At 32.0% G+C, this 72,089-nt stretch overlaps 2 protein-coding genes across 2 annotated transcripts; one reads left to right on the top strand and one right to left on the bottom strand.

Moving 5' to 3' along the window:
• Window positions 1–12,874: 12,874 nt before the first annotated feature.
• On the top strand, window positions 12,875–47,923 carry LOC132940711 (uncharacterized). Its single transcript, XM_061008422.1, has 5 exons — window positions 12,875–14,255; window positions 31,159–31,514; window positions 38,972–39,145; window positions 41,835–42,022; window positions 44,608–47,923. Exons 2-5 carry the CDS (start codon window positions 31,170–31,172, stop codon window positions 44,717–44,719), a joined length of 819 nt encoding a protein of 272 aa, XP_060864405.1. The 5' UTR covers window positions 12,875–14,255; window positions 31,159–31,169; the 3' UTR covers window positions 44,720–47,923.
• On the bottom strand, window positions 47,865–56,758 carry LOC132940712 (leucine-rich repeat-containing protein 57). Its single transcript, XM_061008423.1, has 5 exons — window positions 56,461–56,758; window positions 56,177–56,378; window positions 53,450–53,593; window positions 49,213–49,380; window positions 47,865–48,105 (listed from the first exon to the last, which is right to left on the bottom strand). The coding sequence occupies exons 2-5, from the start codon at window positions 56,331–56,333 to the stop codon at window positions 47,939–47,941; spliced, it is 636 nt and encodes a 211-aa protein (XP_060864406.1). The 5' UTR covers window positions 56,334–56,378; window positions 56,461–56,758; the 3' UTR covers window positions 47,865–47,938.
• Window positions 56,759–72,089: the final 15,331 nt, after the last annotated feature.

Raw genomic sequence — 72,089 nt, 5'->3', positions numbered from 1 at the left:
AAGAAAATATTGTAAAAAATTGGATCAAAAATATTGTTAAAATCTTAGTTGATGAAAATAAACGAATTATTCAAGTATACCATAAACGACAACCGTCTGTTTTCATTACAAACTGGCAGCTCTTTAAAAGAGAAATATATATATAAATATTAAATATTTCGTCATTTTTGTATTAAAATAATAATGTATAGTTTTCTGTACTTGTCGGCCAATTCGGCCATTTAGTAAACATCCCGAACTCGTTAAAGGTAGGTAGCGTTTATGAGCTGCAAAAAAGTTGCTTTTGTTGACTTTCGGTGGTGAATCATCCATCTATTAATTTAAGACTACTACAATAATTTATTAGTTTAACGCCCGAACGTCATATTAAATGGCATACGATACATAATATTATTGGTTTAGATGGTTTTCGTGTATAACGCTTATGGTTTTCTACCCCTTGCGACCACTGCACTTGTAATAAATTTGTCCATTGTCAATTTACTGATGCAGTATACTTGTACCAATAAAATATAATAGGTACGTCACAATCATATTATAATATACATAATATATTTAGCACGCCATGCATTAATGCATTATTATACATTTCGGCGTACACTGCACGATGTATTGCTATATACACAATAAAAAAAATTGTGGCGGTGAAGTAGTTGCGTGCATTTTCAACAACAACGGTTTTTTGATTAGACATTATATGATTTATCGCTGAATTAGCTAAACAATGTTACTCAACTATACTTACCTAACTGATGGTCGAAATATTTAATAATATATTAATATCATAACATAGTAAGGCTACATACATAATATAATCTTTTTAATTGCTGCAAAATAACAATTTATGTACATTTGCGGGTCAGATATTGTTTGTTTTGCGATTTTTTTCAGATGAAAAATATCGTGTAGCGATTATGTTAGTTTTACCTATCACTTATACTTAGAGACTAGGTTTGTTTTAACAAAAAATTTCATGTATTAATGAATACTTTTTACATTTTATTAATGCAATAAATTAGAGAATTTATGAGGCAATATTTTTTATTGTTAATTATTTTGATGCAATTTTTTTACTTTTTTGTATATTATACTTACAGTTTTTTTTTAATAGTACAACTCAAATAACATCGTGTATTTTATAGTGCAACAACTTCTTTGCCCTAAAATATTAATATTCAGTGGCGTGTTTAACCGTAAAACTACAGCATTGATCGAGCGCGACAAGGTCGTTACTCGTTTTTCAAATTTGTTTTTGCCACTGCCTTGCTAACGCACACGAGCGAAATTATACCTAAACAATATAGGTCCGTGTTACATAGTATTTAGTAAGTACGGTTTTACCTTTAATATTCATAAGCGCATAATATAATGCATTCGATGAGAACGGAGAAGACTATAGTACAATAATAATAATAATTCGACTAAAAAATAAACGTTTTGACCTGAGAGCGTGCTACTGCAATGTTGCACGATAATATATTAATTAATAAATAAATATAAGATTCAAAAAATTATAATAGGAAAAAAACTCTCATGGAATAATAAATTATATAATAATATTAGTTCATGTTAATATTGCATATCATATTGTATCCACTAGGTAAAATTTGTTTTTTCAGCACGCGTTTGAAGCTTTTCGCCAGTCGCCAGCGCGGTGAAGCGATTGGGCTAGTTAGTAAAAATTGCAATGCTTTTGTGAAATTTTTTATCATACCTGCATTAAAGTGAATCGTTTTCAAATTTTGTTATGCGCGTTAGGTTGATGTTTTTAATATGGTGTGATACGTTCGAGTCGTCTGGGTAATATTTTATCAATGAATTTTAACAGACTTGGACTGTCCGTGAATTTCAATGGCGTACGACTGAAAATATATTATTATTTTTTAATTCTGAAAAATCATGAATCAAGTTTATATATCATATTGGTTGGATTAATTATTATTAAATTATTAAAATATACCATTGGTTAGGTTATAATACATCAATAACGTATCAACAATTTGTTTATAACATTATTTAAAAAAAAATTCTCTCGCATTGAAATTTCAATATATAATAAGCTTTATTTAAATAACAAAAAGTATCGTTTCACCTGACATGTACTTGTCTAAATTGTTTGTTAATATTCTTGCTTATCTAACCTAACTTTTCGATGAGTACCTGTATATAGTAAGTATTTTTGTTTTTGTCACTGCATTTTGTATTATTTTCTATTCTAATGCGGTGTAATAATCAATTACTTGCAGATAGATTATTAATCCACATTCGAAACACTTCAGGTAATGACACTAATAAATAATAATACTACCTAACGACTACGTTTCTAATATTCGAGGACAACGTCACTGATATTTGTTAATCCACTCATTTCCTGATACAATTTACATCCATATCACATTTGATATAAATTTTAATTAGTTATAATATTACCGGTCAAGAAATAAAATATAGTTTCGCCCTAAATCATTTGATTTTCTTGAGCTGGTATAAATGTATAATTTGCACAAACACATTACTATCTTGCTGCGGGAAACTTCGAAGTAAGATAAAGGTAATTTCGATTGTTCTGAGTAATCACGCCGTTGGTATTTTGTTATTTGTTCCATACAAATTGTGAAGGATGGGCATTAAGGAGTTAAAAAGTTAAAGATAAGCTACTTTTAACTAATTTACATAACGTGTTATTTTTTTTAAAAGTAATTCCTAACTTAAAGAGTGGAATTGTTTTCCGTCATCTATAGTTAGTAATCAGTTAATTAATTGTTGGTCCACTTAAAGTTAATTTATCTTAACATATACCCCATTGTTTTTAAATATATTTTATATTGCATACATTATCATTATTAAAACAATGATCAGAAATTGGTAAGTATTATTTATAACGATTTATCCCGAATTGTAAATGGTAAATTGTAGACTGTCGATATGTGTTTGAAAGCACTATTTCTGGATTTCGATCGGAATCAAAGTAACGTATAAAAATACAACTATATAAATTGTCAGCCAATTCCTACACGGTGGCACTTTACTTTAAGTACTAAGTTTGGTATAAATACAATTCTGACGGGACGCATGGTGTGGACGTGCTCTCCTAAGTATACTAGTGGTGTGGCGTGCTACTCCATTTGCCCGGGCAACAACAATGCTCAAGTAAGTGAGTCCTGCAGGGTGGGAAGTATTGATATCCCTGAAAATGACTGTTATCTAGTACCTATACCTATCGTCGAACGTGATTGGTCCAAAGGTCTTGAAAAAAAAAACCATCGAGACGATCGGTGATTGGTCGATATTGGTCTTCACAACGGGTGCACTCCGCGTCTGCCAGCGGGATGGCCGGCGGCGCGTCTGGTTCGCAGTTATCAAAATTGTGTGCTCAAAACTGTGGCCGGAGGATTTGCTGCTGCTGATTGTATGACTGTAATAACTCCTGGTAGATTTTTGAGTGCATGTCGGGTAATTTCTGGTCGATGGTATTTCTTGGATTCTAGATTTTCTGAGACATACAGATGTATAGAATGCACTTTAGAAGTATTGCGATTAGCTTGGGATATTAACATCAAAGTCAATACAATTATGCAAATCAGTATTGAGTAGTGAATTTTTAATTAGTATGACCACAGCCTATATAGAGCTCCGTTGTTTTGTCTTGCATGCTGTAATTAGTTTAGGATATTAACATCAAAGTTTATACAATTATGCAAATCTCTATTGAGTAGTGACTAGTGTGTTTTTAATTAGTATGACCACAGCCTCCTATAGCTCGCCGTTGTTTTGTCCTGTACATTGCCTTTATGTAAAACATTTCAATTTATCAATAATTACTTTATGGAGGCTGTGTCGATGCTGTAGTTATTCTGGAACTAATCAACTTAAGATATAACATGGGACAAACTTTTTAGAGTATTTTTGAAACAGTGAAGAAACTGTTAAAGTCTGTGGATAACTTAGAATTCTTAAAAAAAAACCAAGAATTGATAGTTAGTATCCAAAAAGCCTGTAATAATGTAATTATATAAATGTAGATTCTCCAGCCAACTGGGAAAACGAACGTCTAAGTACAGTTATTTGTCTAATTATGTTTAAAAAAAATGACTTCCTTAGCTCCTTCTTATGTATCCGAGGGTTATTATGTTTATTTGAGTCCTTGCCTACACTTTTCAAAAGCTCCAAAAGACTAATTCAAAACTCAAATATATTTAGTTAATAATTATGATAAGAAGTTCCCCGTAGAAATATCTAGACACTTTTTCTTCTTATGTTACGTTCGTAGTGTGTTTTTTTATTCATAATTTATGTATAACATGAATATAAATAATAGGTACTTACTCCATAGTGTTTTGATTTAAGAACATTATAAATAATATTGTAATGATCAGGATGTTATTATTTTTAAAATGTTTTCTGATTATTATTAATTTCGAAGAAAATATAACGTTTTAAATACTAAAGCATTTAAAACTAAATTAAGACTAGATTTAAACTAAAAAAAAATGTGTTTATAATGGAAAAAAAAAACTTTTAAAAACATTCAATCGAAACTTCTAGAACATTTAAAATGATATAATACCTATTTATAAATTATTCAACTATAATAGCCATATTATATAAAATGGGATCTTTCAAATTTTGTTGACAAATATATATTATGTACATATAATATTGCTGAGTGAATGATTGGTCAGTTTATAAAGCAGAACAACATTTTCTTAACTTAACTACTATTATAATAACAATACAGGTACCTTAAATAATTCAAACATAATACTTGGTTTACAAACAAAAATTAAAGTAACATTTTGGTCTAGGGATCAAAATATTTGAGGGGTAGATTGATTCCAGGCCCCAGGGACATGTTGCCAGGATCATGCTGATCCGCCTACTAATTTGTTTTTATTACATCATCATATTCTCAAACAAAATGTATTGCACCAACAGCTTATAATGTTTAAAATTATTCTTAGAAATGTAATACATTTTGATCTATTTTAGAAAACTACATTTTCTATATTATACATTAAATGAATGTATTATATTTTTACACACTATAATATCAAAGGTATGATTTATTTATTTATTATTTAGTTTATAGTAAATAATATAAGATAATGGTCAAATACTAGAAATCGAATACTTATAGGTAACTATATAACTGGCGCATTTTTCCAGTGTTGCATATTATGTTTTACCAGCCACTAAAAAAAATTAGAAATATAGTTAATAGTAATACCTACGTTTAAAACTATAGTAAAATGTGTGTCTAAACTACGTTAAACATAATTTTATATCAATCGGCTTATCATCTGCATACTAAATACATAATAACAAGTCTATCACATTTAGAAATTAATCAGTTCGTGCTATCAATTGTCATCCAGTATTAACTTATTATAATATAATCAGGTTATCCATAATTTATACTTCATAAGCATATTATAATTTTGCTTATAATAAACTAGGTAGGTACTATAAATAACCTTTAACATTTAAATGCGTCGAAAAATACTTTGATATTTTAAAATAGTTTACCGTCCAAATTATCTCAAAGTATGGATCAAAATGTAATTAGTGAATAATGTGGTTTTTCGTTATTATGTAAGTGAATTGAAATGTCCTAATGTAATGTATCAACTTTTCTGTTTGGAATAAATCTCCAGCTCACATGAAATATAGTTTTTTTTTCGGGGTGAGGGGAGGGAGGGGATAATATAAGATTTGGGTTATAATTTTTAATTGTTTTATATAAACTAATATTTTTTAAGTAGTAGAATAATACTTATGGTCAAACATTTTTAGTTCAGGGTCTTTGGGGTACTAACAGACCTGATAAAACTGTCTGTAATGTCACTATAGATGCAAATAGTGATCCCTGCAATGATACACAATATAATAACTACAGTCTACAGACTACAACAGACTGTCTTTATTGTTTCACAATTGTCGATAAAACCAAAAACAAAACCATTATAATATATTATAATTTATAACAATATAACGACTATTTAATTGCGCATTGACGGTCACCGTCTTGATCCCGACAATAATAACAACAACAATACCAACGATGACACGACCACTACATTGTACATTAAAAATAGATCACGACAAGGTGAACGTCCTCTTACGTCAACATTTCTCCACAATCAGTGACGGTCTGCGACGTCTGTTGAAGTAAAACTTCGTCATAATTTACGTGACTTCGTCTTAAAAAGGTGTACTTGGATTTCACGAACCAGTATAATATTTTAGGTACACAAATTTAAGTGCGAACGCAAAATATTCTAATAAAAACCGTCGTAGAGTCGTGTATAAAAAGCTTCGGCTGTCGCCTGTGAATAGTGTATAATATACCTACCTGTATAAATATTTGACTGAAGTGCGTCTTATCTTGACGCACAGCCCTTGGCACGTAATCCTCGGAAAATGAACGATGTGAACCGAAAATAACGAAGGCCGCAAATATATATAAATATAATGTTTTATATACGTGACGACGCGGAATTTCGACGCACTTCACGCTACAGGAAGAACGGAGAAAAAAGACGCCCAGAATGACCGCTACTTGGACTATACAACCAACGGAAAATATCATAGGGTTACCTGTTTTGGAGTATACGATATATGCCAAGAATGTGGTCGATGGTTGCGCCAGCAGCGTTTATACCGCGGTATTTACGGCAACTTTTCGGGTCCGTGAACGAGTCCATCGGCGTACACAGGAGTCTTAAATTACCTGAACCCGCGTCTGTAACAATTTGACGAACGTGATATAAGCCATGCCTCGACGACCGCAGTCAGTATTAAAGGTTCACTGTCCACCGCGTGGATAACATGGTCATTTCCGATATTATCGTCGTATTCGCTAAATATTGCGGTCAGTAGGTGATATGTATAAGAGTAGGTATATCGAATAAAACATAAATTAAAATCCAAACCTACTCTTAAACCAGACTTACCATAAGTACAATTACTGATATCTGTTCACCACATAAAAAAATTATGACAAGTATTAAACATTTTTTTTTTGAAACATCACTATTCACATGTTGGACTGTGGAGCCGCATTAATATGATTACTCTATCACGGGTGGGTCATCACCAACCGCTATATATAATTTTCTGCTGTCGATCATTCTTAGAAAAATGGCGGTGCACGATGACATTTTTTATGAGCAATCCACTGTGACATTGTCTGGTTATGGATCTAGTGGAACCATAGCCAACCGTACAAGGTGTGCGGTATATATCGAGTCTGTATAGGTGGCGCAAAATGAAACGTCCCCCATCACAGGAGTTAGCCAGAAAATACTATAATACTTGGCGACGGACCAATGCCCCAACCCTACACCTTAAATGCGTTGAGGTCGCAGAGCAGTCCTGAGGATTTTCGTATCGTCATTATTCTGTTCAGTAGGGTGTCAAAATAAAACTGAAATATGGAGGTCTACCTGTGCAGAGCGGTCGAATTTCAGGTTGCGACCATGGACTAGTATTGTGAAAAATATACGATTTAATTCCGCGGATCGAGCGTTCCAGTGTTAGTCTCGGATTTGCATACTCCCAGGACCTGTGGTAAGTGTTTGTGTCTTGCGTCTGGTTGGCTTGTCGTCTGTCTATATCCCCTAAGCCGAAAGATCAAGGAAGGCCACCTACCAGTGGTTGTTAGTACCAGTAACTGGTGAATCGGGGAAGAATAGCACCAATCACACTCGCGAGTTCAAGCCAAATAATATTCGCGGCGGCTCCTGTACTTGGCTACGTGTAAAGTGGTTGGACTATCGATCTGACAGATAGTTTGATTCTGAGTTGTAGCGAGTTTGCGTGACTATAGAACCGGCCGACCTCAGGTGCGACAGTATACGCTGCGGGATACCTACGGTTAGGTTACTCGTTATACGGTGTTACTCGTGGATGTGTGGTCGATCGTTTGTTGGGTTCACCTTACAGGGAACGATCACAGCGGTGGTCGTAAGCATCCGTGGCACTTGACTAGCTCACAGGGCTGCTAATGGAAGGACGCCCGCGATCGTAGGCGTCAACCATTAAGACACGGGAAATATCGTTGTCACGATCGATTTGAAATAGCGTCGTCGGCTTTGAGTGCGTATAGCAATAGAGTCGAAACTGTTATATTGTGGCCGATATCGGTATGTGATTGAGTAGGACGTGCATTTGTGGTTAGAGGACAAACCGTTGTCTAAGCAGCTCATAAACTATGTAAAAACATATACTATCTTATTACGCAGGTCTTGTCTGTACTATACTTCTCGTCGTATGATTACCATAAATATACCATACACGCGCGTGTCCACCCCGCAGTCGGCGAACGCGTGCAGGTTATCGTTTTCTGTTTGGCTTTGAGTCTTAGATTTATTTCCAATATAAGTCTTTGTATAAAAATTATAGAAATGTATTCGTTATAATTATAACAATTGATTAATAAATAATGGAATATTAAAATATTATATTTACGCCTTAGCTAAGTTTTTTATTAATGTTATACGCCAACTCGATTGTAAAAAGAGACTTTCATATTAAATATTTCAGTAGTAATATCTACTAATAAAAATATAATAATACATTATAATTTTATGTTATCAGTATTCTGATGTGTAAAATATTTTTTAACATAAGTAACAACATTGGTATTAACTATAGTGTAGATTTTGAATAAGTTTAAATTATTATGATATATAGGTTTATATTATATCCGTATCCTTATAATTATATATATAATAGATCAGGCTTTTTTTTATTTAGCACGTGACTTGCGATACTTAGTATAAAATAATATATCGAATTTGTTTCGTTTAGCTTCCCTCTCTGAGGGTTTCCTAATGTTAGTATGAGGTCAACAATAACTAATCAGCATAGGAATGGAAATATCTAAAATTTAGAATTAACCAGAACAGTGGTTTTCAAACTTTTATGACCCTTAGAAAATAGTTACAGTGTTTCATGGAATCCAAACCCAACCAAACCTAAATTTTTCATCACAGTTAACTGAAAATACATAATAGTCAGGAAAATTATTTGTTTTCCGAATAAATTGAATATGTTATTATTATTTGGTTTATTGGTGCGTATTAAAACGCATAATATTACGTTTGGCTTAAAGCGACTATATATAGGTACCTACAGTTTAAAATCAAAATAGAATAGAAATATATTTTTTGGAACTAAGTGTTATCCGCATCCATCCGCATATAATATACGCAGACGCACTTGGGGTAGTTATGGCAATATACTATATTATTATTATTATTATTATTATTATCATCATTATGCGTGAACTCGACTCTCGCGTCTGCCGAGTACAACGACCTATAACGACTAAATACCTTGACACGCCAGCCGCCGTCAACGCAGTACAATCCCAACCGTTTGTGCGTGCTGCAGTGTCAGTGGCGACGGCCGTTTGACACTGTCTGTCTGCGCTGGGAATTAGTGAAATCGCCGAGCGTAATGTACACGACCAGCTGCCGCCACCCGTTCGTCTTAATCGCTGCTGTATTATAGCCTCCACAGATATTCGTACACGGTTGGGGGACACTTCCCATCTCCCAGCGCAGCGCAGATAGAGTACATTTTAGTAGAATAATTGACTACATATATATACCTAACTTTTTAGTGAGCGCTGCGGGCGAGTTCAATATATTTATATGTTATAATATATTAATATAATGTCACGACTGCCGACGATAAAATGAAAATAAAATTTCGTTAAACGAATATAAATCGTACCTGCTTATAATGCGTCGTACTACACACGTATTTTTATTTTAATATTAAACATCGTCGATTTATCACAGATTTTAAATTTTCTAAGTCTTTTGAACTATTGCGTCGGAAACGTGCTCGTGACAGAAAAAAAAAAAAAACATCAACTACCAATTTATCATACCATCTACTAAATACTAATATATTAACATGGTGGATACTGAAAGTTTTGTAATGAAAAAAAGAAATCTGTAGTATAGTCTTCGTGATGTTTCACCTCAAGTGAAAGTTTATACCAATGTCCTAATATTTTATGATATGCTGGAGCGAGGATGGCCACTAGTAAGAGTATATATTACAATTTAATAGGTTTCTGTGATAGTAAAAATAACGTTTATAGGTATATTGTAAATTGCAGGTCAGGTAAATATTCAGTTGTGGATGCCACTGATTTGTTTACCTATCATGTACGTCATACACAATCGACGGCTATTATTGCGCGTAATTTTAGTAGCGAATGTCCATTATCTTCAGGGAACCCAGTGGTTTCGGGGGTCCTATATCTACATAAACGTAAGCCGTAGGGTATAGCTTTTATACGTGGGTATGTAATTGAGGGTTTGAAAATTCCAGGCAGAAATAATTTTTTTGTATTTAAAATTTGAATAGTATACAATATTATACAAAATCATCTTGACCCTATATTATTGACTATAAGAAATAAGAAAACGTAAGTTATACAATCATTACATTTTCTATTCAAGTTTGAATTTCCAATTGTTCGGTATAATTGGATCGATTTGAGTTTTTGGGACAAGACGACTGTCATATAATGTCGAATGTCAGTTAAATAAAAAAAAAACCATCCCTATTTTGGCTCTATTATAATTTATGAATCTGTTTGTAAAATACATGACGTGTCTATATTATTTTTAGTAAATATATATTTATTTAATATTATTCAAATCGATCATATAACGCAAAATTAAATACTGAACTAGGTGAAAATAATGTATATTATGTAACCTTCTAAAATCAATGACCGAGACTGTATGTTTGTTTCCTTGGCCTGAAACGTATTCGTATAAGTAGGTAGGTACTCAAAATGTACTGACATTGTCTGTCAGATGAGCTGCGATATTGAAGGACGTAATAATTATATGACGCGAACGTATAAGAAAATAAAAATATTCAGCGACTGAAATATTAGACATTCGTTTGCGGAAACTGTAAACTGCAGTATAAAAGTGTATAAATCTTATAAATATATATACCTAATAGGAAGTATATTATAAAGTATTTGAAGCCAAAAACATGACACTGTTGCAGTGGGTTATAAAAATATTTGAACTTAAAACATTTTCAACACTTTAGTCACAATAAATCAGTAACACATATAATTGCGTTATGAATGCATTATGCAATAAATTAACTGAACATAAAATCTGAATTTTTAACTCAACATGTTATCACTTATGGATCTTCCGAGAATGCCATATAATGTATATTACAAGTCTGATGGCAAAATTACTCAGAACTTATTATGAGCGCTAGCTGCTATTTAAAACATATTCAATAAAATTATAATATATTATTATAATGATTTAAGTTAGGTACATAAAATATAGTTAATTATAATATTAAACTACATTTTCAAACTTCACTGCAACATGTACAGACATTAGAAAGTTTTTTTTTTTTTAATGTCATAATTAATTCAGCAATATAATATCAACTTGTGTATACAAATTATATAATTATAATTGTATTTTAGTTTCTGACCGGAGCGACGAATGAATTGATTTTACAACGAATTGTTTTTTTTTGTTTTGGTAGGTCAAAAGTAGAAATTTCCCAGTACTTTTAAAAATAATTGGGAGAAACTTAAAAAAAAAAAAAACACAGTAAAACTTTGAGTACCTTATACTTGCGCAACACCAATTTTTAACAAAATTGATTTTGTTATTATGTTGTAATATTCAAAGAAAGCTAATGTTAGATACTTGAGATTTTTTTAAAATATTATGCTATTGTTATTTTGTTATTACAATTTCATAGTATAAAATATTTATCTAAGACATAGTACGATAAGTAATTGAACGTTCACGTGTATACACGATTCATTATACATACCTACTATACGTCATGTAGAGGAAGTTACCGATACTATAGTCTATGTGTATAGAAAATCAAATTTCCGTTGTGTATTTTTTATACAGTACAACAATTTGAAAATAGATGATTTGTTGGTTACGAGAGTGGTACGTATCTATAAACATTCTTTAGTTAAACCTTAATTTTTCCCGAAAAAGTAGGTATACTTATAACTTATAACGGTCTATATGTCCTATGTATAATGTATAATAATAATATTATATACATTTATATGCCGAATTGTAAAACATTTAAAATTTAAAAATCTATAATATTAAAAATGAAGAAAAATGTCTCTACTCGTTTTATACGATGGGATGTTTTGTAATAATATTATGGTTTATGTTGATAAAATATTTAAAGTCTTAGTGTTGAAATAATAACGTATCGGAAGGAATATTATTACAACGAAGGAAATGCATATTATCGATTATATGTATTGCTGCAGTTACGAATAAAAAACGCTGTTTGTTTTCATACCCCGGAGCGTGTAGCGTATATAATACATTATTACACTTAATGACTATTTCGTTTCCACTGCAGTTGCGCTTTATAATTCTTATCATAATAAATAATAATAATATTGCTTTAACATGAACGAGTAATTGATTTTAGTGTTTTCTTTTCTTTGTCAGACGTGTGCTATATATAATAGCAATGATAATAATAATACAGGTTAACGTGTGTCGGGTATAAAGTCGTATAATATAACATAATAAATATAATTATATAATATAATATATATTGTACGCATTGTATATGTAACGACGGTGAGGGTTTTCTCCTCGCCACTTTACCGGAAAAATTTGAAAAAAAAAAACGCCGCGAGATTATTAGTTGTCACATTGCGTTACAATATGGCAAGCGCGCGGCGTTTATTACGGCCGCGCATTCCAAATATATAATTCCGATCTTCCTACGCTGTTCGCGAGACTTATTGGATCGGTCTCAAAAAGAGAATTCCTCCGCGGGTCACGATCGGCGAGGGTTGCGTTCGGGCGGGAGGGGGTGGCTAGCCGTACACGCGGAGAAGTCGGGTACAACATCGTTAGCATAAGCTGGTGCAGAAGTCGAAAAAGTGGAACAACAGATGAAGAATAGGACGGAAGAGAGATAGAGAGAGACAGAGACAGAGAGAGATTGAAGAAATGGAGCGAAGTTTAGAGGAAGGTACACACGACTTTGTCGGGAGGACACCCGTCGTCGGCCGCGGCGGTGATGCTGGTGCAGCCACAGTCGTCGGTCGTATACAGCCCCGCCGCCGCAGCTGCAGCTACCGGTATACATATATATAATATACGACAACGGCGGTGGCTGAGGTGGTTGTGGTGGCGGGGGTCGGGGTGTGTTGAACTCGAGCCAAGGTGTCAGACATAACAATCAATGACGACTGTGCTTGCCAATTATTCCGCTGTCGTGCTACGTTTTTTTTTTCTATTTTATCTCGTACGCGGTTTGGGTTTCTTTTTGCCCCGAATATTTCCCGCACGGATTCGTTTTCGTACACGCATTTTTCCGTCACGTTTTTTCGGGGTCGCCCCGAGGGGTGTACGCGCGTAAAGTGCGGGTGGCTGCTATACACCGGTCTCGTGAATCGGACGGGAAGAAGGGTGGGGACGAGAAACAAACGGCGGAGTTCTTAAAAAAAAAAAATTTTTCGCTCGAGGCGAAATGAAATAAAATAACCGAATGGAAAACTTTTCGATAGTGTCTCGGCCACCGCCGCCGAGCCGATGGGAGCGACGGCGGCGGTTACGGCGGCGGCGTCGTAGTCGTCGCGTAAGTGGTGGTAGCCGGCGGTGGCGGCAAGGTGCGTACTGAACGTGGGCGCAGACACGAAAATGTTGAGGCACCTTGGTCGGTCGGGGGTCATACACACGCGCTCACGCGTTCTGCTCACTAGTTACCAGCAGCGGGAACGTCGTTACACACGCCCGTTTCTTTTTTTAGTCGTCCCGCCGTCCTCACGTTTCACGATTAGTCGCCGACGCACCGCCGCCGCAACAGTACACGCACGTCCGCGCAACCGTCCCAACAACAATAATAATATATAATATTCGTCGTCCCGTCGAGTTGCCAAAGACGTCCATACACACAACAACAATAACAACAATAATTTAGTTCAATTTTTTCTTCGTAATCATTTTCAAAGCCGGTCGCGACGACCGCGTTTAATTTCCCGGACGTTAAGAGGACCGGAAGAATTATCAATGATCCGTCTACACTGCCGACGCTGTCGCCATACAACCGTCATCGTTCCCATCAAGTACAGTTAACATTTGCACTCGTCGACGACACACTACGTTCGGTGATCATCATTTCCACAACCACCACCGTCATTTCGCGCAAAAGTCAAAAAGTAGACGGGTCGCACTACGAACATGGTAAGTGCCGATCGCGAGATTTTAGTCGTCTACCTATAATATTATTAACGATGAAATGGGAAATATTTATCATTTTCCCGTTCGGGGAAACGGAAATTTTTCTCCGTCATTATCGTCTTTATTATTATTATTATTTATCAGGTACTATTATTATCAATTTTAACTGTTCGTCTCTTGCCGGGCGACGACGAGTGGTGTTATTTTAATATTAATAATAACAATTAATAATATTATCATGCGGGCAGTCGTCGTGGTCTTGTAAATAATTTTAATCGCCGCCGTGTCCCGGTCGTCGTCGTCGTCAGGCGGACGGACGGACGGGCGACCGACTCGCGCGCGCGCACACGTACAAATACACACAGTACAAACGCACACGCTACCGCCGCCGCGTCCTTTCTACCACAGCCACCGCCGCCGCCGTTTCCTCTCCCCACTCCGTCGCACAGCTGCCGTTCGGCCGACCGACGGACCGGCCGGTGTGTCTCCCCGCCGCGAATCCCCCTCCCCCCGTCCCGGTACACCGCCACCGGCACGTAGGACCGTCTAGACGTCTAGGCCTCGCGGCGTTCATGTTCCGGTAACCTTGTCCAGCCCACCCGGCGGCGGCGGCGGCGGCACCCCTCCGGTCCGTGTCGGCGGCGGCGGCGGCGGCTGAGTCGTATCAGACGTAATTTTTTTTTTTTACTACGCGCGCCGCTCGTCGTTTTCGTAGAGGTACCTATAATAATAATAATAATAATAATAATAATAATAATAATAATATCTACTACGATATTCACGCACGGCTGATATTATTATATTATACTATTTCACTATTAATATTGTCGCCGTCGTCATTATTGTTCAGCGGCTCCGTTTCGACGCGTGTAGTGAGTGTACTGGACAATTATTAACCTGACCGCGGCGCAGTGTTTTTTGTTTCGGCGAAAACGCTTTGTCGCCGCGTGCCGGGGACGGGCAAATCATCCGAGTCCGCACGACTGTAATATTATTATTATTAACACGATGACGGACTCGAGATAGGACCATTATAGACGACCGAACGAACGGACGAGATAATAATGATATTATATTACGCGATATGATATCGCATTATACTCATAATACGCGAGTTGTCTAGCCCGTGTATCCGTCATACTCACGATCGTTTTGCAACACGCGTGATAATATTTTTAATTCTCATTCACAAAACTAGCCTAATGTCATGCACTTGTATCTAGTTTCTATAAATAGGAATCGGCGTGTCTTTATTGTTTTATCTATACGTTATGTATACGATAAGATAATCGTTTCTATATTCTCATATTGTCATATTATATAGGTAGAGATTATTTATTTACTTTTTAACCAACGCGCGTCCGGATATCGACATGTATATGTAGAGGGTTATTTTTAAGTTTTACAGACTGTTCGAATGGTGTTTAACTTTGAAAAGTTTTTCCGCCCCGTATGTTTTGTTTTTGTTTTTTTTATTACGCTGCGTCGATCTTTAAAATTCATTGCTGTATTTTAACCGAATAACGATCGCTTTGTAAATAATATTGTAAATTTATAATGTACCAAATATTGCAAAAAACCACTGAACTTCGTAAGTTGTTGTCATTGTTTTTTTTTCACATTCTTCTGAAGTCGGTAGGAAGTACCTATATATATATATATATATTTATATTTTACAAAATACACTTCAATCGTGCCGTAAAATTACAATTTTCCATTCTCAATTTTTTTTTTTTTTTGTAACCGATGCAAACCGTTAATTATTTAAATTTACGATACGTCAGAAACAATAAACGCGGAATGGATAAATATTTAAATTTGTGTGAAGTACACTGTAACATAAATGAGTATTGTTGTACTGCTGCTGTGTACTATATAAACATTAAATTTGCCGCCGTTGACATAATACGACGCTTGGATGTGTGTTACCGTGAAATGTAAATTACAATATTAATTATGCGCTCGATGGTTAGGTATAAGGTACCTCCTAACTGTTACGGCCATCGACTCCGTTAAGTACGAAAATAACAGGAAAACCAACCAGATACAATAATTATTAGTTGCATGTAATAAACGCGAAAAATACATAATAAATTCCAGGTTATTTGTTTTACACAACAATTATTATTCCGTTCGGAGTAATTTCATTTGCACGCCGCTATTGTTGTTTGTATAGGTTATTATGCATTTTATAATTACACGACTATAATCCGAAACCCGAGTACATTATTTTAACACGGCGATTAAATTGTGATAGGTAGGTACCACACACACACACACACACACACACACACACACACACACACACACAATCGCTGTATCCATTATTAATGTTATTATTTTGTCTGCGCGTGGTAATGTTAACATGTAAATTATTGTAAAAAATACGGCATTCCCGTTACCCTAACCACCGGTGCTGTACATACTATACATTATTATTATTATTATTATTAATATTATTATTATTGTTGCGACGAAAACGCAACGTAGCGCGAATGATTCTCGGAGCGCGCCTGAGAAAAGTCTCGACACGAATTCGCACTTTCTTTTATTGTTTGCGGACACGACTATTATTATATTACCTACATAATAATAATATTATTATTAATAATAAAAAAAACAAATCTGTAATTATTTTGACTAGACGGACAGAGCGAATAATGTTTATAAATACTACGTAGACAGAGACAATAAAAATATAATACAATAATATTACATTGTACAGACAAAAGTAGCGATTCTATCGGTAAGTAGTTGTTTTTCAAATATTACACACACACACACACACACAAACATAATAATATTATTATTATGCGTACGAGTCGCGACAGACACACGACACCATTATTATGATATTATGTTTACGTCTTGCGATACGCGTACATTATTATATGATTATTATATTACTGTCGTCGATGGTGTCTAAACTCCAACACAATGTCATTATGACGTTGTTTATAGAATAATATGCATAAACACATTAATTAGTACGTTTACACCGTTTAGCGACAGCTCGTCCTCCTCGGGTCTTGTCGCGTGTGGGGCGAGGGTCGTCTTTTTTAAACGACTGCAGTCTTTGCGATATCGCCGACGACGGCGGGTCACGTACGAAAATCGTCGTTCGACAATCATCGTTTAAGGAGTATAGGTCGAGAATCGATCGAATTTGACGAGGTTTTCTTATTACATTATTTCGATCATACACGTAATAAGGTATTTGCGGAGGTAATCGCGTTCATGCAGAAATAATAATAGGCATACCACTCGTATAGGTCGTAGGCGTCTACGGTTATTTTTTTTTTTTGCGCCGCACGTTTATAGTAGTCTTATATAAATGGATTATACGATTTAAGATATAATTATATCAGCTCACGCGGTGATTATTTTTAAAACATTTATTAAGGCGGACTCCATACGACGAACTCTCTGTCAATAATATAATATTTGAACGGTATAAAGTTCGTCCCCAGACATCGACACTCGACAGCAGCTATAGCTGTATAGGTATGTATGTACACAACATAATATAACATGATATTTAATATAATATGTGTGTGTGTGTGTGTGTGTGTGTGTGTGTGTGTGTGTGTGTGTGTGTGTGTGTGTTTATGGTACCAGCGTTTTATTCGCGCCAGACGTCTGGGTCTTGAGAATCCGTGCGCGTAACTCTAACCGATGAAATTTCCGCTGTTTACACACCGCGCGCACAGTGTAAAAAACCGCAAAATAAAATCTCCACCGATGTTTTGACCGCGTTTCAGGTTTGTGAAACCAAAGTCGTCTGACCGTAAAATCGTTTATTTCCCTCTCGAAAATCGCATTCTTGATGATAACATAGAACCGTTTTGAAAATATTGTCGAAACACACTGGCTGTACAAAAAGCATATCAGCTATACAAGAGTAAAAACGTCTGGTCGAAAAACCTCTCGTGTTTTTCAACCGGAACGTAGAAAATACCTAACGTGCGGTACATGCCACGTGGATATTTCCATGACATTGTGTAAAAGCACTTTAAAGTTTAAACTTTTAATAAAATAAATATATCGAGACTATATAAATACATGAAATAGAAATCACGATCGTTTAAAAATGTTTACCTAACGCAATATCACCTGTATATTATAATATAAATAGTATGCGTTAATACTTAATGGTAAATATACGTTTATTTGAAATAATAATGGGATTTTTTTTCTTAAACATTTACTAAATTAAGTTTTGTTTGTTTGAATTGGTGATTTAATTATAAAATTGTCCATTTTCCTAATGAAAAAACGAAATAAACTTATTTAATTATGTTAGTTAAAAAGTTCTAAGAATTCAGTTTTAGAAAAGAACAATTCTGAAGAGTTGCCAGATTAAACTTAAGTTTTAAATACTTGACATGATTTTGGTTATAATTAAAAATACATATTTTAGTGTATATAGTGTAAAGTTATGACTTTTGATATTAATTATTACAAGATTACAAATTTCACAACCGTACAAGTGTTGTATCGCTTTTCGAAAGTATTGTTAAGTACCTATATATTATACAATATAATACCTACATATATATTTTTTATTTTACGAAATGTTGGCTCAACTCAACATCTTGCAGGTACACCCTTCACGGTGCAATTGCAATATCCTACGTTTAAAGTAATTCATTGTCACCAACATAAATAAATAATTTTATAAGTAAACTGCGTTTTATAATTTTTATTTTGTACATGTTACCGATTAGGGATTAGAGAATAAAAATGTTTCCTGAAAATATTTCGTCTTTTACGATAGGTACTTCTGTATAATAGTAAGTACTTGGATCATTTGACTCTTTTAGGTTGATTTTTGAATTAGGTACTAATCACGATAATAAGCAATTTATTAAGATAAACTCAAAATTATAAACGCATACCTAATTTAATGTAATTAAAGTATTGCTATTTGTATACACACCCATATAATAATATATGGATGCAATTTTAATAATTCAGCGATTTATTTGGGTACTAAATTGTATCTATTCTATTTAATGTACCGAGGGAAACGATTTTGTCATTATGCATAATTAAAAAAAGTAAATGTTATACATTTCAATAATGATCATTCATTTAAAAGAGATTTGGGTTTTTTTAAAAAAAAAATAATGTAATATACTCGACCGTGTGGCAGAAAAACGATTTATGAAGATTTTATTGTTATTATAATTTTGTGTATATATTGGGAATAGTGGTGCCGACGATGAAAATATAGGTCACGGTATTAATAAATCCGTAATTCGCGTATATTTACTGATCGTGCATTTTATGAAATTTAATAATAAAGTTATCGCGCACCAACACGCGTTGTTATTACTTTGCCGTAGGTTTTTTTATTTTATTTTTTGTAAGTCACAGAAATTACCTACTATTACTAAATGAATGAAAAATAATATTCAGCATTTGTTTTTTTTATAATATTACATGTGTGTACAATATGTCATATTTATATTATATACACGTATGTATTATAATATAACGATTGTTTATAAAATAGTGGTTTAGCAATAGTTTTAAAAAAAAAAATTATTAATTTATCAATTTCAATGACAGTGGGCCGTATTTGTTCTGTCTACACAAATCAGAACAATAAAAACAATAACCGAAACGGGGTGTAATCGAATTTCGTTGTGAATTTTCCTGAAAAATCAAATCGGTCTGCAAACGATATATTAATATGATATACTATAATATCACGCACAGTGTACACGCGTGCAACTTCAGGTGCAGCAGTATAATGTGTTTTGTACATTGTACAATATAATAATAATGTGTGTAAAAAAAATATTGCACAATAACGTAAGTTGCCAAATACATTTTTACACTGCAGGCAGCTTTTGACTAAATATATAAATACCTATATCACTATTGCGTAATCACTTTTTCATGCAATTTATTTTCGTGTGTATTAATTTTGATAAATTTATGAACCTATAATATAATATATTATAATGCTTCATTCAGAACTGTAGTGTACCTACCTTATTATCGGAGCTCCAGGTGGATTTACTATTATATAATAATAATGTGTATACATCACACTCGACGATTCCCTCGTCAATTGCCCGAATGTCTCCTGGTGTATAAAGACTTTTTATCTTAATCTGTTTAGCAAATCGAAACGCTGAAGCGGTTCGTTTCAATACTTTAGCAGGTACCGACAATAAGTACACACATACATAATAAATATATTATACTACACTGACAGACCATTAATTAAGGTCTTAATAGGCAATAGTGAATAAAGCAAAACTGCAAAATCAAATTCAACGTAAGCATACCAAGATCAGCTGAAAGTTTTTAAAATTTTAGACACCTAAGCTATATTATGACTTTTTGTTTATATTTTTAGAAAAAATAATATAATAATTTCGTATACAACAAGTATTTTTTTTTAAATTAATTTAAACTTAATTAAATTTAAATTAGGTAGGTACCTACATAACCAAATAGAACGTTCGATGTGATAAGGATGATTAATTAATTAACGTCGGTCCCTAATTCCCTCTTGCAATTTTTTTTTATTTACTGACTGCGCTCGTTGATCGATTTGGGATGTATTTTGAAACACGTTCTACGGTGGTGTCCTTTTATAGATTCACCATCATTCACGCCTCCAACAGACTATTATTACGTCTGTAATAAAACGTTTTCCGAATTCAATTTTCTCTTTGGTTTCAAATCGAAAAAAAAAAATATCAAAAATTCACCAAGAGAAATCAGTTTTAAGTGTTGTGTTTTTTTTTTTCATTCATTTTGTTACGCGTTCTTTTTTATGACCTTGGACTTAGGATATTATACATAATATACGAACCATTAAAACGAACATTTAATCACATATGTTATTACTTATCATTCATTATTATATAGTGTTGACTATAAATATAAAAAGCGTAATCGAAGATAAAAATTATCAACGGCATATTATGTGTCTGGTGTCAGTGACCTAAAACCAACTATAAGTGTGCGCTCGAATTGTAGATTTCCGTAAACGCGAAATCTTTACTTCTTGTAACTTATGTTTTTCTAATGAATTGCGTGATAATAGAATAACTGGTTTTTAATGTTTTTTTATTATATACGTTATATTATATTAGAATCATTACGTTGATAGATTTTAGAGTCGAGAAATTTGGAAAAATTACGGTTTTCATATGAAATTAAGATATTAAGTTTTTATGTTAATATACAGAAAACAAATTTTAATTTCAACTTAACACTTACCTACATAATATGATATTTATGAACATCTATCATGCCTTTTCCTATCATAATATGGACGTTACCTACTATAGGTGTCTAGGTATAAATGTATAATATATTCATAGTATGTTATCTGATGCAGTACGATATATTTTTTAGTATTGATATCGTCTCATATATTGTTACCTTTATCAATATCATATCACGAAATCGAACATCAATATCGTAATATCGTCAAGTCAAAAAGAAATTTATTGTCAAAACATATTGTAATAAAATGTTTCTATGAGTTATACGTTACTATCATTTTATATTATATAGGTGACCTACACGATAAAAAAAAAATAAAAGGAATAAAAAAATGCATAAAAATAAAATAATATGAATGATATTAAATACTATCTACTTAGCTACTTATATTTAAATCGTTAAATTTATTTTCTGTCAAAATACAATTAAATAGAAATTTTAATGTATTTATATCGACATCGGTATCAGAAAATGTGTTGTCTACATTATAACTTGATACGACGAAGTTGTAGTGACCGTATTCGCTTACCCGTCACGACGTTCGAATAATATTACAGTCGTTTTTTGTTTTCCCGGTTCGGATAAAAATTGATTATTTAAGCATCTGTATACAAAATAATATGACGTATTCAGACACACCGTGATATTATTATTATAACACGCCTAGTCGATGTGTCATCCCCGATTATGACGAGTCATCATTCTCCGCAATACACGTTATTGTCGTCTATACCGGAGATAACAGTGAAAATAGTCACCTGCAGGTTCTACACGCGCATTTAGGTATAACAATAATATCATATTGTACAGTGTTCCAATGTATTTTAATAACAACTCGGGTGTACATATAATAATATCGCACGGGCCCGGCGAGGGGCGCGGGAAAAGCATTTTAAACATTCCGAAACCGTCTAAACAAAATGTGACTTACGGCCGACGACTTATACCGATTGCCGACACGTCGAGCGCCAACGTTTTTCGACGTCTGTGATTTATTATATCCGCGAGGATAATGCCAAAAAGTTCTCTCTAAAGTCTGGTATATGGTATATTATCGACCCAGCGCGCTCATTACGCCAAACCGATCAATAACGATCATTATACCTACCCAAGTCCGATATTCGTGGTGCAGTGGCACTATTATTTATTTTTATTGTTATATTATATTGCGATAACGTGATCGTATTGTGTCTGTCTATTGTATTGTTGTAAACATAATATATACGACGTATAATTATTATTATGTAACCATATTATAGTGCTCAAACTCAAGAGTCCACGAGAACTTCATTCGAAATACCTGGGATTTTTTATTTGTACCTACGTCATATAATATTGTTATAACTAAAACGCGCAATAATAGCTGGTATATACCTACCTATATTTTTTTTAAAAATCTAAATTGACATAATATTAAAACTATAATAAATCATTAATCACTCTAATATCACTGACGTAAAAACAATAAGTATATAGATATCTAAATAAAATATGTCCATTACTGTATATTTTGCCAAGAAATCTTATTTTAGATTGAGATTAATTCATCAATCCAGTGTCATCAAATAAAATATTTTATCGACATTTAGATTAAAATCTAAAATCTTTTATCCATACAATTTATAACATCACGTGAGTACAAAAAATGAAAAATTTGCATTCTTAAATGTATTAAAAATACAATATTGTAGTAGGTGCCTATGACAAATTGTTAGGTTTGGTTTAGATTTTCTATATAATTTATAGTTACGATTTTTTGGTCAAGTTAAATAATAATAAGACTACAAAGAATATAATATATTATAAAAGGTAATTATTTTAAAGTAAGACACTCGTTTGTTTCTCAGCTGTATTTAAAAAAACATAGTGTCTTTTATAGTTTACCAAAACTCAAAATAAAATAAAACGTTTCGTGTTAAGAATCTAAAACGGCTTCGAGTCTACACTACTTTTTTTTTTATTAATTAACCCGCGGCAGCTTAGGCCATTGGGTGGTTTTTACTGTGGGGGAGGTTACTGTAAGTTTAAACACGTGTGTTTTGGTTTGGTAGATTTTTTAGTGGGCACCTGTAGGTATATCTACTATGCCCGAAGAAAAATGCCACCCGCGGCCGGCATCGAACCGGCGTCGGTGTGCGTCGCAACCGACGTCTTAATCCGCTCGGCCACTCTGTCCCCCTCTATACTACTTTATACAGTCCTAATTTCAAAGGGGAATTATTAATTTATATTAAGTATTCATGAACTGATGTAAGTTTTAAATTATAGGCTTCGGGTAGAGTATAGTATATAAATAGTAGGCGGGTGTGAACATTCACGAGGACAAATACGGAAAGAGATGTAGGGGTACCCTATTCATAATATATAGAATCGATGACGGGTAAATATTGTATTTTATTATGTTTCAACCATATAATTATAGACATCATGTCGTAGTTTCAGGGAAGTAACAAGGTATATCATATTATGAAGTATGTTTTGTAACGCTTTAGCTGAAAGATCAGAATTCAGAAGTATAAATACTTTTTTAAAGCAAAGTACGTAAATGATTAAACATATTACAGTCGAAAGTTTAATGTTTAGCTCAAAAATCTGTTTTTAATGAAATGGCCTCAACAGGTTGTTGGAAATTAATTCCGTTACTGATTTTGTTATGGTTTTCTAAAAGCTATATACGAAACACTAAATGCTCCCAAATAATAATAATAATGGTTGGGAACTAAATACATAATAATATTATTAGTATGTATGTGCCAATGGATATAGGTAAATCACTTTTATTTTATTCGTTTTAATTATTATTTGAATAACTTATTGAAGTAAACAATAATTATTTTGAAAAGTTTTAATATTTTTGAAAATATTAATTTACATATTGTTATGTTATTGCAAAACAACATTAAAAAAAAATTTTATTTCGGAATCTGGGCCATTGGCTGATAATTGTTTATATAATATTACAATTTACAAGTAATTGTGTTTATTGAATTCTGAATAGATAAACAACAAACTTATCTGTCAATTTTTCACGCATCAATCTTTCATGATCGGCTAGATTTCTGCAGTATAATATATTATTATTTACATTTTTTTTTCGAGCCAACTGAGTATATTTTTTTCACGAATATCTATATTGACCGTATAATGTAATACATAATTTTATAGAGTACCCATGTCTAATACTATATCCAGAGAATTATATATTATAATATCTTATTTTCTGTGGTTCAACGTGCAATCTTATATGATTATATGAAGTCCTTTGTGTGTGTGTGTGTGTGTGTGTGTGTGTGTAGAATTGTTTATGCGCTACGAACGCAACCTGAGATTCGAATCTTTTTCAAAATTTTATTTTATTTCAGAGATCATATTATTTTTTTTCCTTTGACGATTCTTATACATATAACTATATAAGTGTCGTGCTCGTCGCGTCTGATGGGGTTTTCTCGAATTCGTTTCGTATTAAAAAGAAAAAGAAGAGTTACGCGGAGTAACATACAAATTAGATTTTCACGTCCATTTCTTCCCGACAAAAGAATTACAATATCGGCTGTATGTATATATACATTATGCATTATAGACTACAATACCGTCGAACACTCACGCACCGATATACTTTAAAAAAGTATTCTTTGGCAGTTTCGTCGTCGCGATAGTCGTTCGTCGTGCCTTTTCCCTTTTTCGTTGAATTACAGCTGGAAATAAAAACTTTACTTTTATGTACTCTAAAATTCTGTTTCATTATAAGTACGACGAAAAAAGTCGCATGCTTTTATTTGATTGAACACTATTGTTTTGTTTTGCAATCTTCTCTCTATCTCTATCTATATCTCTATCTCTCTCTCTGTCTATATCTCTATCTCTCTCTCTCTCTCTCTCTCTCTCTCTCTCTCTCTCTCTCTCTCTCACACACACACACACATATTATATACATTATATACGAATTATAAAAATAAATATTATAAATAGCCAATAATCAGAATAACGTTTTATATAATTTCGTACAATAGGTATTCTACGAAATGAAATTGGATAAAATACTGTTTTGTATTACAATATAATATTATTATATTGACGTAATGGTGTAATATTTTATGGGTATAACAGTGTTCCGCGATGTGTATACTTAAAACCATCGCCGAGAGACCAGTCAGAAAAAATTAAATATATTATATTGTTATCGAATGCGGTCCAACGGCAGGAAACAACAACCCGCTGCAGATTTCATAACATTATAGAAACGGCAAGAGTTCTAGGCCGATCGTGTCTGGGAGTGTATATAATATGTATAAAATATATTATTATTATTATTATTATTGCATGTCGTGAGCGTTTTATATCAAGAGTCATTTTTTGTTCATCTTACAGAAAAGCAAAAACAAAATTTAATTTTACGCGCTTTTCAGTATTCACGTTACTAAACGTTATATAGGTGCTGCAGTTGAGAGTTATTTGATTTTGACGATATAACATTTTCACTGGATCGGTGTTGAGTTACAGAAACTATGCTATTTTAAACATAACGTTAAACTGTAAAAACCTAAATTTCCAACAAAAAAATTCACTTACTAAAATTCACTTACACCTATAGTGCTTTTCATTTCAACACCCTCGATATTATTATTCCTAACTCACTTCTCCCGACTACCTATTACTAAAGTCTTGCACAATAGTACAATACATATAATACCACAGGAAGCACTGATTTCCGACGCACCACAAGTATATAAAAATTGTATATAAATTTAGGTGAGATTCGTATTCTTCGGAAACACGACATCAAAAATCAAGGGTTGTGCTCTGTTTTAAGTTTAAAGCAGGATAGGTATAGGCGCAACAAATACTAAGTTTTTTTTCCATAAAAATGTCAGTCGTAATCGCACTTTGAATAGTATAAACTATATAAGTGTATGTATATAAGATATAAAACACCAAAACTGACCGAGTAATGAGTACCTATATAAAATGATATTATAGTACGACACGTCGTATACAGCTGCAGTATATCACGCCGGAACAAAGCGTATTATTGATTTGTTATATTGTTATTATGTAGACGAATGACCCATAAAGGACGATAATATTATTATATATTGATGCCTATAATATAATATATTATTACATATTCGATATAGAGTAAGTACGCGACTGCAGGATTTCGGTACTGTGGCAGTATAATGATAGGTAGTATATATTATACGTATTTCAAATAGTTATACACACGTGTTATTTCACCTTTACTGATATAATATAAATATAATAATAACAATTAATATTTGTGTTTGGAATAATGAGATGGAAAATTAATAAATAAAGAATACAAATATTATTTTATCAATGAAGATTGTTCCGTGATCAAGTATTACGATATGCATTTACAATTGTCAAAATATAATAGCGATTGGCCTAAATTTCAATAAAATAATTGACATGGTAGGTATATGTAATATATTATATACTATATGTTGTACGGTCGCGTTGTATTTTAGTAAAATTGCACTGACTATATAGGGAGTTAAAAAACGAACGGGGGAATAGAATTGAACTAGAACTTTGAGAACTCTGCTATAGTACCGATATTTATAAGGAGTTAGGTACCTACATGTAGGCAATTTTAATGAAAACTGTTATTGAAAAAAAAATTAGGCGAAGAAAAATTAAGTAAAAAAAAATAACTACCTATAATACGAATTTTGTCAGCATGTTGAACTCGGTGTTTGTAGAGATTTTCGATTCCTACTTAATCACAATTCACAAAATATGTCGTCAAAAACGTCTCGAAAATTATTACACAAACGTCAAACACCCTATAGAACACAACCAAGGAAACTTTTAACGATAAATCGGAATGTCATCGTCTTCGAGTTGTCAGTCGTCAGAACAATTATTAAAGCTGCATGCAAAAAGTGACATCCATTTAGTAATAAATACGTTTGATAAGACCGACAAACACGTCAAGACGTCCAGACAAGTGATAACACGCTCGCGAATATCGATTATTTTCTATTGCGTAGTTATATACATTAATTGTAATAAGCCTCTAGTCTTCTATAATTACTATACTATAATAATATAACTGTAATCTGTAATGCCCATTGTGTGCTATGTTGAATTAGAATTATTTATGTACAAACATCAACCTAAATATTACGAATGTTGTTAAATGATAAAAAAAAATAACATATCAAATAGACTGTGGTGCAAAATATATATAAAAAAAAAACTATCAACGCTATAAATTATAATACAAAATATGCAATGATAACGCACAATATAATATTATAATATTATTTTCATGATAAAGATACGTACAGATCAGTCGTTGGAAATATCTTAGTATTGGTTTTTTGTATAGCAAGAAGCTAATGCGTATAGTAGCTAATAACTTTTTTTTTTTAACTCGTTATGCACGTACTGTTTTACTCCGGTAGTAGCTATATATTGTGATGATACTATATTGTTTTCGTTTTAAAAATCTCAAAAATTGTCAACTTTTCACGAGAATTTACAATTTCTAACTATATAATAAAAGGCGTGGATACCGCTCTGCTGTTAATTCGGTATCGTGTGGGTCACTGAAACGAAAGTATTAAATTTGAATTCAATGATATAAAATCATTGTCCCCATACGAAAAACTTAGGCTAAAATGTTTTTGAAGGAAAAATGGATGCGAGCATACTTGGTGCGGACCACTGTCACCGTGTATACATTGTTTTATTATTTTAATGATTCATATCATCACGAGGGTTTATTGTCAGATGTAAAACCTGGGTGCACGCCGTATTCACGTCGTATTACATACGGAATTTAGACCATACACTAAGGGCCTGTTTTACAATCATAGTTCAAACCTCGGTTACGCCTAACTCGCTGATTTTACCGACCGAATTCGGCGGTTTAACCTTAGTTTAACGATTGTAAAACGGGACCTAAGGATGGATCCATATCCCGATAATTTGAAGCACATATTATTAGCGACAACTCTGCGTATTATATTAGACCGATATTCTGTGAATACGTGAAAATAAATTGTGTCGCATATAATATACTTATTATTTATCTATTTGAATTAATGTAAAATATAAATATAAATCAATCGACTATATACCAACGCATGCGCACATAGCTTCTAATTCGGTTTGCGGTATCAATCAAGTGGCACTACTAGGGTGCTTTGTTCTAGGATGATCGGCGTGAGTAATAATTATATTGTATAATGACGTTATATTGTTCTATGTCCGAAGAGCGTAAAGATGTTTTTGTGCGCATCGGATATTGGCCATGACTGTCTGTAATCTGTATAGAGGTAATTTTTTTTTTGTCTGTCGAGGATTTCGTCCAGTTATGAAGGTTGAGTCACTCCGAGAGTATTATTTTTAGCTCGCGCGTGCAGATATACCTAATACAATCTATACCAAAGTCCTACTCGTATCATTTAATATATAATAATATATTATATGCATATACACTTCTACATTTTGTGAACTATATAATTGATAACAATATGTTTGTAATGTATATATTATATTATTATAGGTATATACGTGTTTGTCTCTCTCTATCTTTGTATATTATTATTATCACCGTTCGATGGCGATAGAAAAAACCTCAAGGACGGATTGGCTCCAGACAGCACGCCCCGTGCGAATAAACAATATTAATAACATAATGTATTATGCCGATGAACTCTCGCGAATATTTACTATCCGATATTACTGTACGCACTCACGCACGTCCGCGATGTGACGACAACGATTTTTAGTCTTCTTATCAAATCGCCTATACCTACGTATAATATCATTATTATTTTACACTTATACACCAAGTACAGATAATAATGCGCGCACAACTGCCGAAATTAATATATATTATTATACTAGGACGTGAAAACTGGGTACACCACTCTATGACTCTGTTACCTACAGTACTCAAACCACTATATTATACATGTTTAAGTATATTCTGTCTGCGGGAGATTTGATGATCCAACGGTCTGTAGTTCCGCGTCCCGTAAACAGAACTCAAAAATATGTATATGGCACTGAGTAATATTTAAGCATACCCTGTTTTCGCGGACACGCGGTATATACCACCTATATACCTATTAGGCGTACCTACGGACAATAAATAAATTGAGGTTTAGAGTTGTGTGTTTTATTTGTTGTTTCCCCTTAGTACCTACCAGCTATTATTACCAGCCGACAGGTAACTATTATTATGTACTGCCCTATAGTTGTAGTATACACGACCTAGCACAGTTTCTTTCTTCGCGTTTCCATTGTCTCCCGATCACAGTTTTCCGCAATAATATGTTTGTACAACACGCGTAGGTGGTAAATATTATAATGTAGCCTCATTGTTGTTGCGACGTGGTATATTATTGTGCTCGCTCGCGTAACAATTTGATTTTTATTCTGACGCGGTCGCGGCGTCTACGAAATATATATATATATTAAATGTAACAAAATATAAACATTATATAGTAAGTACTGTACTATATTCTCTCTCTAAAACTGTAACAAAATAAACATTATATAGTAAGTACTGTACTTATATTCTCCCTCTAAGACATTAATAATATTACACTGTTGTACCAGTCAAAAGATATCAACTTTTTTGAACATAACCTGTTCGCGAATCGCCTGTAGTGTGTAAACTGTACACGGGACCGTTCTTGTATAACTATATATATTATTGCGTTATTGCATATTATTATTGTTGTAGTTCGCAGAGAGATGAGATGCATTTCGAATGCAAACAACAGATAGATACTGAGCGCGCACTTAGACGCCGCCCGTCGTATAATATAATTATTGCGAGCTCCTCAGGCTTAAATAGTAATAATAATATAATACTCCCTCAAGTCTCGATGATAATATAATATTGTGATAACCGAAACCTACCTCAGCACGACCATTGGACATGTTATATACACACGAGACAAATGTTTAAACGAATAATCGAATAAAAGTCCTTACAAAAAAAAAACCAAAGCAAAAATAATAAGTACTCAAGAATTTAAAAGAGGAAACGAGTTAATTATAATATGAACTTATTAATTCATTATTTTTTTTATTTTTATTATTTAACCGTTGTTTGAAGTTATTTTTACTTTTTTATTTTTTATTTTTGTTTTTTAAATCTTTTTATTTATTAATTTCTTTTAACTGTTTATGTTATCATAGTATATTTACATATGGTAACAAACAGAATATATTTTTTTTTATTATACCTAATGCATTTTTTAAGATAATTAAAATCTATATATTATACTACAGAAATTTAATTTGTACATTTTAATTTGTAAGTAGGTAGTACAATACCAGGACTACCACTAATACTTCTCACTAAATTGTACTTGTACATTGAACTTACAACAATCTAATGTTTTATTTTATTTTCTGGTAATATTACATACCTACGATATATATTTAATTTTTGTTTGTTTTTTTGGTCGATTGTAATAATATTTTAATATGATATAAAAACAATATTATGATATTTTGACGATAATATTATCATAATCGTCTCGCTCCGCCAAATTATAGCTGCAGCTCCCTCGGCACACATCGCTCTCCTCTGACCGCGCTCTCGCTCTCCATCACTGCGGTCGCACTTATGTCCGACGTTATATTGGTATATTGTTCACAGTTGGAACGGTGATGGTACTGATGGTGGTGACGGTGGTCGTGCTGGGTACTGTCGGGCTGCTCACTTGCGTGCTGCATCACTACAATCAACAATACAACCCGTCCGTGCCCTGTCTGTCGGCAGCGCCCGGGCCGCCGCACCGCAGGCTTACCGCGCCGCCGCCACCGCTGACCAAGAAGAAAAAATCGACGACGACGACGACGACGACGACTACGACGGCATCGGCGGCGGCGACGGCTGTGACGACGACGGCTATCATCGCAGCATCGCCTGCACCACCGCTCTCGACTACGAACGGTGCCCGTCGTAGCGGCGGCAACTGTTGTAATAGTAGCAGCACGTCCTCGCGAACCGCCGTAAGTGCACCCTATCAACCACCCCCCGACCGCGGACCGTAGCTACGCGTGGTTCGGTAGTCGCTCGGTCGCCTAGTCAACTCGGCTTTTGTTGTTGTTGTTGTTGCTGTTGTTGTAGTAGTAGTAGTAGTAGTAGTAGTAGTAGTAGTAGTAAGCGTCCTAGGCGGCGGGCGACAGCGCGTGGTGTCGGCGGCGGCGTACCGTTCGCCGCCGCCGCACACGCTCATTTATTCACCGCAGTCGTGTTGGCAACGTAGCGCGCCCGAGCGGTTGAATTCAAATGTATTGATTATGATAGGGTCATATGGCTAGCGCTCGTGTATTTAATAGTACACCGTACGTATATAATATAATATATTATACAGATCAAATGTGTGTGTGTGTGTGTGTTTATATATATAATAATATATATTACATAAAAATGGTGTGTATGTGTCTGTGTGCGTGTGTCTGTGTATGTGTGTGTGGCGTGGCGTGGCGAAGGGCCGCGCGCGACGTTTGCGGCGGTGCCAAGTTTAAAATGGGTCGTCCCAGATTCACACGCGTGCCGCCGCCGCGTTCTCCTATTGTACGACTATGACGACGACGACGAACGCGTACGCTATAGACACCGACGCCTCCACCGCCTCCTCCGACGCCTTCGCCTCCGCGTCCTATACTCCCGTTGCACCACGCTCTACTAGACCACCGCCGCTCCCGACGAACGCTCCGCGTCAGTCCGGCGGTAGGATATAATATGTTATATAATGATATAATATAATATTATACCACGAGAGGAAAATCGTCATGTACCGGAGGAATGTACACGCGCTCGTCTCTCCGGTTTTCCGGCTGCATGTACTGAGATATTATTGTAGCCGTATACAGGTACGGATGCAGCTACGGACCGTATGGCTTTCAATAGACGATACGTTTTAAATCTTGGATATAGCATAATAGGCTTTGTTGCTATGATATTATATAATAAGTTTATGATAAAATATCTGCAATAATCGGCATGGGTTATTTCTATAATTTAACGTGTTCGTAACGTATACTTGAAGAAGCTAGGCGATAGGTACCGTTGTCAAATTAATAAAATGTGCGTTTCATATAACAGCTGTTATTTTATAAAATATTTATTACGATGAAATATAAAAAAAAAAAATCGAGGAAAAACTTACATGAACTTGTTTCGACCGCCCAAGTTTGCCTGGACTATAGTTGTTTTGTACTTTTTTCGATGTTTTTGATTCATGCGACTTTATTTAGAAACTGTGTATTTAATAACTTTGTAGGCGTCTATAGTCTGAGAATGCAGCTACGGACTATATAGCTTTCAATAGACGATACGTTTTAAATCTTGGATATAGCATAATAGGCTTTGTTGCTATGATATTATATGATATCTAAGTTTATGATAAAATATCTGCAATAATCGGCATGGGTTATTTCTATAATTTAACGTGTTCGTAACGTATACTTGAAGGAGCTAGGCGATAGGTACCGTTGTCAAATTAATAAAATGTGCGTTTCATATAACAGCTGTTATTTTATAAAATATTTATTACGATGAAATATAAAAAAAAAAAATCGAGGAAAAACTTACATGAACTTGTTTCGACCGCCCAAGTTTGCCTGGACTATAGTTGTTTTGTACTTTTTTCGATGTTTTTGATTCATGCGACTTTATTTAGAAACTGTGTATTTAATAACTTTGTAGGCGTCTATAGTCTGAGAATGCAGCTACGGACTATATAGCTTTCAATAGACGATACGTTTTAAATCTTGGATATAGCATAATAGGCTTTGTTGCTATGATATTATATGATATCTAAGTTTATGATAAAATATCTGTAATAATCTGCACGGGTTATTTCTATAATTTAACGAGTTCGTAACGTATACTTGAAGGAGCTAGGCGATAGGTACCGTTGTCAAATTAATAAAATGTGCGGTTTCACATAACAGCTGTTATTTTATAAAATATTTATTACGATGAAATATAAAAAAAAAATCGAGGAAAAACTTACATGAACTTGTTTCGACCGCCCAAGTTTGCCTGGACTATAGTTGTTTTGTACTTTTTTCGATGTTTTTGATTCATGCGACTTTATTTAGAAACTGTGTATTTAATAACTTTGTAGGCGTCTATAGTCTGAGAATGCAGCTACGGACTATATAGCTTTCAATAGACGATACGTTTTAAATCTTGGATATAGTATAATAGGCTTTGTTGCTATGATATTATATGATATCTAAGTTTATGATAAAATATCTTTAATAATCTGCACGGGTTTCTAAATTTCTATAATTTAACGAGTTCGTAACGTATACTTGAAGGAGCTAGGCGATAGGTACCGTTGTCAAATTAATACAATGTGCGGTTTCACATAACAGCTGTTATTTTATAAAATATTTATTACGATGAAATACTTGTACACGAACTATTGCTTCAACCGCCCTCGACTAGTTGGTTTGTACTTTTATCAATGTCTTTGACGCATGCGACTTTATTAATTAGAAACTATAATCGTACACCATAGTATCGGTGAACTGAAATTCGACTACTAGTTAGAACAGCACTTGACCAACTTTGACCAGTGTTTCCTACATAAATTGTGTATTTGATAACTTTATGGGTGTATAGTCTGAGAATGCAGCTACGGACTGTATGGCTTTCAATAGACGATACGTTTTAAATCTTGGATATAGCATAATAGGCTTTGTTGCTATGATATTATATGATATCTAAGTTTATGATAAAATATCTGTAATAATCTGCACGGGTTATTACTATAATTTCACGAGTTCGTAACGTATACTTGAAATAGGCGGTAGGTATACCTAGGTACCGTTGTCAAATTAATAAAATGTGCGTTTTATATAACAGCCGTAATTTTATATAATATTTATTACAATGAAATATGAAGAAAAAAATCGAGGAAAAACTTATACACGAACTTGTTTCAACCGCCCTCGACTAGTTGGTTTGTACTTTTATCGATGTTTTTGATGCATGCGACTTTATTTAGAAACTATTGTCGTACAACGTAGTATCGGTGAACTGAAATTCAACTACCAGTTAGTACAACACTTGACCAACTTTGACCAGTGTTTCCTCTATATAAATTGTGTATTTAATAGCTTTAATATATATTTATTTATACTCGTGTCAGTTATTTGTCTGTTATAAAAACGAGTTACCCATACGTTTGTCCATAAAACGAGTTTTTTCGACAATTTAATTCGACTAATTTTAAATTTACACCTTTACACTCCCTGACAGACGACGCCTTATGGTTTGACAAAATGCACATCATGCACGTAAAGCATCAATTTTCTTTTTTCGTATAGTTCATAATGTTAAAGGAAATGAAGATTTTTTACGAGCGTTTTAACGAATATGTATATCTGTGTGAATTATTTATTCATCTTATATTTATATATATATATATAATGAACATGTGGATAAACCCATGTATAATTTATTGTAAAAATTTTTTTTTCGTTAGTTGTGGAAAAAAATAATGTAAATACACCCGAAATGTTCATAATATTGTCAATTAATAATCAACGTATAATATAGTCGATACGATAAAGCGTTTTTAAATAAATAATGCAATTCAATTATTTTTTTAATATAATGCAATTATTCCTGTGTTTTTTTACTGCTGATATCTTATAAAATCCACAAAATTGTATTATTACTTGCGATGATTTCGTTGCATAAATCCATATAACGATAATACATTTTAGTATTTTACGATTATGTTTATTATTGTATACCAATAAGGCTATATGATATATTATAAATTATAATGTAGTATGCATTGTTTAGTGTTTAAGAATTAATATTTGGCATTTGAATGGTTTTATTATTTAGCTGAAAAACGAATTTTTTCGTATTACGATGTCTGAGACCGGAACTATACAAAAAGATTTTTAATACCGAATAATGAGTGTATCTACGTATGCTTTAAGGATTTGAAAAACGTACCTCAAATACGTATATATATATAGTTATATATTGTATACGGCGTACTCCATTTTCGCAATCTTAAAACTTAAAAGCACTCGACGACTATTAACTTTGACCCAATTCAGTTTTAAGATTTATCGCATACAACCCAAGTGCGAAGAAAGAATCGAATACGTTTATATTTTTTTGGTAGTTGCTTTTCTTTCAAAATTAATGAAAGTGTCATCACTGGGTGGTTTCTTTCCTCAAATTGTATGACTCATGTTCTATTGTTTTCACATACTTATTATGTCTACGATATAGATTGTATATTTTCTTTAAAAAAAAAATTGCTTTTCCTTCAAAATAATATTCTTCTCAGAATTTTAACCTGCCGTAGCCATTAAACAATACGACTCCAGCTAATATATGCAGTCATTTAATTTTTATAATAATTGTTAACTAATATATATTATAGTATCGTGAAAAACTATCAATTTACTCAGATCGGTAAAATGGTAATCGAAATACAAATCCCCGACCCTAGGAAAAAAAATCTCTAGACTACAATATTACCCACAACCACATGCAAATGGTTGAACAAATATTTTTTAAACGTTAATTAGTATCTATAATTACCACATTATTAATATCTAATGCAAATACGTGTATTATATTATATTATACTACCAATATTATATCATTCAAAAAAATGAAATATATAGTGATAATAGAATATTAATGATAATATAAATAATATTTTGTTTAATTATTACGATAATATATTCTGTCGTGTAATTCACCTTAACTACAAAAATTTGCAAATTATAATACTGTAGCTTAAAATTTTAGAAAATTATTTATAATATTATATACATTAATTCTTTGAATGATATAATATAGTAATATAAAATATTATTGTTCATTTTTCGAAAATTATTTATAGTATTATATATATTAATTTTTTGAATGATATGATATACGTATTTTTAATTAAATATTAATAATGTGATGGTTGTAGATATTAATTAACGTTTAAAAAATATTTGTTCAACCATTTGCATGTGGTTGTGAGTAATATTGTAGTCTGTGGATTTTTTTCTGAGGATTTATTTTCCCGGGGATTTTTATTCCGCAGTTCGATAAAATATATTTGCATAGGTAATAGAAAATATTACGTATAATACATGTTTCACGGTTGCACGCATATATAGCATATATAGGTACTTACTAAAAATGCATTCAGCTTTCATATTAAATATTATATATCATATAAAACGACCTAGTTGTAAAGTTTGTGTAACAAAGTTTTCAAAAGAAATAATTATAGACTCTTCGAGCTCGTTGCCACCTCACGAGGTCAGCGTGTAATTCGTATCGTATAGTTAAAAATTATTATAATAATATTTGTTGAAAACGACCGAGGTTTCCGTTTCTAATAATAATATTATCACCTCGCGGTGAAAGACCATAAGATCAAATAATCGGACAAGGCAACGGCGAAGCTGCAATAACGTTTCTGTGCGTATACTGCTATTACAACTTCTATAATTATTTTTTAGGATTTAGAGAGGTTACAACGTTTTACCATTCGATTAATTCGCAAACGGGTAATAGCGACAGTTTAATATTATTGTTATTTCAACGTGTTGGCGCATTTGTCGATCGATTGATTTCATGTCCAATAATTGATGTGCACGAAAACCCATCGAAGGTATATGGAAAGTGTGTGAGCGGTGGAAGTGGTATCGAAAAAGCTGCGCTTTTATGTTATCACCCGAATGTTATTATATTTGAAGAAATTTTTCACGCCGCGAATGTTTGTCGAAAAATAATGTTCAAAATAATTGGACGTGAGGTGGACACATTATAGTAGGCACTACCTGATCAAACATATATATTGTTATTATGTATACATTACAATACTATATTGAATGAGTCTATGTGGTGTAGGTATTCGAGAGTTCGCTGCTCCTCGTGCTTTAAACGAAAAAGTGAGGGCCTAATCGTAGGTAAATGTACGTAAATGTACGTACTTCGTCATAGTTTTTATGTTTTAATTTAATCTGTTTGTGCACGGAGACCCGCGCAAATGCCCTTCGACTCTTCGAAACAATGCGTGTTTCGCGTCAAATGATAATCACTCTGTATACGGTGGCTCCTATAATCGTTTTCCAGTCCGTCCCGGACGTTTTTCCGCGGTATACAGAGCGGAACAGAACACGACGACGATTATTCCGAGCTGGTTTAATCGTGCGTGCGCGCGCATGCTTTATATTCGTGTGTAATAATAATAATAATAATAACATACAATATGTACAGACGTATTACCTAAGTACTGTGCGCATGATATTATTATTATTATTATCATAATACGGGTACGGACTGCAGCAGACGACTCAGTTTTACACTGAAATTACTGAAATATGACGAATTTTGACTGACGGGGAGGGTGAACAGAAAAAAAAAAATAGGGAAGAGTGACAGAGGGATCGAAATAAGAGGGAAAAAAAAGAGTAAAATAAACGGTCGTGTGAAAGGGAGATTATATATAGTAAATACACACGCACACACACGTGCGCACAAACGCTCACACACACACACACACACACACACAGACAGACACACACAAACTCGCGCGTGCGTGTGTGCCCCCCTTTCATTGTCTGTGCTGCAGGGGCACTCCGCTCCCTCGGCGCGGGACGCGTCGCATCTCGCGGGGCCGCCGCCGAGTGAGTTTTCCCACCGCCGAAAGGGAAAGGACGATAATATATTTTTACGGTATATAGTGTATATGTATATATACATTTTTTTTTTTTTTTTTATCACGGAGGGACCTTTGAGTAACGGTTTTCACTCGGGCGTGTACGTTTCGCTGCCGCCGCCGCCGGTGCACAATATAAAATATTTTATTATTATAATATATTATTATTGTGTTATTATGTACGTACGCATAATGATAATAATAGTAGTCACACGCACGTCTCGGGGTAAAAAAAAAAAAAAAAAAAAAAAAAGAGTGTGGTTTGAAATGGTTGTCGGTCGGCAGCGACACGACGATCGTGCGGCATTTGTGACGCGCGTGTCCGCCGGGTCTCGTCCGACGTGAAAAACGACGACCTGCCACGGTGGAAATAACATAACATAATGCGTATTATCGAAATCGTATATCATAATATCATATCATTAAAATTATAAATTTTGCTAAATTTAACGCCGCGTGGGATCGCGGGTCTCGCGCAGAGTCGGGAACCATGCGAACTGTCCACGGCCCCGCCACTAATTGTTGTCTACGTTAGTAAGAAAAAACATGCACTCGACCGGTATATAATATGTCAAATAACAATATTATATTTTACACGCGCGCGCGTTTTCCACAATATAATTAATTTTCGTATACTGGTGTATCGTTGTAGCGCGTTCACCGTGTATACGCTCGCAATCGATATAATGTCGAGAGCAAAATATTTGTTATTCCAACGTATAAATATTAATTTTCCGCGTTTTTCTGCTGCAGATGTTGACGATGCGAAGCAATAACGGCCTGTCCCGAGAACACGACCGGCAGGTCCGGTTGCACTCGGTCCGGACGGACCTGGAGTTGGACATGCCGCCGCGAATCCATTTGCCGGACGGCGAGGAGTACCCGTACGGCAGCATGGCCAAGTTGCATTTGCGGAATTCCGAACAAGTACGTGCACCTATATGTAACATATAATATTACGGTCAAACTGTCGACATGTTTTCAATATTGTGCTCGAGAAATAAATAAATATGCATTTCGCCATTAATAGAGTATACCATTATGATATGATATAATATAGGTACAATAATATAATATAATATAATACCAGCCACTAACCTATACCAGCTGCCACTCGCGAAATGTTTTATAAGAAAATATAAAAACAACGACCCCGTTGTGTAAGCTCCTCGTCGCGTCTCGTCCGTCGAAATGTTTTCCCAGACATGTAATTATTGTATATTATATATTATTGTATTCCATATTCTGTCTCGCGTGTATTATCGGTGTTCAGACTTATCTAGATAATTATTTGTTCATCTTTTATCTTATCTAGATAAACAGTTACAAGATGTCTAAACGTTCATCTTAGATAATTTTTTTACTAACCTAAATAAATTCATCTAGATACATATTTTATTGATGAAAATCGCGAAATTGTACAAACACATTTTAAATATTTATACAGATTCTCAAACCAAGTTTATGGTTTATAAATAATGCAATTATTTTTATTTATATCGTTATCATTATTATGTTCCTATAGTGCCCAACTAAAATATACCTAAATTTAAAATCCATTTAAAAAAAATTGTATCTTTTTTTTATCTAGATAAAAAAGTATTTATCTTTATCTAGATAAATATGAGTTAAGTTATTTTTTATATCCATCTAGATACATTTGAGTTGCATTATCTTTATCTAGACTTATCTATCCGAACACTGTGTATTATATATATTATATAAAGTTCAATATTCGCCAAATATAATCATAGCTCAATCCCACTTTTTCATTTAAAAATGAACGACTCGATCAAATTATGAATTTCGGAATTGTCAAGTTTACTCGAGGACTATGTAATTATTTTCAATTATTTAGATTTTTATACAATCTCGTAAGTATTCTGTGGATATGTGAACTTTTTTTTTTCAGTAAATTGTTAATCAGATTGTTTTTTAAAAATTTTGAACTATCAAAAAAAATGTTTAACAAGCAGTATCTGAGCTATTCAGATTTATCTTAATGATGATTATAGTCCTTGAAAATGGTTTTAGAAAACGTAAAAGAGAAGTAATATTGGAAATTATAATATTTATAATACTTGGACAATTTTCACAAATTATAACATTTTGTTGGAATACAAAAATAATTTTTATAAATTGGTTAAAATCATTATAACCCCTATATTATCCAAATCCATTATCAAAGACCTATTATCCTTAATATTCAAAGTTAAATAACTCAAAAACTACCTGTTTGGATTTCGATTGAGATACAAAAACATTCTCAAAATAGTCATCTGATTAACAATTCAATAAAAATCGGTAATTCATCCCATATGAAAAAAGAAGTTGGTATCGCCACAAGACACTACTTAAATGGTATGACAAATCTAAGTATTTGAAAATATGGTGTATTAAAAAAATTATAGTACTATTGGTATTCTTGAAAGTTTTAAAAATGATAAATTCATTACTAAAGAAAAAATAGGGAGGTGAGAGCATTCTCGGCGAATAAAAAATTACCTTGTATACAATATATTATATAGGCATGTGGCTGAATTCCCGTAGATATAGTGGCGTAACAGAAAAATCAACACAAGCTCATAAAATAAAATTTTATTTATTTTCTTTGGACAACGAAAACGACACTATTTTTCTATTCCTCTTGTGTGCAGGCATAAAAAAACTTAAATTAAAAAAAAAAAAAAAAAAGATTCCACTCCGCCTATTTCAACAACACTATCAACTATAATAGCATCGACTTATCTGATGTGTACGGCGGTACCCGTTTAATTAATAATAATAAATGTCGTTAATCGTCTTTGTCGGCGTATACAGTTATAAATACCACTGACGACGTTCGGAATAGGAGTGGCCCTCCCAATAAAAATAATAAAAACAGAATATTGCGTTTAGGAGGTATCGTCGTCGTATATGGCGGTCTGCAGTCTTGCAGTGTAATGAATAATCCTAGAAATGAATAGTTCATATTTGCATTATTGCCTATGATACCGAAACACCGTCCAGTCGATAACCAGTAGTACCTACCCACGGGTTGTACTACGAATTGTAGTGGCGTACATGGGATTTTTTTCAAGGTCATGTTAGACTACTAGTTAGCATAATATAATATTATATAGTTACAAAGTCAATAAGAATTAAATGGTATAAAAACTGGACTGAGTTTTCTAGTATAACCTATACAGAAATAGTATAGGCGTAATTAGTGTATGACGTCACAATTAATAATAATTGCTCACGGTGGGTTGTTAATTGTATTGTTCAGTTAGCCGGTCGTGTTGTATACGTGTTGTTGTCTAATCGCGTTGGGGTGGTGAAGGATTTTAGTCCACCACCGCACCCTCAGCCCAACAATGTAGATACTGCGTGTACAACACGTGTGCGTATAATATGTAAATACAGTGAAACTTTCATTCGACAACATTTTCTGTCCGACGAGATATTTTTGAGAGTCCAACCGAATTAGAACGCCAAATTGATTTAATACGAACCTTTTTTTTTTGTGGCCCACGACACTACTTATAATATGGAAGTTTCACTATATAATATTATGTCCGTATTGTATTTCGTCTATTGTCGTCTGGTATCGAATTAATGTGGTGTTTTTCCGCAGGAACGAGAGATTTACCAAAAGTGCATCAGGGGACCTCCAAACCGGACGATATGGACGTCGACTGCGGAGTGTCGGAAACTGTCGCAGCCTCACAGGTCCAGTTCCGCGTCCGGCCTCACGTCCCTCTCCACGTCCTTGTCCGAAGTGGACTCGGTCACGAGATGTAATAGCGTCTCCTCGAGGTATGTGTACGTATCTACATGTTATACGAATTATACACTTAATATATATTATGTATATGTCATGGATGGAAAATCCGTGGCACGCGTGTCCGACGTATAGGTACCCGAAAAAATGTCGAGGGTTACGTATATGATAATAATTAGTAATGTTAGTTTTTCCATTAAATCTCTCGATAACTACATTTAAATTAAAATAGTTTTCTCATTTTTTGTACAGTATTTGTCGTAATGTCGTGCGGAAAAAAATCAAAAAAAAAAATCAGTTTCTTTTTTGGCACGTAATGTTAGAAAAATGTTTCGTCCCTGGTATAATATTATGTTATATTAATATTATAAGATAAGTTGGATGCGATTGTTTGAGTAATTTACGATTCTGCATAACTCGGGTTTTTCTATTATATGATTCAACAACACATATAGGTATGTCGTCCGCCGTATACCAGTTTGACCGTTTGCCGCGGTACACTGTTCGAGGAAAACTATACGTGAATGTCCAGAATATGCGGAAAATTCGTCCGTTGTTGTATAAATATTTCGTCGAAATGTCATAATAATAGTATATAATAACGTTATAGTTGCCAGCCGTTGACGTTTTATCATCGAACGCGTCAACCCTTTCATATACCTACGCCCCTACAGAACACGTAGTTATTACGTGGACGTTAAATTCTACTATAATCTTTTCCACTCTGCATATGGTAGTTATCAGAACGATTTTTACTTTCTTTAACACGCAGTCGTTTCTCTCGGGCTACTTAAACACAATAATATAGAACACGTGTGCAGGTATACCAGCTATTACGAAATCGTAATAAGTATATTATATTGTTTTAAAAAACTACCTATATAGGTAGACACGGGCCGAAAAAGTATGCGAGCGTCTTATACGCGCCAAACAAAATATCACCTTGTAGGTATATAATATCATTATAATCCGGCCCCAGCGGTATAATAAAGTCATAAAGACGTATACGATCGTTTGCGTGTGTGTGTGTGTGTGTGAGCGAGGTGGGGTATGAATATATACATATTATGTATTTTTAACCATCGACTCGCGGGATCGAGCAGTCTCGAAGAAAACAAAAACGAACTGTGTTTGAGGAGAAGCCGAAAGATTTCAGATACCGGGCCATATCGAGACGCCGAAGAATTTAATAGCGAAACTGGTTGTGGAAAAACAGTATCGCCGCGCCTCGTACACACACACGCACACACACACACACACACACACACACACACACACACACACATAGGTACATTTATATATATTTTAGACAGTCGTATTAGCAGTCGGGGCCATTTGAAACGCCATCGTCGTAATATTATAAAATACGATATAGGAACTGCACGTGTCATAATAAATACGTTTTAAATAATATGTAAATTTTTCGAAACGTTCCATTCGGAATTTACTCGTGCGCGACACCACCAGTCGATTATATATCCTCCCAGTGACGCCACCGCCGAAATACGGTTCCTATATATATAAGTTGCATGTAACTTGTATGCTTATACCTGTACGCATTATTATACATTGTATTCAAATATAAACAGACGTGTGCAGTCTTTTGTGCAGTTCACTGCGTGCGCACTTCATTAAGTATGAAATCATATCGTTGACAAATTTTCTGTTAATCGTAATTGAGAATATCTTAGAGACGTTTTATACAAGAATAATTTATTTAGATTTAGTATATTATTGTACGTGTCTATATTGTATTCAAATTGAAAATTATAATATCCAAAAATATTGCCTACACTATTTTTTCAAAACGGCTTAAATATTATCGTAAACCATATGTAATTATAGTGTAATACATTTCATTGGAATGAAAATTAAAAATAAAAAAAAAAAAAAAAAACAGCATGTCGATTATAATCTTTACATATGGGTAGGGAAAGGCGTTTTATTAAAATTCGAGATCCTTGAGAATAAAAACTGGCAATTTCAAATCGTTATGAAAGGAGTTTTTATTTTCAAAAGTAGGTATACTTATATGTACTTATACAGCAATAACAACTACGAATATTACCGCGATTTTTATAAACTTATTCATGCCGACGATGTTCCAGAGACAATTTGTTTGGATGCATTCAGTTTATATTAAAGCTGATATTGTACGTTTATTCACCAAAATAGGTACCGCAAACAAAAACAATAAAATTTGAACTCGACATCGGTTGAATTTCAACAACATGCCCGGAGCATGCGGAAATCAGTGTCTTAACTTATTTTATACTTCTGTATGCGAATATTATACTATGTAAACATTTATCGATTTCACGACGTCACGATAGTTTATTTCAGTACCTAACCAAATACATACTACATCACACTGTTTGTTATGGCGAGTCGGTGCTGTTGCAGCTATCTCGCCCTGCAGCCTGCATCCCATATACATCACGTGCATGTGTGCATGTGCATGTGCAACGTGCATATTGTACAATAACGCAATCGCGGTCTATTGTAGACCACACGATTTGTTTTCATTGCGCGCCCTGGCTACGTGTGCACATTATTATTATTTTCTTCTACCTGTACGTGCACATCATCAATATTATAATATATTATCGTATTCGTATTTTTGCAGGTGTTTGCCGAGAACAGAGTTCCCGCAGGTGGACAACATCCAAAGTCTGTCGAGTCTGACCATGGTGCCGTGTCTGAGCCACGTGGACAACAAACAGACGTTAAGCCAATAGTGAAATAATAATATTATAAAGTTGTCTCTCACCGTCTACTATTATGATAAATATTATACCCGTGTAATAATATATATATATATATATATATGAGGTGCTACACATTTGCAGAGACCCCTGAAAATACGATATATTACGTTATATCATAGAATATACATTATATATTTATACAAACGCTCGTATGTGTATAATATTTTATACGATACACACACACACACACACACACATACACACACACACACACACGTCTTATGTATACATATAATTTATTAATATTGTATTATTGTAATATTATTATAACGATAATTGTCATGGCGTAAGGACGACGAACAACTCGCGCACATTACGCACACACGCATACATTTATATACATATTATTCAAACAGTCTTCTGATATACCTGCGTATTATTTTAATATTGTATAAAATCTAAAAATCGCCGCGTGTATTCGTCGTAATATGTGATGTATAAAAAAAAAAAAATAAAATACATCTCATGTGTGTAGTAAAAAAGTGTGTAATATAATATAATTGCATTTTTTTTATACATATACATACATATATATATATATATATATAATATATATTATACATATTATTATTATATAGTGATACCTATAGTTAATTTGAACATTTTTTTTTTTCTTATTTTTATTGTAATCGTGCGTACGCGGGGTACATATTTATGTTAATATTATTATTATGTTCATCTGTTAATTTTATAATATATACCTTACCTGTAACATCGTCGTACGCATAGGATTCCGTTGAAAACACACGGCCGATGACGATTTCGGAACGATATATTATCATATAATACGACCACGGGTAGTGCAAAATAATAATATCATACCGAAATGTCTCCGTAAACGTACCTATAATAATTATGACGATATTATAATATATATTATTATTATTTCCGAATATAATCGTATGGCGAGAGACACGCCGCCGCCGCCGCCGCGTGCTTTCAACGAATCTTATTAGTTCAAATAACGAGTCGCGTATTACCTACATATTTTATTACATACCTATAATCTATGATGTGCAGTATAATATTATATAATAGGAATATTGTATTTAAAAAAAAAAATCAGAAATTGTTATTGAGGGTGCCCCCCCCCCCCCCCCCAACAGCGGCAGCAACAACAATAACGATACACGATGATTATTACGACGACGTCCGATGGCGCGATTAAATAGTAATTAATAATATATTATTTTGATAATATTATACGATAAGTATAAAAAAAATATAAAGTCTTATTTAGCTTTTATCGACGGGGGTGGGTATAATTCGTGTCATATGTAGGTAGGTAAGGTAGGTACCGCGATGTGTTCGAAGGCGAATAATGATATTATAATAATATATTATATTTAAAAAAAAAAAAAAACGATTGTGCTGTGCTTAATTAGAATATTATTTTACGAGACGAACGAAAAGCGTTTTTCTACGGTTTTTTTTTTCCTTTTCTACTTATTGAAGATTACATTTTGAACGATGTTTCTTATTTTCTTTTTTCTTTTTTTTATACGATCGGGTCAACGATTTAATATATTCGGTCCAGGGAAGCTGTCGTAATATTATTATTGTTGTTATGACGGTTATGAGTTTTCGACGGATTCTCTTACTGACGGGGGCTGGAAAGGATGGGAGGGAGGTCGTCGTCGCGGTCAACGAGAGTTTTTTTTCACAAACACAATCTCTGATATAAAAAAAAAAAAAAAAAACTATGACTTAATACGAATCGTAGTACGACGACAATATTATTATAATATTCCGTGTGACGGATAAACAATTAAAAAAAAAAAAAAAAAAATGTTTTATAAGAACTTTCGGTGTGTCTGTAAAAAATAATATATTATAGTGAAATGAAAAATATCTATCATATTATAATTTAATAATATCATTACCGCACGTTTTTTTTTTTCTAATTGAAAGTTTTCTTCTTAAGTTTTAATAAAAATGCGCTGACGTGATAATTAGTTTCGGGTACGTGTGTGTTAATAAATTTTCCGAAACCAAGCGCTGTCGCTTTTTATTTTTGACGGACTCTTAAAAAAAATGGGTAATAAATTATTATTATTATTATTACTATATTATTATTATTATTATTATTATTATTATTATTATTATAAATGAAATAGTTTCTAGTCATTCGTTAACTTTATTTAGCAAATTGTTTTGTTGTTTCTAATGACCGAAACTACGCGAGAAATTAACAAGTCGGGTCTGTGACTATATTGTATTGTGTTGGACAACATTTTACCATCCAATTTTTGTGCGTAATTAAAGTGACTGTACTGTATATTTTATTACATTAGTGTACATATTATTATATAATTAAAATTGTGTTGTACAAGTCGGAGTAATATGATTTTGTCATTGGTGATATTTATAGAAATAATTTAAACAAAATTAACTTTTTTTTTTTTATGACCGTGCTGTTTAATGTGAAAATGCTTAACTCCAGAGTGAGTGTGATGAGATATAGTCGTGGCTATTGTAATAGTGTGAGAGATAGTGAATATGAGGGGAGAGAGAAAAGGAATAAATGATAGGTAGTATAATTTTTGACAAAAGACAAAATAATTATTATTCGATAGGTTTTCTAATACTTGATAGACAAATGGTAGAACAGTTTTTTTTTTTTTTTTTTTTTTTTATTATTATTATGTAAGTAAAGTAATATAAAAATATAGATAATAACATGTTCTTGCGACCGACATTTTTGCAACGTTTATAACTTGTATTTTTTTTTTTTTTTTTTGTCATTTTGTACAAATATAATCTTTTTGGTTTTTGTACGATATAATGTAAATTTAACTATAGTTATCTTAATAATAATAATAATCTACATTATATTTACTACCAAAAACACACTTATTTAGTTTTATTTGTATTTAATTTATTTATTTGTTATGCTTGTATACAAAAACAATATTATAACGATATTCAGTGTGTAAATACAAAAAAAACTAATGTACATTATGTATGTGTAAAAAAACGATGGCATAAATGCAGTGATATGTGGGTAGGGACCCAATTTATTTTATGTAATAATTATTTTGAATTGTTATTTCGGAGCGAACAAGCCACTGAAAACTATATACAAAAAATAATGATAAGAAAAAAAAAACAATGATAAAAATGAATAAAAACATTTTATTAGCTAATTAAAAAATATATTTCTGTATTGTCAAATGTTTTGTTTGTTAATCAATTGTCTAAATCTCTCCAGTCTTCGTCGGTCGGGGGTGTAAACATCACCCTGAAAGGCAATTCTTGTTCCAGCGCATCCACCGTCGAAGTATTAAGTGGATTATCCTTGAGATCAACTTCTTTCAAATGCTTCAAACATGATTCCAATGTCCTAACATTTACATCTAAAATGTATAATCACAAACACAGTATTAATAGTTATATTAATAATTAATGACATACATAATAATATAAAATACGGTAAAATAAATTGCATCTGTAATGCGTTCGTGCAAGTACCTACACACAATATTATCATTTTTCTTTTTTTATAAAAAACAAATATCATATTATTATTCTCCATTTAAAATTCAAATATTTAGTCGAATATTATGTATTATGATATTTTGTTTGATAGGCATATAACTTGTGTCACTCAAATTATTGGGATTATAATTTCGTTAGGTGATATAAATTATTCACAGCTGGAAGTATATTATCCTATGCTGTAAAGTAAACATTCAAACTTCCGATACATGACTAAATCGTATTTTTTTTATATTTATATTTATGTCGTATTGAACATATTATGTATTGTGAAAAGATGAATTAAATTAATCTAATTTTTTAATAATATCATAACATAAGATGTGCATAAGTTTTTAACTTTAGTGATTTTTGTTTAATGTAACTACCTATACTGTGGATTATAAATTTTAATATTTACTAACTAAAGTCATATTCAATCATAAAGTATAGTTACTTACACTTATGATGAAATTATGTTTCCTCTGTACCTATTTGTTTTTTTTTTAAATATTTGTTTATGATTTTTTTTTTTTATAAAATTTTACTAGTGTAAATAGATTTTTTACTTTTCATTTTAATAAAAAATAATAATAATGGGAATCACGAAGACGTTTAAAATTAATAACAGCAATTTATGCTGGATAGACTTATAGATTTTTAAAACGAGATTGGTAATAGACTATAGACACTCATTGAAATGTAAAAACATTTTCATTTCGATTTTTGAAATGAAAATGAAAACTGTTATGGATCACGAGCACAACAAAAATCATTACTAAATCAATAAGATACTTATTTATCCTCACAGGTTATTTATTCTTACAATTATTATTATATCATATTATATTCATATTGCATATATGATCATATATGTTATATAATATATATATATATATAATCATAGTGCTTAAAATAAAATTTTTCAATTTACCTTTTTTAAATAATACAATTTTAATTAATATAATATATATATCTTAACTCACCAATAATAAAATTATTGTTAGCTATCAAAGTAGTTAGTTCTCCTAAATGAGCAATCGGTTCTGGTAACTCGACAAATGAGTTGAATGAAATGTTCAACTTTTTAAGGTTCTTCATTTCTGACAGTTGGTCCGGCAATTTACTGATTTGATTGTGAGACAAATTTAATTCTACAAACAAAAATAATACAAATTCAATGAATTTGATATAGGTACCTACTTGAAACCATGAACGTTAAGTAAATATATCTCAGTTCATGAAAATTTATGATTTATTTTCATCTATTTAATATAAACTAATTAGTAATTAGGTAGGTTAGTAAAAAATACGGAGTCTTAATTTATTTAGGTGCGTTATTTATGGGCGTGCAAACGGTTATAGCAATTGAAATAAAAGTTATATCAATAGATTCACTGGCACTATTTGGTAAGTGTCAAACACTTATTTTTATCCTGGAATTCAACCCTTAAATGGTGGCTCAAACACGATAAAATTTGACCTTAAATACAAAAGTCGAATTTTTGTTTGATTATTTCTGGTCGTCATTGATTGCACAGAAAAAAAAACTGTGAATATAAATATATTAAAATATTAGTTACAGCACACTTACAAATATTTCGCCTACAATTCGCTTACAAAACAAAGTTTTGCATTTCATAATTTATTATTTCAATGTAATGAAAGTGCGATTATGTATCACCCGAGTCACCCTGCAGTAAATATTCTACTAGCAAAGCACCACGGTTTAAGATAGAATATCTAACTTAAACCGTGCATAGCACTGAACGTGAAGTTTTGATAAAGCATTATTTTATATACACATTTTTACTATCGTCACTTAATTTATTGCTTACCCAGTTATGCATATGATTTGTTGATATGTGTCATAATTATTATGCAATGTAAAATACAAGTACAACTCATTTAAGTACAACACCATTTAGTGTATAGTCGTGGGTTGTGCCTCACAAGTCATAGCGCAAGGACGTATCCAGAGTTTTATTTCAGGGTGAAGGGCGGGGGTGGCGGGAAGGAGCTTGTTAAAAGTAATGAAAACTATTTATGTGATATTCATAATCGTATCAATAAGAAGCAAATAATGTAGTATGAAAATATATTTCAGGAAAGTTAAAAAAAAATTGAAAATGCCAAATTTTACTGTTTTTGATTTCTTAGTTTGGTGCCACATGATTATAAAACCATGTTAATTTACTCAAACTTCTCACCTGAGATTATACGTTACATAAATTGTGTCAATTTTGGAACCAAATATCTAAATAGGTAGAATACTTAACAGTGATCTTTGAGGTACCTAGAACATGTGAAAAAGCAGCGTGACACAAAGCTACCATTTTATATAGGGACAATTTGTTGAAGTCATTCATTTCTGCATATTTAAAGATTTAAGTTTGAAAAAATAAGTTTGGAAAATTACATCAGTTTTTGTGTTTTTGTTTAAAAAAACCTTTTTGTGTTCCATTTATTTTAAAATATAATGTATCAATGTATAAAATAATTCTGAAATGTATAATTACAAAAGATATTTTAACCAAGATTTTTTAAATATTTTCCACGATATTATGTGTGTTATAATATAATATTAACAATAATAACTATGAAGTATGATTATATTATTATACACAAAAAAAGAAGAGAACATTAATTATAAACCAATTTTTTTCAAACTGAAAATCTAATGTAAAGAAACAAATTGCACTACACGAGTGATACAACACTTTAAACCCTAAATTTATGTTACAAAAATATGAATCTTTTTTTATTATTGGCTAAAATATTGCTTACACGTTACCAATAGGCACCTAAGTTGAATACATTAGAGCCGTGTTATGCCTATTAACTGTTCAGCCTTATCGATACGCATCTCGATATGCAATTATTTTACAGTAATTATAATAAGCTACTAATAAGTTACTAACCTAATAGTTACCTATCGAATTAGACCATTAGGTATAATAATTATGGTCTATTATTATTAATTGGGCAAGGTTTTGGTACATATTCCTCAAAAAAAGAATGGTAACAGATAACATAAAAAACAATTATTGTATTAGCAATTATTATAGCAAATACGTCTTATTTAATTTAAATCTTTTCAGATATTTAGGGGGAGGGCCGCTGTCCCCTTAGCAACCCCATAAATGGGTACTCCACTGTCTAAGTGACGTATTTTGATTATAGTGGGGAGGGGCTCACTTGAAGTTTGGATTAATACGAACTATTATCATTACAAATTCAAATAGGTATAATTTATAATATTACAATGATACAATAAATACATTGATTAAAATTGTATTTATGTTTTTTATTATATAAAAACTAGGTATAAAGTAATATGGAAGTGACTATAATGTTTAAAAGGAAAGCGTAAATTAATGATCCAACTAACTTTACCCGACTACCACGTGATTGATGAATCACTCTGTATGGTCGTATAATATTTATATATAGGTACCTACTACCTTTAAAATATATATTTTTACAAAATAATTTGATGGACTTTAGTCAGTATAGGTGAGTAAAAATAGTTTCGAACGTATTAAAGTGTCTAGAAAAACTCTGCTCATTGGTTCACAATATTATATAATATTGTTACCTATGTCTACTATATGTTCTTGTAAACAATATAAAATGCCGGGAAAATTTGATAAATTATTGTTTTCTTGTCATCGATTTGTTGATGTGGTGTTGATGTGTCGGGTAACGACTAGCAATTTCCTAATTAATTTCCGAGTAATAGATATAGGCATGCCATAATACCCGATGGTAACGTGGCTAAATACGATATAATGTTACTCTCCATACCCAAATCGAAGTAAAAAATAAACCGTTTAATCACATTTATAGTTTCTGCGTGTATGCATGGATATAATATTACGATATTATTAAGACCACTCAGAGATGTTACGGACGTGCAGGTAAAAACCGTTTAAAATGTCATCGTCTGTTCTTTTATATTCTGCACTCGGTAACCGCAGGTGCACATGTTATACACTGTTGCAGCTGGCAGTTTAAACTTTAAATGTCAATGTTTTTCTATTTACGTATCGATAAGAATACTATAATTGGTACCTATACGACTAGTTGTATAAATAATGTATAGATAGATAGGTACTTATGGTAAGCACATCTACTGCAGTGGCATAACTGAAGATCGAACGGGTCTCGAGTTTTTTTTTTTTTTTTAACAGTACCTACCTACTCAGTATTAATTTTTATTTTATTATTACTCACATATTATCGTTATAAATGCAAACAAATTTACAACTGCCCCACTTGAGTGGTGAGGGGGGGGGGGAGAGAGGAGAGGATTCGACAATCAGCCCTCACTATATAGGTACTCCCATTGAGTATCAAACAATATAGTGACCTCCCCACGGAGATCTACAACAAATAATAAATTCAAATCCCTCTTGTAGTTTTAGAGTATAGGCGTTATATAGGGTTGAGTGTTTGACCCACTAATTGATAGAACTCTGAAGCTCGTAAAAATAATCCATTATTATACGTATAACTGATGTTTTCTTACTCTCTCATAGAAATACGGGTAACAATATTTTAATAACACTGTAAAAGAAAAAAAAAATGACCCACAACGGTTTAGAGGGATTTAAGCGAAAATATGCGTTACTTATAAAAACTTTTTTGTTATATCCGGCTTTTATGGATGCATTAATAAAAGTTTATTTTTGTATACCTATATGAATATATAATACGGCCGACCTGAGCACGCTGCAGCTGGGTTGCGTCTTTAATAATATCACCGTTGTTCTTCCACTATTGTTAGAGTTCCCCCCCCCCCCCTCCATAGTACGATTCAAAACTATTTGGTCGGAATAAATATATTTTTAAAACCATACATCTGTGGTCGCCGCTGAACTGTGAAAACACATTCGAGTTCAAAGAGTAAAATGAAATTATCCATCGCCAAATTATAGTTTGCGGTCTGAGTTATTATTCCTTACTAATTATTATTATTATTATTTTGTTTGGCATCCATCGCATCGCATTGCCCATGACGTGCAGCTGGGCACGTATACACTGTATAATACGCATTACATGATATAATAATAATACCTTAATCCATAGCGCATAAATGAATCGCGTAGGTACTGTATGGCGCATTTGACGTAATTAATATTTGTTAATAGGCAGGCTATAAGTCGGGCAAAGTATATTTCATTCGTCGACCCGAGAGTCGCATAAAATTTATAAACTCGCCTGTGATGGTCGGAAATCGTTCGGTAAACTTCACCGGCAGTTTTGAAATCACATTGTTCGACAGATCGCACGTGACCAGTTGCGTGTTTTGCATGAGCAGGTAAATCGCGTCGGGGATCTGCATCAGCTGACATTCGGACAAATCTGGAAAACAAAATGAAAATATTATGACGTCTTTCGGCGTGACACGGCGTTTTTAAGGTCCATAGCGAGAAGTATATAATACGTGTACGCACTACTGCAGTATACACATATATAAAATATTTAATACTATGTATGTATAATATCTGTAATCGTCTGACGTGATGCTTGCAGGAAGTCCAGATGTAGACTGTTCGAGGTCGCGGTCACAATAATAATTATCATATATACTATGGCGGAATATCTTTCCGCGCTAGTCTGTTCCGATGGCCATCACCCATATATGGGTGCATAATATCATTTGACGTGAAACCGGAATGACAATATAACAATGTGTGTGTGTGTGTGTGTGTGTGTGTGTGTGTGTGTGTGTGTGTGTGTGTTGTGTATCTATTTACACACATCATCATCATCATCATCATCGCCGTCGTCGATGTGTGGTGAGATTCGTGATCGAAACATATATATTTTACAATCGATAAGAAACCATTGTGAATAGGTAGAGGAATAAAGATAAATTCTGCACCGCGTTTGTCTTGCAAACAATTATTATTACCTAATTCGTTTTGCGTTTGTTTACTTGAAGTAACTTGGAAATTATTTTGAAATGTAATGATTATTGTTTCTGCTTACATCCACACGACAGCAGAATAATTTGATTTACACTCGTATATTATATCGTGTAGGTACCTACCTACCTGTACTGTTGATTTAAAAAAAAAAAAACATTTCACGAATATTATTCTGGCATTACTTTTTTTTAATAAATCAAATACGATTTGAATATTTTGTATCACGAGTTTTCGGTTTGTATACGCAGTGACGATAATATATCACAAATGTCGTAAAAGTTGTGCAGTAACAGTTGCGTTTGCGGAAACGCGTAAATTGTCATGGTCAGATCTCAGATCTGTATATGTATTAAAGTTTTTACGCCGTAGAAAATGGATATATTTATAGAAATATCGTTATTACAATAAAATATGTACTCCAGAGAATTATTAAAGGCAGAATCGAGACTATATAATATACTGTGATAAATGTTTTTATCTTTTTAAAGGATTGCATGGTAAATATTTGACCAATATTAATAAAATAATTCTCATAAAATTCGAATTATACATCACCAGTAAAATATTACTATATAATACATTTTTTATTTTACATAATATAGTATATGTGTCGAGTACGCGTTCACAACGATTCTGGGTTTGTTGTTAACAATAGAGTATTTATCACGCGGGCATCAAAAACACTTTCTTTCGTCGTGGTAATAATAAAAAATAGACAACGATTTTAGCGTTGATATATCGGCGTAATATTATAAAAAAAAAAATAATTAGACCGAATAATGTGAAAGCGAGGAAACTAGCACACATCGCTGAATGTGCGTAATACTATATTATAAATTCAAAAAATTAATTAGTTGAGAGTACACGATGTAACGATGTTTGATGTGCACAAAAATAATTAAAAGATAATATTCGAATAACATGTTACACAATATAAATATATCATTAAAAGTCATGTAATATATACGCAATATATAGCCATATTATAAAAATATTTGATTTAGGTGTGCAGAAGTATCTGTCTTCGATTACATTTACCTACGAAACGGAAGCTATGAAATAAACAAAAAAATTCGTCAGCGGTCAGCTGTTGCACGTTTTTCCGCATACGCTTGGTAAAAAATATCAATCATTTCGTGTGACTAAATCTACATAACATAACTTTTCGACGATACGCGTCGGCTATTCATTATTTTGCGTCTGACTGTAACGACAATTTAATCATAATTCATAAATCATATTACACAACACCCTGTCGGAACTAGATAAATGACCAGTCAACGTGGCCCATCGACGCGTTTTTTAATTATATTTGAACACTCCGTATAATACAATACACACATTATAGTTCCTCAACAGATATTATCACAACGCATATTAAAGAAACCATACGGTCAGTGTTCGGACTTATCTGGATAATTATTTGTTCATCTTTTATCTTATCTAGATAAATAGTCACAAGGTGTCTAAACGTTCATCTTAGATCATTTTTTTACTAATCTAAATAAATTCATCTATAGATACATTTTTTATTGATAAAAATCGCGAAATTGTACAAACGCATTTTAAATATTTATACAGATTCTCAAACCAAGTTTATGGTTTATAAATAATGTAATTATTTTTATTTATATCATTATTATGTTATTATGTTCCTAGTGCTCAACTAAAATATACCTAAATTTAAAACCCATTTAAAAAAAAAATTTTATCTTTTTTTATATCTATAGATAAATAAGTATTCATCTTTATTTTTATCTTGATAAATATTAGTTATCTTTTATATCTATCTAGATACATTTGAGTTCCATTATATTTATCTTTATCTAGATAAAAAAATACTTATCTAATCCGAACACCGCATACGGTTACCGGAATCCAACGTCTTTGGTATCATCGTATACCCAACCGCGGAAACCCAGTGTTATCTCCCGCAGCAGCGGACTACTACCCCTATTTCTGCGGGTATCCACCACGTGTATGGTCGCAAGACCTCGCCTTTAAGTGCGCTTACCCAGGTTGTGGCTCTCCTGCGCCTCGTTGCACCGGTTAACCACTCGGATAACCGCGTTGCCTGCCAGTCTGGTGGACACCAACATGACCGCGGTCTGCTGGCCGTCGTCCACTTCCACCTCGGCGGCTTCGATTTCCTCTTCGATCGGCGGTCTCATGTTTGCGGTGGGTGTTTACTGCGGCTCGCGTCGAGAGTAATAAAACTATATGATATTTAATATTGCAATTATTACAATGATCCGCCGTGCTTCCGGCCGGGGGGACGAATGAAAAAAAAAAACAGACACAAACTGTTTTTGGGAAAAAAATTCGTGGCAGACTCGTTGCGCGCGCGGCGATCGGTCGTCGGGTAATTCGGAAATCCAAACAGTACACGGACAGCAGACTCGATGGCGCTAGAGAATGAATATATACGCTCTGCTCGCTATAATATATGAGTGCAACAACAGTGTGATAGCATACAAAATATGTATGAAAACGATCAGACGGTGGACCCGCGGCGACGGCACCGACCGGACTGTACGGCAGCCGTTTGGTTTGTAACGATGTCCGGCCGACCGCAGTCGCCACTACGCGTAAAATTTCATAAATTTATCGTGCGTCATCGTCGCGTTGTCGTTCACCTCGAGCGTGCTGCAGTTATGTTTAGCTTTTGTTATTTTTAGGCGTCCGCTCGCGCTTCAGGGTTGCTCAAACTCCGCGACTGCCGCGGGAACGACGCGTGCGTCTCGATTTTCTTTGTATCGGACGACAATAATAATAATAATAAGAATAATGATGATGTTGCGATGACGATACTGCGCGTTTATGATAATAATAAATCGGAACACTGCAGCGCTGTCTCTTCGCCGCGGTTTTCCGGTCCGATAATATCATTACGATGATGATATTATGATTAAATTATTTTGCCGTATAAAAACCAAACGACGGACAAAAAAAAAAAACTACTGGGTCGACATCGCCAGAAATAACTGCAAATAAATATATATTTCCTCAGTGTACTCCTATGGCTCATTGTGTGATGATAATAATATTATGATCTCATTACGAACACAAGAGAAGAAAGGAACTACGCGTTGGGTATTTGGATTTGGCCCGCGATATGTGAATCGTACACCGCAAATAAATACCACATAAATCAGACGAGTTTATATCACAACAACAATTGTACCTAATTTTATTATTATTATTGTTTTGAAAGTGTACATTTTGAATAGTTAAGACGGCAAAAACAAACATAAATGGTTTCCAAACTTTTCAATCCAATCGGTTGGCTGATTTAGGGTGTATAATTATTGTAAAGCTCGGAAGTAGATGGCCTTAAAAATATAAAAAAATGATGTAAAAAAAAAAGTAAATAAGATATAAAAATGACAAAAAATTTCCTTAAAAAATTACCAAAAAAAATTTCAAATATTTGTTTCAAATCAATAAAAATTAGTAATTTACTACAACGACGAATGTAATCGGCAAAATAAAATCGAATAGGTACTAGTCTTAGTCCGTTGTGATTTCTAAATTTCAAGTTATCGTCATAATGGTCGACAAGAAACAAAAAGAAGTGAACTAGCGTAAAACCAGTAAAAATAACTAAAAAATTTCAAAAAATTACTTAAAAATTACCTAATTAACACTAAAAAATGCAAAGTAAAAATTTGTTGTTCAGATTCACATGCTAATGAAACACATTTGTGGCCAGGAGATCATCGTCTAAAAAGTTAAAAAAAAAAAAAGGGTGGGTAAGTGAATGTCGCTCTGCTGTACAGTAGGTTACAAGTGGGTCACTGTAATGGATGGTGTTAAATTTGAATTCAATGATATAATATTATTGTAAAAGAAAAACGATTCTGAGCGAAAACGGTCAGTCAGCCTATGACATCACTAAGTATATTTGATGATATTGTTGTGAATAAAGTAATTTATATATTTATTTATTTACATGGAACTTTGTTTTAAATTTTCAATCCTTAGCTACAAAAGTTGAACATTTTATACATTTTTAACTATAAAATAATTATTACATTATAAATTTTAATTTTATAAATGCTTATAAAAAAAATTGTGCCTATGTAAATATTTTCAATATTTTTCAACTGCTATTGTAACAATATATCAGCAGCCTTGCATACAATTTTCACGCTTATCTACCCAAGAAATAAAATTTAATTGATATTTATAGAAAAAAAAAACTAAAAAAAAGGTGGATAAGTGGATGTTGCTCTGCTGTACAGTAGGTTACAAGTGGGTCACTGTAATGGATGGTGTTAAATTTGAATTCAATGATATAATATCATTGTATAAGAAAAACGATTCTGAGCGAATACGGTCAGTCAGCCTATGATATTACCAAGTATATTTGATGATATTATTGTGAATAAAGTAATTTATATATAACCTATTTACGTGGAGCCTTGTTTTAAATTTTCAATCCTTAGCCATAAAAGTTAAACATTTTATACATTTTTAACTACAAAATAATTAATAAATTATAAATTTGATAAATTTTGTCAAAATTTTACCTTATAAAAAAAATTGTGCCTATGTATTTTTAATATTTTTCAACTGCTATTAGAACGATATATCAGAAGCCTTATATTCAATTTTCACGCTTTTTTACCCAACTAAAAAAATCGAAAACTCACAATGTCCGTAAACAGCTCAAAAAGAGTCAAAATATTTTCAAAATTGTATGGTGTATAGAAAATGCTATTATAAACATTCAGTCAAAATTTCATGTACCTACGGTCATTTGTTTTAGAGTTACACCAAAAACCAAAATCGATTTTCTCGAAAACAGATTTTGCGTAAAAATTCCCGTTTTTCCTTAATTTTTCTTTTGTTTTTCACGTCGCTTTTGAAAACTACTGGGAAATTTTTACTTTTGACCCCCAAAATACCAACTAGATTCACTTTCCTATCAGAAAAGTTACTGTTGAAGAAAATCCAAGCACTTTTACTGTCCTAAAAGGTGATGACAGACACAAAAATAAAAAAAATAAAAAAAACACACGTCATTGTAAAATCAATACATTCATCGCTTTGCTCAGAATCTAAAATGCAAAATGCATCTACTTCCGAGCCCTAATTATTAGCAGTTATGATATATTAAAAAAAAAATAATTTATTTGTAGGCTATTGTGAATAACAAAACAACAAAGTGAGTACAGCCACTGCCGACGACATTGATTTTAGTTTGAATTTAGGATGTCTTATTTTTAATTCTTAAGGTTTTTAACATGTTTTAATCTACTTATATTTTATATCGTACATACTACAAAAAAACAATTATTTAAGCTCAAGCCTATGCTTGTCGAGTAAATGGAAATATACCTATACATTGCAAGACATAACATTTTCTTTATTCTTTATTTTTTATTGTACTTGTTAATAATAGGTAGAAATTAAATGTGCTATAATAATATAATAGTACGAATTAAATATAATTACGATTATACAACTCTGATTCATATTATAAAAGTTAATTTGTGGCTCTTCGTGGCGCAGTGGCTGAAATCAATCACGCAACGTGATTGAGAGTAACCAACGACCGTTGCCACTAGTTCCCGGATGGGTGACCATCCGGGTCCATGGTGAAAAAACCTTGCCACACATACACGTGTTGCCAACCAACCATTCCAACCCTATCAACTGTTACATACGTAACCCCTACAATAGCTAATGGCTATATAGTTGGCTTGAGACCAATAAAAAAAAATTTAATTTTCCATATTATAATAAGCATGACTTAAAATTTAAACAATAAAAAAAAACAATTAAAAGTATGAGGAAAAAGAGCACACACTGATTGTAATACTAATGAGATTATTTTAATTTAGTAAGACTCAAGAATATTTTCGAAACTCCTTCCTCCAAAAAATCAAAAATTCATAAAACACGGATAGAGCCTGCAGCAGGTCTCACGAAAAAAAAATTTATATTTTTTTTAAAATTTTTTTTTTTAATATTGAGGTCGCTGTTTGCATGAATTTTTAAGCCAAGTTTTGAAATTCGTACACCTTAACCTTTATAATCTAAATTACATGGAAAGCACCAGAACGTATTTCCATCCCTTTTTCCTAGTAAAAGTTAGCATATTCCAAATTTTTTTGTTGCATTTATGTTATCTACCGTTCCCGTAAATTCTCAAGGTGAGTTTGAAACTAGCTCGAAACTCCTTCCATCGAAAAAATAAAAAATGCACAAAGTACGCGGAAAGCACCAGCGACCGGTCTCGCCAGAAGCGCTCTTGATAGTATATCAATTAGCATTCCAAAAAGAATTGTTCTTATAATTGTTTTTAAAATGTTACTTTATAACAGCATAACGCACGCGCACAAGGGCGGTCACGCAGCTGTTGTCGCGAAGCTCGGCAAGAGGAGCGTATAAAGATGCGACGGATGTAGGTACACATGTCATCGTCACTCGTCGCACGGTCTTGGTTTGATATTATTTTATGTTTGATTTTAAAGCCGATAAAATCATTTCCGTCCGTAAACTGTGTTTCGATATTATTTCAGTGTTCTAAACGTACTTACCTTTTAAAAAAGGGACGGCGCTCCGATATACGTATAGGTAACCCGTAGACAACGAGGTTTATAATATATACTCATACCGAATCGCGTACGAATTATTGATAGTCATTCTGATTGATTCCGAACGGAATGGACGTAGGTCTGACAATAGGCGGGCGCATCCCATCGCACCTCAACAAATCTAAAAGCGCTAATCCAATTTATTTTAGAGACAGTCGGCATACGTGGCTTATATAGAGCGTGCGAAGGTGAGGCGTAGTAGAATTGAGCGCGTGTCCCTCTTACGGGATATACGACAGAGTAGAAAATATTCATTTTCATGTGTCTAAAATTAAAAGTTTCTACGTGCAATATGCATATATATTGTTCCATCGCGGAGACGTATTGAGACGTACTAGAAATAAATCTAATTATTTCCTAGTGCTACACAACTATAGTACCTATAGTTAGTTTTCGAAATGGCCGCATGCGAATGAAAAGCGATTGTCATAATATTGATTTATAATGACTTGTTTGAAAATTGAAAACTCAAGGTTGGACATTAACGAGTTAATAAGTTATAAGTTAATAGTTAAGTTAATTGTAACTTATTAGCTTGCTGTTGTTACTAATTTTTATCTATGTTAACTTAAAATGAACTTCAATTATTTTTAATATTCCCAATTAAGTTAATTTTGAATTTTCAGAAATTTTTCAGAAAAATATTATTTATAAGTTCGTAGAATATAGAAAATATTATCAGAAAAAAGGTATATTTGCGAAGAATTACGCATATAGTTTTATAAATAAAAACCAATATCAGTAATATGTGGTATTAATTAGGAAATAATCAATTTTTAATATAGGGGTACCTGTATACCCGTTACAAATTGTCCGAATACAAAGACATCAATATACGATCTCTCGAAACTATGATTTATAATACCCATTTATTAGGTACACATTAGTTATTACTTATTACTTATTAATTTATTTTATAATATAATAATTTTATTACAGAAATACCTACCTACCTATATTGGTATATTATACATTTATACATTATTGGTTCATACCACGGTTCATCTAATCTCACGGTTATCGGATTCAAATAATGATAATAAACTCTTATTTTTGACAAATATTAGATCTCCTTCAGAATTACTAAATACACTTAAAGAAATATATATTAAGTATAATACTGCCATCCCTTCATCTGCAAATGTTGAGCGGCTTTTTAGTTCTGGAGGACAATTACTAAGCATTAAGCAAGAGAAGAGGCAGATCAAAATGTTGAGATGACATTGTTATTACAATTTAAGAGATTTATTTATTTTTTCAATAAAAATATAGTAGTTTTATTATAATTTTCAAATGATTGAATAATTTATTTTTTGAATTATAAATGTTACAATACAATACCTAAGCACATTCACGCTAAAATTTAAATTTAAATGAACCCAGAGTTAAATATAGATTTCTAAAATGGTATGTATCTTTATGCGCATAGGTATATATTAGTATCCAAGTGATTATAACACGTCTTATTAATTATTTTAATACCTTTTCAATGCATTTTTTTTTTAACTAACTTAACTTATTAATTGAAGTTAAGTTAAGTTAACATTATTTGTTAAATTAATTTAAACTTAATTGATGTTCTAATAATGTCAATTAACTTAACTTTTAACTTAATCGAAAAAATATTATTAACTTGCCCAGCCTTGTCAGAAAACTTCATCATCTCATTTTCCGAACAATAATTACTATTCTATTATTGCAGGTATCACGCGATAATAAATTAGCATTTAGGTAAGTACCACAACAAACTGCAACTACCCCAAACTGTGATGAGGTTTAACAATGCTAATAAACGGAATCGAGCATTGCTTATAAAATATTTTTTCTGCGAGTTTTCGAGCTTACCTACCTATCGTCTTTGGACTGATTAAATTTAATCCCTTGAAACAAACCCGATAAAATGTACCACGGATAAATTAGTGGATATATTTGCAAGTGTACAGTGAACTGCAAACGCCCATGTTGACATGTAACATGTGCCTAATTTTCATGTGATACCCCGGTATCACATATTATTGGTAATTTGTACCTTGTATATACCATGCAATGCAGCGGGGTAGTTTTGTAGAAATGGTGAACACGATAAACACAATAGGCACAATATTAACGATTGGAAAGCTATTGTATCGGCACATGTTGCGGTAACTCAAATGCAAATACATATCAATTTTATTTTAATTAGACCCAAAGCGTAAAATATTGAAATTCAATTTATTTTTAAATCGTGTGTACTTGTCTTAATGTTTATTTATAATAATTACTCATCCAAAAACCGGAAGTATCATAATTTTATCAACTAAACAATATTACTGTTCTAGTGTTCTATATGCCCATATGGGTACCTACAATTAGTAGGAATCACGCGAAAATATATGAGTGTTTCGTTTGGTACCATATTATAATACTAACAACTACATCAAACGCTTTGATGATGTTTAACAATGCTAATGCATGGAATATTGTGACATTCGAGCATTGCTCATTACACGTTTTTTCCGCGAGTTTTTGTTCGTACCTATCGTTTTCGGTAGACCAACTCGAATTTTCCTGATTAAATTTTACTCTGAAACCGACCCGATAAAACACCGACGACACGAGACCAACCGACCCGATAAAACCGATAAATTAGTCGGCGTTTGCAAGTATACAGTGAGCTTCCCATGTTGACTATTGTAACAAGTGTCAAGTTTTCACGTGATACAGGTTCACATGGGTAATTTGTACGAGGGATACTTCTGCAGCCATTTAATAATGAGACCGTTTTGTAGAAACGTTGAACACGACGAACACGACGAACACGAAATACAATAAATTAATGAACGGAAAGCTGTTGTCTCGGTGCTAATTCAAATTCAAATGCAAATTCAAATTTGATTTTAATTAGATCCCGAGCGTGATATATAGGAATTTAACTTTTAAGTTGTGCACTCGACGAGTTATAAATCATACCACTGATGTCCAATTATTAGGTAGGAGATATAACGTCATGTGGAATTTCGCATTAGAGAGCTTTCATTCCACTGGCACCATTCGGATTAACAATAATTTTCAACCACTAAACGATTCGTTCCAAGAATTCGATTATTTGCTACAATGTGAACACATCAACTTATTTCCATATAACATTGTTTTATCAATAAACTTGTTTTAAAAATGATACGTTACAATTATTCGTTACATACTTACATGTATTAAATACATTTTGCGCTGACTAGATAAATATAAAATACAAAATATGTTTATATTGTAATGATAATAATATAATCATTAGCGTTATTATTGCTATTGTTTTAGATTCTGAGCGGAGCGAGGAAGCAGGTGGTTTTACAATGGTGTTTTTCTTTTATCCTGTATACACAATTTCTGCCAGAAGCAGTGCTTCGATTTCAACATAATATAGTACCTTATCTTTAGCAAATCGGATCAAGGTGGTACTTTAAGAGGTCATTTTTCGATTTTCTCAATATTTACCTAATGCAACGGGAAAAACTACCGACAAATTACGAAAATCCGCTAAAAATGGGGTTTTGATTTCTAACGCTTTGTTTAGCACCGTAGCAACGAATAAAAAATTATAATATTAATTCAACTTAAAGGTTATAATAAATAATAACAATATACAAAATCCAGACTGACAAACCGTCTCCGCTCAGAATCGTTTTTCTTATTCAATGATATTATATCGTTGAGTTCAAGTTTAATACAAACCATTATACATTGACCCACTTGTAACCTATACTGTACAGCAGAGCAACATCCACTTATCCGCTTTTTTTAGGTTATGTTTTTAACATATCATTTTATGAGTTCTCACTGAGAACTTCTCATTTCTCAGTATAAAAGACACATGTCTCGTGCTTTTAGTAATGTTTGTTAATTTAACGATGTCGTTAAAAATTTAAAATAATATAATAATGTTCTATGTTGTAGGTACTCTAATATTATAATAAACACACATCCACAATATATTAACAGATATTACAGTAAATTATTACAACAATTATTAGAATATTTGAAATAGTTTGACCATCGCATTCGACGTTGTGAATTCTTGGCAAAGGAAAACATACTTTCCTACAAATATTTGAATTTGAATCGCACAATACGACACATGTGAATGTAGTGCGATGAAAATGTAAATGTCAAAATAAATAAATAAAATTATCAGAATCGGTTGTACATCATCGCGACACAAACAAAAATTGTTTTTTTTTTTCTTAATAGTTATAATTAGTTTAAAATTTAAACATTATGCGTATATTAGTTTTTAGATGCGTATACCTATTAATATTTTCAAAATACAGCTAAAATGTATTAAAATAAAACATAATAGGTTATTATCCATATAAATATAAAATACATTTTTATTAAAACAATCCAATGTTTAAACATGGTAATATGATTAAAGAATAATTATACATTTTTCTGTAATGATGAAATTTCATCTTCATTAATATCGTATCAAATTTATATTCCTAATGGAGCGATAAAAATTTGATGGTAGCAAATTGGATCTAGTTGGCACTTTTTTTTTTGAGAGAGAGGGAGTAAAAATTTCCAATAGTTTTCTAAAGCGTTTGGAAAAAAAAATTAAAGCAAACTGGATTATTTATAAGTTTATCTTTCTTAAATAAAAAGAAAGTTTTCTAGAAAGTCACATTTATTTTTAATGAGCGTTTGAAGTTCAAAATTTTATGACATTGGATATTTATCCGTAAAATAACTATTTCTCCTCAAATGATTTTCTTATTCAGTTGTTATTCCAAAACGAATAGATACTTGAAATTTTCACAAAATATTTATGATAGTATATTCTAATTTCTAACTCGATGTAACTTTCAAATTATAATTTTCTTTTTCAGCTATTAATTTATATTTATTTATAGACATATTTTGACATATTTTTATAAATGTCGATAAACATTTTTTCACTCGGTCAAAAATTTATCATATAATACGATGTTTCTTATATATATATCTGTGATTATATTTATTCAATAAATATTAAAGATCCATAGGTATATTTTTTTTTATTAGCATTTAAAGTCCAAATTTTTCCCAATTTTTTAAAAATCAAGGCAATTTAGTACTTAATCGTCTATTTTTTACTTAGTTAACAAATTTTTAAATCTTCAATTTAAAATAGTCTAAGCTCAAACATTGAAAAAAAATTCTTCATAAGTATTTTAATGATTTTGCCAAAAATTAAATTATCCTACCTATGAATACTAACGGCAATATAAATTTAATTTTAAATATCGTAGGCTGACTAATATGATAAAATACATTTAGTAGTATTAAATAATTTTGTCGACGGGCTGTCTCCGCTCAGAATCGTTTTTCGTATACAATGATCGACTATTGAATTTAGATTTAACTCATAAATTTCAGTGATCTACTCGACACCTACAATACTGTACAACAGAGAAATATCCACTTGCCCACCTTTTATTTCGTTTAAGATGTACGAGAAAATTTATAACCCAGAACGTTTGGCTTTTTAATTATGATGTTTACGGTTATAGTTACAAAATTGTACTTATTTACAAAAATAACACATAATATAATTATTGTTTTAGTCCTTGAAAATTATTTTGTTGATTGTTTTAACTGTACACCAGTACTGTATGAATTATATTAAAAGGACATTATATAATAAGTAATAGTTTTCAAACACAATAATGTGCTACAGGTCTTAACCTATATATATAAATTATTTTGTTTATATACAATTATGGGCATGTTGCCAGAAATTTCTATACGTTGGAGTTCTATCAGAAGGTCGTTCTATAGATTCTTTATTATGTGCGGGACATTGCTTTTCACATTTTGTATGGTAATGTTTGTATGGCTTACAAGTTTTAGATTCCGAGTATACACTGAAATATATCATAATATTTATATACTCATCGTTCCTGCATAGGCAGTTATTTCGTTAACGGATTAAAGATATTATAATATATTAGTCAGTAATATTACGCGATAGCTGGTATACGTAGTTTAATAAGTATAATTATAGGTTACTCTTGTTTTAAATTTTAAAGTGATCAAATGCATATCATGATCCATTAAATATATAATTATTAATGGCTAGACAGTACATAACAATAATATGAACTACAAACTATTGTCACCGATTTATATTTATTGATTTAGTTTTAAGTTTCCATTATTTGCATTCATTGCATATATCAAACATATATATATTTCTTCGTAAAATATTAATGGTTTTTTCACTTTCCATCGTGTAATGGAAAACAATAAACATGTATTTTTTTGTTAGTGCTAAGATTATTGTTTGTAAAAAGTATAACAGTTCATGCCCATAATTGAAAAATACGAAAAGTTTGTGGCAGGGGAGTATATTATGATTGGCGGATTTAAAATGTGTAACCGATGATTAATATTATATTATATAGCACTGTATCAACACATCTGTAATAAAATATTATAATTACAATGTTGAGCTTCAAACAAAACATAGTTGTGGGCTTTGAATTATTAATGTGAACATTCGTCCATGTCGACGGGTTGGAAGTAATAGCAGTACATTATTATGTTTTAACCGAATTTCATAAGAATAAGTTCATTATTTAAGTAGATACTTTGGAGTAGATTGAATTATTTCTGAATAGGTTTTAATGAGAGGAAAACCAATTACAGAGTAAACAGCAGAAAGTGGATAGACGACATTTTCGAAACTTTTAAAATCAAGAAATCATTAGATAAAATATATTTTGAATTCTGGAATTATTTTATTCATTTTATATTTTTATGACGGCTTTATATTATGTTTTTTAGAACTTTTCAATTTTCAGAAGTATTACGATATTTATAAAACAAAAAAATATTCCGCTGTAAGTTTTGAGATTTAGATGTTTTATTCATACTATAGAATTCTCCTTCTTAGAAAAAATATTAATTTACAATTTTAGTATTCATATTTTTGAAAATATGATTTTTCTTAAAACCTATAAAATGTATTTTTCAAAATTGTTTTTTTGTTGATTTAAAGACTTATATTTTATATTAATATTGACAAACTATTCATGAAAACAAATAGTACAATAACCAATTTTGATTACATTTTAAAGTGACGGTAATAACCAGAGGAATTACTGAATTGGGAAAGATCTCAGCAATGTCTTCCCAGCTGAGATTTATAGATACAATATAAAATATGCTATATAATATCAGTCGATCATCCACGAAAACAATTTAAACAAATAAGTCGTAGATTTATAGTAAATATTTCAAACATAAAATAGAATCTTGTTCCGTAAAATAATATTATGCTTTTCTATAAACGGTCTCACAGTTTAAAAAAAAAATCAACAAACTAAAATAATAAATCTTGTTATATTTGATCTTTTTAAGTCTCAACTTTTTGCATACTAAATCAGAATGCTTTTAAAATTTGCAATGTACCTACTCTGAAACGGGAAAAGGGAATTCAATATTGTATATGAAACTAAATTAATTAGTGAGAAATCACAACTTATATTAATAAAGCAAGTTTATGTTTGTAAAGAAATTTGAAAAATATTGTACTCTTAAGTCACACTGAAATAATTAAGTGAATGTATACGTATACTACATCGTAATAGACCTTATATAATATTTATTTTTATCACAAACAAATAATTACGAAGATGAAAAACTAAAACGGAGATTATGAATAGGAGATTATGGCTATTATAGGCATAATATGCAATTTATTATTCGTAATTAAATAATATACTTTCTAATGTTATGAATTATGATTCTTGTTTTTAATAACTTAAAAATGTTCTATTGATTCGTACATACATTTTTTTTTTGATAAGACAAGATATTTATAAAATATAAACGAAAAACGATTCTGAGCCGGTCAGCCAACATCACTAGGTAAGTATATTTTATGAACTAGTAAGCCTAAGGTATTTTTTTTTATATTGCGTTATCCGTATACATTTCCGAAAACATTGCATAAGTTATAATATTAATATTATATATATATATATTTTTTTTGTTCAAGTATGAACTACTCGTCGTGAGTAACCTTTTATTACATTTTCAAGTCTTGACTATACAAATTGAACATTTTATTGTACATTTTTACTACAACATGGTTTGTATATTTTTATAGTAAAGTTTTTTTTTTTTAAATTTCTTCTTTCAGTATAGGTACTATCCAAAATATTATTTTTGAATTATTTCATGTGAAAATCTCAATATTATAAAAATGTGTTTATCTAGAAATCTAGTCGTTATTTAAAATATTAAATTAAACACCTGCGGCTATATTATACGGTTTCGTACCAATAAATAATGTTTTTACAAATTATATCCTGATAGCTATAACGCAGAACTCTCTTGGGAAATCTAATGCCTCCTTGTTAGGTGAAAACTTGAATTTTATTTCATTCCGATAATCTGGTTTAATATAATAATATATAAAATGCTTCTAAAAATGTACAAAATATTTTCAACTTATGTATAATAAAATATGTATTACAACTAGTTTCCGTAAAAGCGCTAGCTTAACTTCTTAAAAATCTCTAAGTAGAACATTTGTTTTTATGTAAACGTGGATTCTTTGGAACGAATCCAATTTTTTACCTTTAAGTTATATTCGTTTTTTAAAACGAAACCGCTTATTTATGCATACGTTTATGTTGCCAAAACTGTTGTAAATTTGTAAAAATTGCCATTCAAATGAGAAAAAGTCTATCAATATTACGATATTGGTCGTATTTGACAAGATTATTATTATTTTATTATTTTTATTGCAAATTGGAATATAACATAAAATCATAAAACTATTAGAGTAAATACTGTAAAAAAAAATAAAATAAACACATGGTTCATATTTTATACTAAATTAATAGAAGTGGAACGTGGAAAATGAGAAAATTGTTTTGTTACGAATGAAAATTTAGTGCTATCGGATAAATAGATTGAGTACACTGAAGATTATGAATGATAATAGTCATACGAATATCATAAGACGATATTATGTAATTACGTATGAGAAGGTAGTGTTTGTTGTTTCTTTTAGTTAATCAGAAAATATTTTATGTTAAATCGGATATTTTTTATAATAATATATATTACAACTTTATTTCGAAAAATATTGATGTTTTATACAATATTAATATTTGATGTAATAATATCACACAAGTTATAAACAAACGTACGTGTTTGAATAATAATATGTATGTCTCTACCTATTAAAAAATATTAATGTTTAAATTATTGCAATCAGATTTAAGTAAAATATAAATCAAGTAGACAGAACCAAAACCATATTTAATGAATCCATATTTTAAGCATGAAATGGGCATGAATTATTACAACTTATAGATAAAAATATTAGGAACAATAGTTTTTAAAAAATAAATCTCATTAGTAGATATTAATTGTTTTTAGACTTTTGAGCTTAACCGCTGTTACTTGGCTTTGGCGTATTTTACATTTTCACTGTATGCTATTGGTATAAATTATATTTCTCTCGTTTTGTATGTATTTTACAAGATTGCAATTGTACTACATGAACAGAGAAATCCACTTGAATGGTACTTTACCTCTCATGGAGTAACCCTACATAAAAAATTCGTTCAATCAATATGCGGAGTAGTATACACAAAAAAGTGCTGAAAAAAAAAATCAAGAACATGTTTTAACCATTTGAAATCTTTTAGGAAAAATGAACATAATAGTATCATATTAAACTATGTATACATATTGATACTGCTAACACGATATTTAAAAACGATATTAATTATTTAAGTTGTTAAATTAGTGTTATCAGTCGAAGAGTGAACACGGAAATTAAATACAATAATAGTTGTCAATTAGAAAAGTTTTTAGTAGGAATTAATTTTAATGAGCTGAGATTTTTGAAGGATTTGTAAGGATTTACGATTTTGAGATAGTTAAATGTAAATAAAAAAGACAGTAAATAATAAGTAAAACACGAAAAATTTTGAGATATCAGTAATATGTATTTTGTGTTAATTGGACGGAAATGCCATACTTTGTATCATCATTGAGAACATTTTCAATAAGAGCAAAATGTTCAATACGATTTCAAAAAAACGTTTTCATTTGAACTAAAATAATCAATGTATGAATGAGGAGAAGGTTGAATATGTTCGTTATACACATAATTATATTTTCTACGTTATTGTCTTAAAGTTACATCTAACGTAAATTGTTGAAACATTTTCTGTATTACGAAAAAATAGCGATTTGACAATAATGAATAGTAATATTCGGATGCGATGATTGAAATGGTAGGTTTCGATCAAACAAAAGTATCAATCAAAATGGTTCACATGCATCGAATAAATAGAGGTATATTATGTGCACGAAAAATGTAATACCAAAAGCATTTTACCGTTGTTGACAAATCGTGTTCATTAGGCACAATCAAAGCTTACCTTTCTGAATAAATATTCAGCCAAATATCTGATGCATTCGTCTTTGTACATGCGTATACTTGTTTACTGGAACGTATATAACCCGTAAACAACCACGAATATTGTCTATTATATTGTTCCTCGTTGTTGTCTTCGAAGACTGAAGAGGTCTGATTTAAAATTTAAAATGTTATGCAGGATGATTCACAAAGCACGCTCGTCCCATTGTTTTCTTCAAGAATGCTTTTATTTAAAAAATCTGATTTTTGGAAATTAAAATATACCTAAATATCACGTTATCACATTTGTGAGATTTTTTTGTACTATATGGTACTAAAGGAGTGTTCTGTCGTGTTGCAAACTTCTATTTTTTCAAACGAGAACTTTTCAACTATAAATTATTTTGCGGATAAATTGTCTGAAAATGTTGGTGTATCAAAATTCAAATGAGTAGTTTTTGAATTAAGCACTTGTTTTTATGAACTGAGGAGAAAAGGTCCACGATGATGGATGTGAAAGATGAGGCGTAAATAATATTAATCCATCAAAATTTATAATTTTTAAAAAATGCATAATAAATATTAGTTTTAATATGACGTTTAATTTAGTTTTGTAACCAATTTTTAAGGTCTATTATACTACAATTGAGAGACTAATCGTTTGAGTTTTTAATTAGGTACATCAACATTTTCAGAAATATTATCGGCTTGATAATTTACAGTAAAAAAGAGGGTTCTCATTTGAAAAATAAAATTTTGTATTGGCAGAGATTAACACTCCTTAATTAAATTGGAAAATATATGATATTTTAAAATGCGTGCTACCCGCATGTGTTGTTTCGGACTTACAAACGTACAACACAGCCAAAAACTGTTTTGCCGGTAACAACTTCACTCTCTCTGTATTTATAGTTGAATCA

The sequence above is a fragment of the Metopolophium dirhodum genome, chromosome 3, assembly GCF_019925205.1.
Source record: "Metopolophium dirhodum isolate CAU chromosome 3, ASM1992520v1, whole genome shotgun sequence".
Lineage (NCBI taxonomy): Eukaryota > Metazoa > Arthropoda > Insecta > Hemiptera > Aphididae > Metopolophium > Metopolophium dirhodum.
The sequence above is the reverse complement of the archived record's forward strand: the minus strand, read 5'-3'. Positions and strand labels throughout refer to the sequence as shown.

Excerpts from the sequence above, each read along its gene's own strand:
- LOC132940711 (XM_061008422.1), top strand. The coding sequence starts at position 31,170 with ATGGTACTGATGGTGGTGACGGTGGTCGTGCTGGGTACTGTCGGGCTG. Across the intron at positions 31,515-38,971 it reads GCACGTCCTCGCGAACCGCC|ATGTTGACGATGCGAAGCAA; the intron begins GTAAGTGCACCC and ends TTTCTGCTGCAG. Across the intron at positions 42,023-44,607 it reads AGCGTCTCCTCGAGGTATGT|GTGTTTGCCGAGAACAGAGT; the intron begins GTACGTATCTAC and ends GTATTTTTGCAG.
- LOC132940712 (XM_061008423.1), bottom strand. The coding sequence starts at position 56,333 with ATGAGACCGCCGATCGAAGAGGAAATCGAAGCCGCCGAGGTGGAAGTG. Across the intron at positions 53,594-56,176 it reads GCAGGAGAGCCACAACCTGG|ATTTGTCCGAATGTCAGCTG; the intron begins GTAAGCGCACTT and ends TTTGTTTTCCAG. Across the intron at positions 49,381-53,449 it reads ACGATTTCCGACCATCACAG|AATTAAATTTGTCTCACAAT; the intron begins GCGAGTTTATAA and ends TTTTGTTTGTAG.